Raw genomic sequence first — 60948 nt, forward strand, 5'->3', positions numbered from 1 at the left:
AGGCTCACGCTAATATAAAAAAATAAGCCACGTAAAGATGGCTACCACACAAAGAATCTGGATTATGTTCTCTTTGATATTCGTAACTGCAGAAAAACATTTGATTGTAAAAGCTGTTGAGTTATGCCAAAATGTATATTTTAAAGGTACCTTGACTTCAAAATTTGGATATAAGGATATGTTGCTTTGGAAAAGAGTCTCTGCTCTTGTTTCCACAGAAAGCCAGAGACTATGGATTTGTTCCAGATTAAGATACATCAGGTTTGACCAGCCCAGACCCCCTGAAAGGTCTCCAATGACACCATGGCCCAGATGATTCAACATTCAAAATGGTTTCAAGGCAACTGGCTCAGACGATACAGCCTCACGGACTACTCCATGATCCTAAAATTTTCTTTATGTCCCCATAAGATACAGCGCCCCCCTCCAGCAGGAAGTAGTAAGAGAAGCTACGCCCAAATTCCCAAATATACCAAGCTGGCTTTAGAGATGGAATTGGCTCACTCCCCCTCTAAACCCAGACATATTGCTCAAAAAAAAAAAAATGGTTAAGAGATTCTTATGTCCCAAATCAGAAGAGCCCTCTGGTATGGGACAGAGAAAAACCAATATTTTTATTTAAAGCAGGTTGATTATAAATACAATCTCTTTCTAAAGAAAAAAGGGGATAGTTTAGATATGATAGGATGAAAGGGTAGATTAATGAACCTACTTTTAAAGAGTAACAACTTGTTTAAAATGTTTTACATTGCTATAGATTTTAGTTTATTGATACAAATTTAAACTTAATTTTGTTATACTGTATATATATTTCTATTCTTGTTTGAGATATTATGTTTATGTAACTCACTTAAAATTGTAATGGATAATTAAAAAATAGATTAATAGTTAGTCATCTATGATAATATTTGTAGCCATGTTAGTTAAGTCTTCTAGGTATACATAGTTATATTTCAGATAGATAGGTAGTCTTCAAACACTTCAAAGACCTACAGAATATGGCATTTAAAATGTTTTAAAAATTTAGACTTTCTGGACAGTGAGACATGTCTGCTCCTGACAGCACCGATTTACTTCAGAGAGGAGGATGGGCATCGAAGACACTCCATACGGAGTTTATCTTCACCTTGACAAAAATAGCCATTTGGGCAAGAAACTGTTCTTACCTGGACTGCCTGATCAACTGGACATGCAGGACCCATACAAAGGTGACCACTGAACTTTGCTTGACAAAATGGTCCTTCAGGTTCCTGCTTTGCAGAGAAAACTGCCAGACATTCTACAGGACACAGAGAAAAGTGAATAAGAGACTCTAGGCCTGTGGGCTGAAGACAGATGCCCCAACTTTACAAGAGAACTTTGAATGACTGTCCAGGCTGCCAGCTGTCTCTGTCTACCCTACAAGACTCCTAAAAGTTGCTTATATCCTTCTCCATTTCTCAGGTAGTAGTATATCCTTCTGAGGTCTTTGATGTGGTTAAAGACTAGATACTTACAATTTTCCTTAGTTATAATAAAAGATAAGTTAGATATAAAACCTTAAACTTACAAATAGAAGATAGATAGGATCTCTTCTTTAATATTGTAACTGTAATTCTTGCTTGATAATTGTTTTGTTATATGTAATTTTACTATGTTAAAGTTAAAACCTTCCTTTTTAAGAAAAGAAAAGGGGAAGTGCTGTGGGATGGTCTGTATGTCAAATGTGTTGCTGATTGGTCAGTAAATAAATCACTGATTGGCCATTGGCTAGGCAGGAAGTATAGGCGGGACAAGGAAAAGAATTCTGGGAAGTGGAAGGCTGAGGGAGAGACTCTGCCAGCCGCCATCAGGACAAGGAAGATGTAAAGTACCGGTAAGCCACAAGCCATGTGGCAAAGTAAAGATTAATAGAAATGGGCTAAATATAAGAGTGAGAGCTAGACAATGATAGGCCTGAGCTAATGGCCAAGCAGTTTAAATAATGTAAGAGTTTGTGTGTTTATTTTATAAGTGAGCTCTGGGACTGGCGGGACTTGGTGGCGGGAGCTGGAGAGAAATTCTCCAGCCTGAGAGAGATTTGCCCTGACCGTGGGCCAGGCAGGAAAACTCTAGCTACAGAGGGGGAGTAAGAAGAAGACCATCCATCTCCTTTTATCCAGTGTCATCTATTGCTAACATTTGTCTTATTTGCTTACTTCACCATTTCATCTTCATATGTTCTTACCCCCAACCACATTGTTTCCTCTGAATTGTTTGAGAGTATAAACCATGAAATAGATGTACTACTCTTAAGGTTACCATAACATATTTGCTTATCACGTTTTACTCCTTTTCCACACATGTGTGTTTACATTTATTACATCAAGTATTTTATTTCTATTTTGTATTGTCAGTAGTTGCATTAGTTACTTTGGTGCTGCTCTGAAAAAATACCATGGCCAAATACAACTTGAAGAGTTTATTTGGATCTTAAAGTTCTAGGGAAAGAGTCCACAGTGGTTGGGGAGGCAGTCAGCCAAAGCAAGAAACAGAGACAACATTCTTCAAGCACAGACATAAATTGAAGACAGCAAACGAGAAGTTGCAGAAGGCTAGAAACTCTTAAAGTCCACTCCCAAAGACATACTTCCTCCAGCAAGGCAGCACCTCCTCATAACCTCATCAAACAGCATTACCAGTTGGGGACTGTTCAAAACTGTGAGCCTATGTTGGTGGGGGGAGGAGGGCAGTGCAGGGGGGAATTGCTATTCAAACCATCAAACCACCACAGTAGTTACTTTCTCTCTGATGGCTAAAGACATCAATATTTCATATACAAAGCCTCAGCCCTACTATTAATTAATTGCACCTGAAGTCTTCATAAGAGCCAATCATCTCTAAAATATTGCCACATTATTCCAACTCCCTGGAGACTCCGCAGAATCTTTTAAGACACAGCTTTCCCCCTTCCTGTGGATCCTCTCAACCTTCCCTTCCTGTTCCTTGGCATCAGCCACAGAATTCTAGAAACAACGGCTACCCGGAGCCTACCTCAGGTAGACATAACACATAACGGGGACTCAAGCAAGTGACTCCCAGCATCCTTCCTGTTTCCCACCATGATCTCTTTAGCTTTCCTGAAGTCCTTTTCAGCTTTTTCTCATAACCCAGCTCTATTCCCCTCTGCCACCCACTGACATATAGAAGCACTATTTATTAGGCAACCCACAGCCACCACACTTACCTAAGTTCCAGAGAGAGCAACAAATTAAAAGTATCCTAACCAACAAAAGTCCAGGGTCAGATGGTTTCAGATCAGGTCTACAAGACCTTCAAAGAAGAGTTAAACACCAATACTCCTCAAAATAAAACCTTTAAATAAAAGTATTCCTCAAAATAGAACCTGAAGGAACATTGCCTAACTCTTATCACAGTTGCTATGATACCTAAATGATACAAAGATACAATAAAGAAAGCAAATTACAGACCTAACAACCACAGATAAAAATTTTTCCAGTAAAAGACTTGCAAACAGAATCCAAGAAGACATCATAAAGATTATCCACCACCCTGAAGTTGGCTTCAGCCCAGAAGTTCAGGATACCTCAACAAATGTAAATCAAAAAAAAAAAAATGTAATCCACCACATAAACAGATTGAAAGACAAAAATACATGATCATATCGCTAGATGCAGAAAAGGCCTTTGACAATATCTAAGGTCCCAACACAATAAAAGTCCTGAAAAGACTAGGGATACAAGGGACATGTCTCAATATAATAAAGATAATATACAGCAATTCCACACCTAACAATCAACATAAATGGAGAGAAATTCAAAACATTTCCACTAAAATTAGGAACAAAATTGTATGTCCATCTTCTCCATACATATTCAATATAGTACTTGAAGTTTTAGCTAGAGCAGTAAGACAGCTAAAGGAGATTAAAGGGATACAAGTAGAAAGGGCAGAAGTCAAAATATCTAAATTGAAGATGATATGATTTTATACATAAAAGACATGAAATATTCCACTAAGAAACATGTACAGCAGATAAACACTTTCAGTAAAGTACCAGGACATAAAATTAACACCCCCAAAGTCAGTAATCTTCCTGCACACAAATGACAGACTAAGAAAGAAATCAGAGAAATAACATCTTTCACAATAGCCTGAAAAAAAAAAAAATGCCGGTGGTGGTGGTGCACGCCTTTAATCCCAGCACTAGGGGGCAGAGCCAGGCAGATCTCTGTGAGTTGGAGGCCAGCCTGGTCTACAGAGCAAGACAGGAACCAAAACGACACAGAAAAACCCTGTCTCGAGGAAAAAAAAAAAAAAAAATCTTGGCATATCTCTTTCTTTTTTTTTTCTTTTTTTTTTTTCTTTTTTTTTTTTTGGTTTTTCGAGACAGGGTTTCTCTGTGTAGCTTTGCGCCTTTCCTGGAATTCACTTGGTAGCCCAGGCTGGCCTCAAACTCACAGAGATCCGCCTGGCTCTGCCTCCCAAGTGCTGGGATTAAAGGCGTGCGCCACCACCGCCCGGCAGGCATATCTCTTTCTAAGCAAGTCAAAGACTTGTATAATAAAAACTTTAAGACACTAAAAGAAAGAAATTAAAGATGGAAAGGTCTCCCATATTCATGGATCAGTAGAATTAATAGAGTAAAATGGCCATCCTACTAAACACAATCTACATATTCAATTGCAATCCCCTTTAAAAATGAAAAACTAAACTCTTCACAGAGCTTGAAAGAACAAATGCAAAGCTCTTGGATGGAGCTCTGTCGGGCCAGATGAGAAAGGTACACTTAAACATAGATGTACAGTGATACACAGAATTACATGTGTTGTAACAGTTTAGATAAATAGCCAATAGTATGAGTTCACGACTTCTTTAGACATCCTTATTTTGCCCTCCTCCCTCCTTCTTCGATGCAGAGCCCTGCATTTCTCCCAGTTCCCAGATCAGATCACATGTATCCTGCTCTTTACCCTCCTCCCCGCTTCCTCCGTAATGACCTGTTTTGCCCTCTCTGAATACCAGTCCTCCCATTTCCCAGATCAGATCACTTGTACCCTGTTGTTCCCTTTCTATTGTTCCCAAACCCCTACCTACCATGAGATGGTCCCATCTTGTTTTCCTGGTTTCTGTAGTTGCTCTGAAGATTTGGAGCTAGGCGCCTCCAATGTGAGAAACATGTGATGTTCATCATTTGGGGTCTGGGTTACGTCACTCAATGTGATCTTTTCTAGTTCTATCCATTTACCTGAAAAATTCATAATTTCATTTTTCTTTACAGCTAAATTGTATTCCATAGTGTTTGTGTATCACATTTTCATTATCCATTTACATTGTTTCCATTTCTTAGCTATTATGAATAGAGCATCAGAAATGAACACACTGTACCTTAGGGGAGTTCAAACAGAATAACTTCCTCATGTTCCAGTTTTTCCAAGAATGCACAATTGGTTTCTCAATGCTGAGAATTATGCCTTATTCACTTTTCATTTTACATGTATCAGATTTTCAGCTTATTAGAGGTATTTGAAATGTGTGTGATAAAGAAATAAATGGTCTTACACTCGAGGATCACCTAGCTAGTACCAGTTTGGAAATCACATTTGATTTTGTGTTTATCTCATCTCCTTTCCAACTCGTGTATTCAATTATGTGTGTGAATAAAAATGGAATAAGAATTCACTTGATCTAAGTGGCCTAATATATAGATATGCATACTGTCTGTTTTTCTCCCAAAGGCTGTCACAAAATTCTGAGTCCATAAATGCCATTGACAAGTTTATAATAAATTCTTGGAAAACAAAATTATTTATCTGAAACTAATTCAAAAGTCTATAATCAAATAAAATCTATGGGGATTGTGAGAATCTCAATTTTCTGGGTCTCATATAAGTGATTTTTGATCATGGCCAGGAAATGTCTAGCTTGTTGACAAAGCATGCTAAGTCAAGACAAAGAGATTGCCAAGGGATTCTATAAGAAGACATAACACATAAAAAATGCTCTAGAAAGCCTTATCAACAGTGTGGGATGATGATTCTTTCTTTGTGCACATATACAGAAGGACAGCTCTGTACTCAGAGGACCAAGAAATGGCTTTGGAGAGGAGAGGGCAGGTCTGGTCTCTGGAGTACCTGCTACAGGGTTCTTGTATTAGCTTTGGGAATGCAGGCTTTCTTTGTTTTCCTTTCTCTTTTTCTTTATTTTGTAGCCAGACTCGTCAGAACAGCTGCAATGTGGGATAATTATTTTAATTGTGTGACTGCTATAAAGCCATTAAAGCAATTTTAATTTTTACCAGTAAATAGGTTTTATTACAAAGGTATATTGTTGCTTATAGCTATCCAATGTAATGGGTACTTAGAAGAGTATTTCAGTCTGGAACATTATGACCACTCTTTCTACTGTATGCCCAACCAAGTGTTAAAAATTTTGCCCACAGGATCGCAAAAAAACATGCTAATAGGAGCAATTAAAGATATGAATAATACCAACATCTTTTTATTATCTTCCAGGTGCCATTGGAACTGCCCGGAAAATTAAATGGTAATGATGCAGTTACAGTTATTTGCTAATTGAAGTGTTTCCTGGGGAAGAACAGAGATATTTATTTCCAGATCTTGGCGGCTTTTGCACTTCATTACTGGAAGTGAAAAATAAAGCGAGCATCTCCAGAATTTCCCAAATGGTAGCTGACAATGCCAAGGTCCTCGCATTCAGCACACACAGCTAACTCTTTATCCAAATACAGATACGGCACGGCTGCTAGGCAGTTTCGCAAGGTCCACCTGTTGTGGTTGTTTTTCTTTTTTCATCTTTCTTCTTGCTTTTTCTTTCTCCTGTTACTCCTCTCTGTCTCTTTACTTTTATCCTGTAATTCTGTTTTCTCTCTGTAGTTCCAGGGATACCTTCATCCACTCTCCACAAGTGAGGTACTGCCAGAGAGAATCTGACCCACCCACTGATCGTAAATCTGCAAGTGGAGAAGAGCAACTTGCCTGACAGAGTTCTTTATCATGCTTCCTGTTTATTCATATGTCTAATGAAAGCATTAAAAAATGATTCTTCTTATCCTTTTGCTTCTTGAGAGTTTCCCCTCCCATCGTTATGTTAATCTCTTACCCTGTAGTGATTTTTTTTTCCCCCGTGTGCAATTCCTTTGAGGCCTGAAATGCCTAGGGTGAAATATTGTGCTTGCGTGTGCTTAACCTTCCTTCCTGCCCACTCATCTATTTCAGGCATCTGAGTTTTTTAGAAAAACAGATCCATCAGGGTTATTTTTTATATTGTGTCTCAATTCCACCTTTTAAAAAACAAATATAAATAAGTCAGTGGAGGAAGAAGAAGAATAGGCTCAGTCTGACTTCAAAGTGGTGAGAGCAGACTTTGACTGGTCTGAGCTTGGCACCCACAAACACTACGACTGGATATCTGAGCAGACGGGAGAACTTGACAGGGGGAGTCTGAGGAATCAGATGCTATCAAGAATAGGTAGTGCAGGGTAGTGATGCCAGATTGCTTTTCTCTTTAGCCTCCAGGCTCCAGGGCATGTGGTGAAAGTTGGTTATTTTCTGGAATTCCACAAATAGTAGGGTTTTTTGTAGCCTTAGCTCTGGTTTACAGTCCTGGTTTGGCAGTGAGGGGATTTCCTTTATTCCAAACTCTTATATATAAACATAATAGGAGGCATCCTTTACTGTCAGGCTGCTTCCTACTAACAGGGGGAGGGGTTGTTTGGAAGTCTGTGCGTCTGGAGTAAATCTAGCATTGCTTTTACTTCATCCTATGTGATAATGATCACCAAGTGTTGGTGATGATTCAGTCTAGAAGTAGCTTCTGTAAAACTTTAAAAGACAGGGTAAAAATGAGGATAACATGGAGGAAAGGGATGAGTAGAGGAAGAAGCCAGGATGGGAGAGAATCAGGAGCCCATACACAGGAGGAGGCTTGGGGCTAAATTCTCTGTGTCTTGTCTCTGAATCTTTGGCTTCCACATCAAAACAGTTTGCACTTGTGATTATGGATGCATCATTGTTCTGGGAGGAGGTCACAATCCTTCCTGTGGCAGCTGTCATAAGGTCTCTTTGATTTTAGAGTATCTCTTTGATTTTAGAGTATCACGGTGACCAAAGACTCCAGTTCATCCTGAAGGGTGTCAAGCTTATCTGAAATTTCATTAAGGGTTTCTGAGAAGTGCTGAGAGAGAGGTAAGTCAATGCAAAGAACCCCTCAGTCCAGCTGTTTCAGTCCTGTGTCCTGAAAGAACACCCAGAGTGGCAAGAAGCAGACTGAGTTGGAGAGCTCATTAGCTAGGTAAATGGCACTGGTGTCAAAGGCAAACTGGTAAGATGTGGAGGGGAAGTTGGAGCTAACAGTTGGCAGCAGAGTTAGGTTTGAATTAGGAGAAATGGTTGAGTCTTTGCCTAGAGCAAGGAAGTTAGGTCCCTGGAAATATTGAGAATCAGAAGACAAGTCAGAAACGTTGAAAGTGGGAAGGATATTGAAATGGAAAATTCCAGAAGGGCAATATCTAGTCTTGTGGAGCAAAGGTGGTGATGATGATGTTGCATTAGTAAGGCTTAATGGAACCAATGGAATAGGGAATTGGGAGTCTATGAACATATATAGGGCCCTTGGCCTATTTTATTATTACATTATTCTTGACTAATAAGGTCCCTTGAGATAATTGGAGGAGCAAGTTTTACAAGGCCAGGGAATCTTTCTAACTACTAGTCCATTATTTTTTCCTCTCAGAAGTCACCCTAGCTGCTTTTAGGGGTTTAGGGGCACAGACCACTCTGCTTCCTAGCTGATAAAAGGGATGTGCAGAAAAGGAAGCAGTTAGAGATCCTCAGAAGAGGATTGATCTAAAGGGCTATGACAAACTTAGCAGATGTCCGAGATCCAGAACATGAGACGGCCACGTGATAACAATGTGCATCTTTGGAGCATACTATGCAAGCTAGGTAGCCTCTGCAATGTACAAAAAGTGAAGTTGTTAGTACTATTATTATTCTCATTAGGAGCTTAGTTACAAAAAAATTGATGAGGCAGCATTGTCCTCATTAGAGGAAGAAGACTGCCAAGAAAACTATCCGAAGAACCCTAGACAGGTTTTGTCACACGTGTTAGCAAGACTGATGAAATTTTTTTGTACCAGGGTTCTATAAATAGATAAGAGAACTGTAATGACCTCTTTGCTACATCAAATTCCTGTGTAATGAACAAATGCCTACAAGCTTTGTGAGAGAAATCAGTTAAAGTCAGCACCTAATGGTCAGTGTAGAACAGACATAGAATCCCACAGGTTCCTTTCTTTTTATAGAATTGTCCATTGATGCTCCAAGGACACCATTGCATCCTAAATAATTTCCCAAATAGTGTCCCCAAATCTTTGAGTTTAATGACCGCATACCATTATCACTTAAGAAGATATACTTTGCACCATAAGCAATCACTAGGACTCTGCCAGAACCTGCCCTGCCTGGCCCTGACCCACATGCTCCTCCTAAACCATACCCAGTCTCTCCATCCAGTCAGATGTTCACATTCTACTCCAGGGGCTAGCCCAATGATTCTGCCTGAACCTTTCCTTTAGTCACTCCCCATAACCCACCAGATCTGCTCTAGATCCCACATCAGTGCCCTAGCCTAGTCTGCCCACACTTGACTGCATCATATAGCTAACATTTTGCTTTTTCCAGCACCTGCCCTGCCTGTCCTTTGACCCATAGACTGCTCATACATCATATCAAATCTTTCCATCCAGCCACATCTGTACATCCTTCTCAAGGGTCTAGATTTATAACTGTCTGATTCTCTCCTCCACACACCATCTCTAGCCCCCAGATCTACCCAACCCACCAGGCTTAGGACAGAATGCACATCTGCTCACCAACGCAGTCTCCCTGGCATCTGACTCCACTCTATCCAGGCCATTTCCAACCTATAGGCCCAAGCACCCACACATCCCCTTTTTGCCCCAACCTGCTCTGTTCAAACCAGACACAAACAAAGAAGTCTACACTGGCTAGATCTCATTGCAAAAAACGCAAATAGTATGAAAGCTCAAGCCAGCATCTCCCCTCTAAACCTATCAGTCCTCATAAAATGTTTGGGAATTAGAATCGTTTAAGTAAATATGAGGACACATAAAGAAGACAGAAAGAAACAGCTCAATAAAATTAAGGAGGAAGAACATTAAGGAAAATAAAAACCTAAATGATGCCCAAGAAAACAAAAACATAAGGCAGATAGACATGAGGAAGATAATCCAAGTCTTTGGAATAGAATTCAACAAAGAGATAGAAACAGAAAACATTCAAGATGAAATGAAGATGAAATCAAAAGGCCCAGTAACACAACTAGAAGACCCACAGTAATACAACTAGAAAACCCACAGTAATACAACTAGAAGACTCACAGTAATACAACTAGAAGACCCACAGCAATACAACTAGAAGATTCACAGTAACACAACTAGAAGACCCACAGTAATACAACTAGAAGACTCACAGTAATACAACTAGAAGACTCACAGCAATACAACTAGAAGATTCACAGTAACACAACTAGAAGACCCACAGTAATACAACTAGAAGACCCACAGTAATACAACTAGAAGACTCACAGTAATACAACTAGAAAACCCACAGTAACACAACTAGAAGACTCACAGCAATACAACTAGAAGACTCACAGTAATACAACTAGAAAACCCACAGTAACACAACTAGAAGACTCACAGCAATACAACTAGAAGACTCACAGTAATACAACTAGAAAACCCACAGTAATACAACTAGAAAACCCACAGTAATACAACTATACAACTAGAAAACTCACAAGAAGAATCAATCAAGTATAACATAGACTATCAGGACTTAAAGATAAAATAGAGGCACTAGATCAAATAAGCAAGGAACATGAAAAAATTAAAACACAAGAAAGAAACATACAAGAAATGTGGGACACCATGAAAAGACCAAACTTTCTAATTATAGACATAGGTGAGAGAGAAGACTCCCAAGTCGATGACATAGACCAGATCTTCAACGTGACATAGAAGGAGCTTCCCCAAAGTGAGGGAAGTCATACCCAAACACCCACAAGAAGCACACAGAACACCAAATAGACAAGAGCAGAGAAGAAAATCCTGACTGCATATCATAGATAGAAGACTAAGTATACAGAATAAACAAGTTGCATTAAAAGCTTCAAGAGAAAAAACACAAGTCACATATAAGGAAAATCAAAGCAAAAATTAATGAAATAGAAGCAAAGAAAACAAGGCAAAGAACCAACGAATCTAGGGGCTGACATTTTGAAAGAAGATAAATGAGAATGATGACCTTTGACCAAACAAAACAAAAGGAAAAGAAACCCCAAATTAACATAATCAGAAATGAACATGTAATGGGGCTGGAGAGATGGCTCAGAGGTTAAGAGCACGGGCTGCTCTTCCAGAAGTCCTGAGTTCAATTCCCAGCCACCGCATGGTGGCTCACAACCATCTACAGTGAGATCTGGTGCCCTCTTCTGGCCTGCAGGCATACATGCATGCAGAACACTGTATACATAATAAATAAATAATTTTTTTAATGAAATAAACATGTAAACATCACAACAGACAGAAATTCAGAATATAAGGAAATATTTTACAGACCAGTATTCTGCTAAGGTGGAAAACCAAAAAGAAATGGATGAAATTTTAGACCAAGCCAAACAACCGGAATCACAGTGTAGTAAGGTACTTTGCAGTTCATCTATAAACTGTTGGCCAGAAACTATTGACAAATGAGAATTTCTAATGAGTGTATTTCTTGGCTAAGGTCAATAATACTGTTGTGTTGAATCTATACTCCGTCTAGATGAGTGTTCTCAACCTTCTTACGCCGTGACCCTCTAATACAGTTCTTCATGTTGTGGTGACCCCGGCCGTCCAACCATAAAATTATTTTTGTTGCTACTTCATAACTGTAATTTTGCTACTGTTATGAATTACAATCTAAATATCTGTGTTGTCTGACGCTCTTAGGCGATCCTGGTTAAAGGGTCTAAATGGTTTTTAACCAATTCCCATGGGTGTTTATATTTATTATAAGGTAAATCAGAAATATAAATACAAGTATGGTCATATGGCAGTTAATGGTCAATCAATATTTAATAGCTTGCATTTGTTGCCCTATCCAATAAATTCTATCAATGAGAGCACCCAGTTTTTTCAAAAAGTCTATGTCTATTTTTTCCTTGCATACTTTCTGTCTTTGAAATATATATATATATATATATATATATATATATATATATATATATATATATATAATTTATTTTTTAGTTTATATTCATTGTGTTTTGCCTGCATGTCTATCTGTGTGAGGGTGTGAGAAGCTCAGGACTGGAGTTATAGACAGGTGTGAGCTGCCATGTGGGTGCTGTGAATTGAACCCAGGTCCTCTAAAAGAGCAGCCAGTGCTCTTAACTGCTGAGCCATCTCTCCAGCCTCTCTCTGAAACCCTTTTAACAACCTCATTAGTAAACTAAGCTGGTTATACTTTGTGTTTGATAGCCAATACTCTCACCATAGTTATGGTTCTGGTAAGTGTTAGGATGCCTGCAATTAACAATCCTAAAACCTTTTACTCCTAGTTTTTAGTACTATCAATAATTTCCGTAATAGAGCATTTAAATTTCCTAAAGAACATTCTTCTTTTAGTTTTTACAGAAACCAATATGAAAGAGGGTTGTTTGATAGCTTAAGTGTAGAGTTGAAGATATTATTAATATATTTAATAATGTGACAAGAAGTATATGAAATACAGTACAGAATGTCAGGGTAACAAAAAGAAGTTTGGTGATGGGGATAATAATTACAAGTAACGTGCAGGTTACATGTGGTTGAAAGTCAGGAAAGTACCCCTCTTTAGTTAGCAGGTTGGTGCCAGTTCATTGTACGGCTTTACCAATCCTTCTGGAGAAGATAGAGATGTAGCGCCCAGGCTCCACATTATGGAGTGAACAGGACCCAGACATCAGTTAGATCCTTGAAAGAGTGTCTATGAAACCACAAGTTTGGATAAAATTATCTTTTGTGATTTTTTTTTTTTTGGTAGGAATTAGGTGGAAAAATTAAGAGTAATTTAAAATTTAAAATTTGAAGTGTAGATTGCTTGGCAAGTTGTTCTTAAGCAGTTAGTCTTTTCTCTCTCGTATTTGATATTTTCTCTCTATGTATTTGATATTTGTGCAAAAAAATGAAATCATTTAATTATGAATTATCCTTGAGCTATGGAGAATGTTGTGAGAGACATGGATTTCACAAACTTTGCAAAAAGAGATAAACGTTTTAGATACATAAGCAGGACCACTGTCTGTTTTGACTTTTGATGAGATCCTCATAACAAAGGAAGTGTCTGTAAACAGTTTGAGCAGGCTCATGTGTCTGATCAACAGAAGAAAAAAAAAGGAAAGTTATCAATACAAACATGAAAAAAGTGAGCGATGGCAGAGGCAGGCAGAGCGGCAGTGGCAGAAGCAGAGTGGCTGCGGCAGAGACGCGGTTGTAATAAAGAGCAGAAACTGAGCTACTACACGCTGAGGTGTTAGTGAAAACAACGAGATTAAGAGCTTGGAACAGGGACGCCTTTAATCTCAGCACCCGGGGAAGGAGCCATCTCCGTGGGATGCTACCAGAATGGATCCAGGACCCAGCTGCTGATCCTGTGAAACCCAACAACGTGGAGGTGTTGGTGAGATTACCCTACTAAACAACCTGCTCAACTGAGATCCATTCAGGAGAGGATTCAGAATCCTACAATCTGCAGTCTGAGGAAACAAGATCAGCTGAGGAATTGACGAATGAGCAAAACATGACCTGAAAACACAAAAGAAGGCGCCGCCCAGCCACCGAACCAGATCACCAGAATCATAAGCCTACCCTACACCCACTGGGAACAGGTAAACCCCGATCTCCAGACTGGCAGATTAGGTCTCTAGCCCCTAGGCCCTACCCATCTGAGTTCCAGGGACCAGACAGCTACCTTTCCCTGCTCCCCCACCAAAAAAAAAAAAAAAAAAAAAAACCCAACCCCTACGAACCTAACAACCACTGGAACCATAAGCACACCCTGCACCAACTGGGAACAACTGCTCCCTGAGTCAGAACCCACTAACACTAATTAGACTAAGCTGCTCCCAAAGAAACAGAGCCCAACAGCACCGATTTAACCAAGAACTTCTAGTGGATCAAACATGAAAAAAGCTTAAATGACTAGAGAATATTTCATTATTAGCCTGTATCTATGATAACTTTAATTTTTATAAAGCTTTATTGCTACCAAGAGTAGACTAGTAACTTCTAAGAACTCCGTTGATTTAACTGGAGGTTTAACATCAATGTGTCAGATTTGAAGTTTCAATATCTGTAGTGATATATGATATTTGTGCTGAAATGTGATATTTCATTTGTATGTTAATAAATAAAGTTTGTCTGGAGATCAGAGGTCATAGCTAGCCATAAACAGAAGTCAGGTGGTGGTAGCACACGCCCTTAATCCGATCACAAGGCAGGCCAAGTCTCCATGTGGTCAAGGACACAGGCAAGCGTGGTGACACACTCTTTTAATCCCAGTACCAACCATAGAGACCTGGAGGTCTGTATAGACAGGCAATGACGAGGAAGTGGTATGGCTGGGCTTAGAGCCAATGAGAAGGCAGAACAAGAAGGCAATAAAGGTGTAGGTTAGATAGGAAGAAGCTCTTTTGGGAAGCTACGGGGAGGTAGTAAGCTAAGGTTAGTTGGCGGCTATTGCTCTGGTCTCTACGGCTTGTACCTCTGTATTTGGCTCTGTGTTTCTTATTTAATAAGACTGTTTAGAAATTTGTCTACAAGTATCATCTTTAGGTGTATATATATGATATATATATCTTACTGAGACAACACAACTGGCATAATTTTTTTCCTTTTCATCCATTTTAACCTTCAAACATAAACCCTTCTTTATTAAAAATATTTCCATATTTTTATCCATTTACCTTTTTTTTTTTTTTTTCTTCAAGACAGGGTTTCTCTGTGTAGCTTTGGTGCCTGTCCTGGATCTCGCTCCATAGACCAGGCTGGCCTTGAATTCATAGAGATCCACCTTGGCTCTGCCTCCCAAGTGCTGGGATTAAAGGCATGCACCATCACCGCCCTGCCTCCATTTACCTTTCTTAAGAGACATAGGTACTTGGTTATTGAATGGAGTCACTAAAAAGTCAGGTCTTTTTTTTTTTTTTTAAATCATTAGAGCATAAAGGGGAACAGTTGAGAAAGTCTATCTCAAAAGCAACAAAACAAACTGAGCAAACACATATTTCCTAGTGTCTTAGTTACTATTCTGTTACTGTGAAGAGGCACCAACCACAACCAAGGCAACGTATGAAAGAAGGTGTTTAATTGGGGACTTGTTCACAGTTTCAGAGAAAATTCTAGTCTCTAACCATCATGGCGGGAAGCATGGCAGCAGGCAAACAGGCATGGTGCTGAAGAAGTAGCTGAGAGCTTACATCTGATCCCCAAGTTAGAGGAAGTGAGAAAGCGTGACCTCACTTAGCATGTGCTTTTGAACCCCAGTGAACACACTTCCTCCAAAAAGGCCACAATTCCTAATCTTCCAAAACAGTTCTACCAACTAGGGACTAAGTATTAAAATAGATAAGCCTATGAAGGCAATTCTCATTCAAATCACCACATCTTGCTAGCATATATGTTACAAAATATTTGTTTACAGTGTAAAGATGTGTCTTTGCCAGGGTACCTTCTGATTAGTTTAATAAAAGAGCTGAATGGCCAACAGCTAGGCAGGAGAGGATAGACAGGATTTCTGAGGAGAGAAAGAGGATGAGGAATCTAGGCACATAGATTTAGCCAGCAGACTCAGAGCAAGTAGGACATGCTCTATTAAGAAGAGGTAACGGAACCACATGACAGAATGTAGATTAAAAAGCCTAAACGTGAGCTGAGCAAGGTCAACAGTAGACATTCTAGCATGGATGGGGGAAATCCCCTTGAGGCCTTAACTCTACACAAAGAACTATAGGCAACTAAGGAAGGCTGAGAAGAAGAAATAGTCTTCCCTGGGGAAGCACAGTAATTGGTTATCCAACACCAAATGTTCAGCCCTGAAATCATACTGCAAGTAACATTATACAGACTAAGCAAATTGTATTATTGTATATCATACATACATACATACATATTATGAAGCACAGAAAATTTAATTGAAATAGCAAATTATTTTTTCTTATAAGATTTTAAGAACCATTCATATACTAATTAGCATTCTAATTGATTTTCATAGTGAGAAATATGTGATGGAAATCTTATTTCTCTTGAGATAGTCTGAGAATATAATTATAAAGTTAGTTTAGAAGTCATAGTCAATTAAAGACATTTACTTATTTAGAAAAGTAAACATAAAAACAACTTTTGTCTGGATAGCCTTTCAGGAAAAAAAATAAAGATGGATCATTGTGCAATAATTAGAAAAGGGAATATTGTGATTTTTCATATTGCCCAAATCTAGCACACTACAACAAGAAATCAAAGGGGAGACATATCTCTTCTGCCTAATTAGGTCCATTTTCATCTTATATATTTATCCAGTCTCCTCTATCTTCTTGCAATTTTCTTTTTCTATATTTGTCATATCCAAAGTATTCTCTGATCTATGTGCCACTGACAATCAGATTCATGTTCCAGAAACCCCTAGTTAGAGTCCTTACAGTCTTAAATCTGTGTTTACTTTCCTTCCTAGAGACTACACTTAAAGGCTGTCCTGATTTCATTTTGAACTTCATTTCTATAATATTAAAAATAACCCCACCCAAACTCCCCACATCTCCTCCCTGGTGTGTCTCCCCATCTGCACTTTTCCCCAACCACCATATTTAACCCAGGTCCTTTATCCAGCATCCCAGCCCAGTCTGACTATGAGAGTCTGTGCCTCCATGAAGTCTCTAGCTTTCCACCATACATGCCTACCTACAACTACTCACAGGTCCCTTCTGTTATTCTTCTAATCACCCCACCGACCAAGACTTCCCATGGACTCCTCCCAGGTCTTACAGGGTTGTACAACCACAGCAGCATACACCCATGAACTACTACAGCGGTACACACTGATGTACTTGTACAGCAGGACACACAGATGTACCAGGGCAGCAGCGCACACAGGCCTACTAGTACACGTGGAATATGGATGCGTTAGTGAAACGCTATCTGCAGAGGTAACAGTACGGACGCGGAGCTGGATCTAACTACAACAGTGAGCCTCAGTGTATTAGGAAAGTGGCACAGACAGCAGGACATCAACATACGAGTGTAGGAGTAAATAGGGATATGCTACTACAGCAGAACACCTGGATTCACTGGAACAGCAGCACAGACAGATGGACTACTTCCACAGCACACATGGACATACCCAAACAGTAGGGCACCAAATGTATCGGTACAGCAGTGCATGTGTATACACTAGTGTAGCATGCACATGGATGTAAAAGTATAGCAGTGGGCATCAGTGTAGGATTCACTAGCAGAGCCATGCACACAGATGTAGAAGTACATCCTCCAACACAGATAAATTACAACAGCAGCAGACATGAGTGTACCAGAGCAGCATACATAGAGATAGCAGTACCACACTGAATATGGATGTACAGACACAGCCTTGCACGAGGAAGTACTAATGCAGCAGCACACACATGTGTGTTAGCACTGGGAGAATGGAAGTACTGCTATGGCAGCGTAACTGGATCGACTAGACGAGAAGAACATGAGGGTCTACTAGCGCCACAGCACACAGGCTTGTAATCATACAGCAGTGCATGTTGGTATACTAAGAAAGCAGTGCACACACACTAGTGGAGCCACACACTCGAGAACATTATGTTTGTTGGAAATTTTTATTTTACTCAAATTTTTAAATTGTTTTTTGAAATAATAATTTGATTACACTTCTCCTTTCCCTTCCAACCCCTCTCATAGACCCATGCCCTGTTTCCTTCAAACTCATGGCCTCTAGGTTGTCCAGTACCAAACAGCCAGCCATGAAAACATACATACAGGTATCATTATGACTGCATAGGTATATTTCAGAATATTTATGTCCATACACGTCTTAGTTAGGATTACTAGTGCTGTGATAAAACACCATGACCAACAGCAAGTTGGAAAGGAAAGAGTTTATTTGGCTTACACTTTCAAGTCACTGTTTATTATTGAAGGAAGTCAGGACAGGAACTCAAACAGGGCAGTGACCAGGAAACAAGAGCTAATGCAGAAGCCATGGAGGGATGTTGCTTACTATCTTGCTCCTCATGGCTTGCTCAGCCTGCTTTCTTATAAAACCCAGGACCACATCCCAGGAATGGCACCACCCACAATGGGTTGGATCTTCCCCCATCAATCACTAATTAAGAAAATGCTCTACAGGCCTGCCAACAACCCATTTTAGGGAAACATTTTCTCAATTGAGGCTCCCTTCCCTCTGATGATTCTAGCTTGTGTCAAGTTGACATAAAAATAGCCAGTGCATACATACATTCATGCAATAACAATTACTAACAAAAGGGACTGTTGGGGGGTTCTCTCAAGAAAGGGGAAATAGAATATAGAGTTAGGGAGAGACAGCAATGATACTGGAGCTAGAGAATTAAGTGGAGAAGGGGAGAGAAGAGGAGTGAAGGAGGGAACCCAACACCTAGGCCATATGAATGTTCATATGGAAACCTACTACTGTTTAAGTTTCTTATAATATATACATAGATGACGTTGGATAGTGGTGGTGCATACCTTTAATCCTAGCATTCAAAAGGCAGAGGCAGGCAGATCTCTGAGTTTGAGGCCAGCCTGGTCTACAGAGCATGTTCCAGGACAGCCGGGGCTACACAGAGAAACCTTGTCTCAAAAAACAAATAAATAAATAGATAAATAGACAGACAGACAGATAGAAATACATATGTGGAAGAAATCTAAACGGAGTCACCAAATAACAGGGGAGAGAAAGCCCCAACTAGACATCTTTTGCCACCAAATAAAACCTCCAGTGCCATTAGTTACATGTAATTGAACTGTGTATGAGTTACAACTAACTGAGCAATTGGTTAATCAAAGGGTCCCTCTGGGAATCCCCAAACAACTCAGGCTACTGACAACCCTATTGGTTGCTCTCCACAAACTGATGGTAAGGTCCTATTGCTGAAGACAACACATATCTTACAGACATATATAATACACATAAGTGTATGCACGTGTATTTATATATTAAAGTTATGCCACTTCAGCTGACAACGCTCTTCACAAGAACCATAAACTAACAAAAGTCCCAGTGCATCCTTTCAAGTAGTCAGTCAGGGTAGTCCAAATGATGCCCAAAACAATAAAGGCTAATAAGGTTGCACTCGAATGCCTCTCAGAGGTTAACGGTAAACTCCAATTGCTGAATACACCACATGCTTAGGACACAGGACTCGAATGTTTCAAGCTGAATCTGACCTAAAAGCCTCTTTCATGTCACCTCATTTCCATGGTTCAAGAAAACACTATGCAATCTGTCCAAGGAGGGAAGCAATATTCCTACCAAGCTGTGACACCTATAAACCACAACGACCAGCGTGGCAAGATACCAGGAAAGACACAGTGGTGGTACTCACACGCTGGTGGTAACCAACAGCTGTCTAAGTGGACTTAAAGACTACTCAGCAAGAAGAAAGTCATGCCTGGTACTAAAAACCTAGCCAGCTCCCTAGGGTAGTGAGGGCATGGATCTCAGAAAAGAATCTATATCACTTCACTATACTAGCATAATTCCTTAGCTACATTCCAAATTTTATCCTTATACCCACTGACAAATGTAGCTCACCCCCTCATCAAATAAGCTTCCCTCTACAGCAAGTGGAGACCATTACAGAAAAGTACAACAGGACACAATGCAAGCACCAGTGGGTTTGAGGGAGCCCAGCCCCATTGGGTGCATCTGAAGCACAGCTCCGGCATTTGTGGCTCAAGAAACATCACATAAGAGGGGCAGAAAGATTTTAAGAGACAGAATACCAAGAAGTCTGCTGTGTGGTTGCTTCTCTTACAAGTGGCTACACAAACAAGATCCAAACAGTAATACCAACAGGCATGCAATTGAGAAAGAGAAAAATATCTCAAGGGTTTCCTCCCCTAGTCAAAAAACTATGGACAGTACTAACTTGAGAGAGGGAAATTCACCACTCCCAGAAATGAGTCCCTTGACTGGTCATCCAATACACAGCAGTCAGCCATGAAACCACACATACAGTAACAAAAGTGGGCTCAAAGGGATATATAGAGAGCTATAGAGCTATACTCACTAATATATATTAAAAAGAGGCTATCAATTTGAGATTGGAGGGAAGGAACATGGGAAGAGCTAGGAGGAGGAAGGGAAGGGGAAGTGATGTAATTATAATTAAAATGTAATTAATAAATTTTTACTATTTATGTGTATGAGTGCTTTACCTGCATGTATGTGTACCACCTGTGAGTATGGTGCCCACAGAGGTTAGAAGAAAGTGTTAAAGAGTCTTTGGAACTGAAATTATGGGATGTTGTGAGCTGCCACGTGGGTGTTAGGAACTGAACCTGTGTCCTCTGAAAGTGCTCTTACCTGGTGAGCCATCTCTGCAGCCTCCAGTTCGCTAGGTTTTGGGGGGTAATTTTTGCATATATACTACTCATATGAGATGTCAGTCAGTAGCTCTTGTCTAGGACTTAATCCTGCATTGGTTTAATTCTGGCTTCGCAGGGTATTGGAAAGCCAATGAGCACTGGTTCAAGTTCTTTGTTTAGTAGACTTTACCAGTGAAACTCAGCATAGATTTTGTTGTTGAGTTTTTAATTGGTTCACACTTGGCATAATCTACTAAGATTTTCTATTTCTTCTTGTGCCTGTTGCTACAGTTTGATTATAGGGATCTGCCTATTTCGTGTAGCTTATCCAACCTGGCATGTGGTTTTTAATAGCAATCTCTTAGAACTCATGCTTTTTCCCCTTAAACTCAGTAGCAATGCCACCTTTCTTCATTTCTGATTTAATAATTTGAATCTTATTTAGTAAATTTAGCTGTGGGCTTGGTTTTATTATTGTTTGACTCACTTCTTGGTTTTATTTTCTTATTCACTGTGAACATTCTAATTTCTTCCTGCTTCTGGTAGCACTGAACTCACTCTGCTCTTCACCCTGGAGCTCTAGAAGGAGCCCAACATCTTGGTGCTGTGTGGTGATTTGAATAGATATGGCCCTCCTATGGACTATGTGTCTAAATGCTTGGCCGATAGGGAGTGGCACTATTAGGTGTGGCTTTGTTAGAGGAAGTGTGCCACTGTGGAGGCCAGCTTTGAGGTCTTATATGCTCAAGCTACGCCCAGTGTGGTATACACTTCACTTCCTGTTGCCTGTCAATCAAGATGTAAAACTCTCAGCCGGGCGGTGGTGGCACACGCCTTTAATCCCAGCACTCGGGAGGCAGAGCCAGGTGGATCTCTGTGAGTTCAAGGCCAGCCTGGGCTACCAAGTGAGTCCCAGGAAAGGCGCAAAGCTACACAGAGAAACCCTGTCTCGAAAAACAAAAAAAAAAAAAAAAAAACCTCTCAGTTACCTCTCCAGCACCATGTCTGCCCGCACACTGCCATGCTTCCTGCCATGATAATGGACTAAACCTATAAAGTGTAAGCCAGCCCCAATTAAATGTTTTCCTTTATAAGAGCTACCATGGCCATGGTGTCTCTTCATAGCAACAGAAACCCTACCTAAGACATTCTGTCAGACCCACAGTTGCTCAATATGAGGTAAGTCACAGGTTTTCTAGAATTATTTCCTTGAATAGCACCCAAACAGGACTACTCCAAAAATGCTACAAGGCTGTTGTGAAGGTAAAAAAATGTTAAAACTTTTTAACAAGATAACAATGCAGAAATTTACCTTAGTAAATACACTGCTGTGTGTGCCACATCAGTTATCCTAGTTTTATGATGCAAGGGAATTTTTTTAAATAGGTGGTGGCAAATGTTCAACTTTACATATATACGTATATATGTATATTTCTCTTGATCTTCATTTCATTTTTGTTTTGTTTTGCTTTGCATTTTGGAATTTTTGTGTTGTTGTTTTGGTTTGGTTTGGTTTGGTTAGGTTTTGTTGTTGTTATTGTTGATCTACATTTCTATCTAGAAAAAAAAATCACCTTTTATCCTCACCCTGAGTAGTAACAGAAATATTGGCTTGATTTCAACATTTTGGTTTTTGTTTTTTGTTTTTTGGTTTTTTTTTTTGGTTTTTTTGAGACAGGGTTTCTCTGTGTAGCTTTGCGCCTTTCCTGGAACTTGCTTTGGAGACCAGGCTGGCCTTGAACTCAGAGATCTGCCTGGCTCTGCCTCCCGAGTGCTGGGATTAAAGGCGTGTGCCACCACCGCCCGGCGATTTCAACATTTTATCAAACCTTTCATATTACAATTTATTATCTAAAACACTTAAAATGGTAGTGTGGCAAAATTTAAAAAATAAAGAAAATAAACTGCCTGGCTGAGGTCATAAGATAAAGGAGTCACCACCAAACCACAGGTTTTTGTTACTCTGCTATACAAACTATTACTATATTAATGAAAATGGCTCAAAAGTAAGATGTTACCTATTTGAGAAAGGGAGGGAGGGGGAAGAGAAATGTACCATGCCAACTATTTGAAGAAAACACAGAAACAAAGCCAGCTGTGAAGAGTCAGCCACCTCTGCAGAGTGAGCACTATGTCCCACCTGTCTAATTACCAATTAAGAATACGGGCTGAGGTACCAAACATTCCAGCCTTGGATCCACAAACTAGCTTGCTTTTAGCATTTGATAACATCTAGTGTTGTGAATCTAGAGGATTAAGTAACTTTATTACCAGGGACTTTAAGGGGCCCATAATAAATTTGAGGTTATCTCAGGGAAGTCTACACATAGTTTAGTAAATAAACTAATAAATTTAAATAATAGGTTAATTTTACCTTGTTTTAACTCAATGACTTTCCTAAATTAAGAAAGCCTAAAACATATTAAAAAAAAAAAAAACTTTCCAAGTTTCTTGGCCAAAATCTGACTCTTTGAACTAATTAATAGAATCACATCTATGAGACTATTTGTCATACTAAATGTAAAAGGTATTGATTTACTATTATTGTCTTTTTAAATGTACCATATGGGGCTGGAGAGATGGCTCAGAGGTTAAGAGCACTGGCTGCTCTTCCACAGGTCCTGAGTTCAATTCCCAGCAACCACATGGTGGCTCACAACCATCCGTAATGAGATCTGGTGCCCTCTTTTGGTATGCAGGCATACACACAGAACACTGTATACCTAATAAATAAATAAATAAAAATCTTTAAAAATAAAATAAAATATACCATATGGATGCTAGATAACAGAAATTTCTATAACAGAAATTTTTGAAAAGGAAAGAGTGAATCTTATGGCTATTATTTTCTCAATTCACTGAGAAACATCTGGCTAGCTAAAATGTATTTTACTTTCAAAGGTTGTATTTTAACCAATTTGGAAAAGCAGTTAAAAAAATTAGCACTTTATTTAACTTTCTCCAACTTTAGTTTTTAAGGTAATTTGTGGGGAATTCTAAAAAAAAAAAAAAAAAAAACAGTAAGTGAGACCCATCTTGTATTTAGTTTAGCTACAAGTATTTTGACCCCAGATGCAATAAATTTATACTACCAAATTTATGGCAACTGCAAATAAATAATCCTTAAACATCTACTTTTAGATACATGGAAAATTCCACAGAATTAACCTGGTAAATACTTGATTTCATTTAGACTGTTGTAGGCATTTTCTGAAACCATAATCTTCTGGTTTCTTCTCTGAAACAACCTTGACTTGTATATAAAATGGAGATTCTGAGGAAGGGGGTATAAACATCTACAAACTTAGCTGCTTAAAGTCAATAAAAACGTTAGCCCCATTTTTAGACAGAGAAAAACACATTGTAAGAGATTGACCATAAAATGCAAAATGAGATCAACAGCATTTATTTTCCCTTTTGAGGAATTGAACAATGGACAACATTACTTCAGTAACACAGGGTAGGGACAGCTGCTTACTTACACATTGCTTCATGCTTTTCCTTGTCCACATTAAGCTCTTATCAGTTGCAATAACACTCTCGGTGACATTTAACATGAAACACCAGTTTTAGTTTGCATGCATTCTAGGTTGGGCAACATCTGCAGGTACTGCACTTCAGAGTGTTTGTAAACTTGATCATACTCAGGAAGAAATTAAACGTTAAATGTTGCATGAATGATCAGTGAACTATATATCACTTTATTACAAAGTCTAACCCATCATAGAACACATCAACTTTGTTTAATTAAACTCATTAACAAGTTTCATTTGTTGGAATATATTGACTCTCCCTCTCCATAAAACATAAGGGCAAATTTCCTATGAGGTTTGTATTTTTCTTCAGTACTTATCCAAGCAACTTTAAATAAAAAGTAACAAGGATGTCTCATTTTTATCTTCAGGGCAGCTCATTTGTAGAATAAAACTTTACACACACACACACATACACACACACACACACACACACACACACACACACACAGAAACATTGCAGTCATTATTTATGGTGAGCAAGAAGCACAAATTCCCAAGTGAACTTCAATTTTGTCCCCTCTAACGTAAGTTCTTTTACAAATGAAACACAAGTGAGGCTCCTTCCGGTAAATGTGGGAATGGCAATGGCTACCATGATTGTAAGGTATCTTTAAAAGTGGCTCTAAAATCATCTGATGATCCAAGCGTCACAAGCATATGGAAAATTTCAGGTTTCTGGCACTGCAATGCTGGGTGTGATGCAGACAAGAAAACTATTTCCTGGCGTTTTGATGTCTTACTCTTGATATTCAAGCAGAAGGTGTCTACCTTCACTTGGTGCAATAAGCTGGTCTATGAGAACTTGCAGGGATAAAGAAAATCCCAAGTTACATGTACATACACAAATGGATCCACATAATAAATATATACAGCAAATAAAAGGGCTACATACAATTAAAAACCCTTCAACCCCTGCTTACAGGCTGCCAAATCTAATCATTAGTTTTTTTCAATGATGATGTAATCTATTTGCTTAAAGGTAAAAACTCCTGATACTATACATTGCATTAAGAATTAACACACTGACCTGAATCCAGGTTAGACAAACATATAACAAATGTTAAGGTCAATAAAATAGATTCAAGTCATTGCAATTTCATTTTATACTTGATACATTTTTGCTTCTACCCAGGATCAATTTTACTTCAGCCTGAGTACTATACCAAAATGTAATTTTACATTTTACATTTTAAATTTAAAGTATTACTTTTATTGAGTTTTCAATTTTGGAAAGGTTTTGATCCAGTATTATTTATATAGCTATATATTTATACATTTATACCTTAAGAAAAATGAGAAGTCGGTACAATCAGCATGAGCTTTTCCACCAGTCTCAATTCCCAGCCTATTTCTCTCCACCCAGCATTTTACTTTTATTACTTGCAATTTCAGAGCAAATTACCTAGACCACATCTTCTGGATCAGCCAATGATAGAACCTAAATCTCAAATGCTATTCTGAAGAAGTGTGGAGTAAATAATTTTGGTAATCTGTAAGATAGCTGCATGCAGTGTATACTGTATTATAACAGCACCAAACCCTTTATAAAAACCAAACATTCCTTCCTCCTGCTTAATGGTATTTATACAGTCTCTCATTCCCTCATACTGCGTATTAATTGGAAGGACTTCATAGCCAAGGTCTGTATTGTCGATTATTGTGCGTGTTCCTTGAATATGAAGACGATGCAGAACGGTTTCCAATGGGTAAAGTATAACGTCAGAGCAAAGGCTGGCAGCAAAGTTAGCAATAAGTTCTGGAAAATAAGCATCCAACATACTCTGCACGGGGCTAGTACTCTCAGCTAGGTGGCTATTATAGGTCTTTCTCTTCAGAATTAGGAGGACAATCTTCTGGATGATGGAGCTGATGATGTAATGAAGAACTCCATGCAGCACTGTCGGGAAGATCAAGGAGAACAGTGGAAGGAGGCGTTTGCTGTGAGGCACGCCCAGGCCTATCACTCTGCCAATCCCTTCTCTAATACATTCCAGGATGCCAGTATTATCTCGGATTATCTCACTCTGAAACAAAAGTGGTGAAAAAGGTACAATTTTATTTTTTTAAAAAAATGTGTTTGTTTCATGTGTGTGGTGGTTTTGCCTGCATGTGTATCATGTGCATGCACTGCCTGCAGAATCCAGAAGAGGTCATCAGATCTGGAACTGGAGTGCTGAGAATCAAACCCTGATTCTCAGGAAGAGCAGCAGTCAATGCTCTTTACCACTGAGCTCTCTCTCCAGGCCCATCAACTTACCATTTTTTTTTTTTTAAATTGCCATCAAAAGTAGTTATTAGGTCCCTTTGAGATAAATGTATTGACAAAAGAAGAAAACATCCATGATTGCTGACTTCAGCTATGAGATTAAATTAGCATTAGATTCATTTTTCAAAGGAAATATCATAAAGAGACAGAAATGAGCAGGACAGCTCTACCTGCAATCACCTACAAGGCCCTTCAGCTCCTCATCGAACCACCCAACCCAGCCACTTCCACTTCCTTTCCCAACGTCTAGCCCAATGAGTCTCCCTCATCTCCCCAGTGAGGCCTTCTCCACAACTTGCCATATTTAGCCTGGTTCCCAAAACCAGTACCCTGGCCTAGGCTGGCCACCCCTGCCTGAAATGCAACCAGCCTCTAGGCTTCCGCCAGTACCTGCCTTACCTGCAACCACCTACAGGCCCCTTCTGTGTCATGTCAACCTTCCCCACTCAGCCAGACTTTCTCCAGAGCCCAGCCCTTGGAATCTCCCTGACCTCCCCATCCACACCTCTCCCCAGCTGGCCAGATCTAGCCTGGGTGGCACATCCAGTGCCTGCACAACAAAATATCTCTGGGCTTTGGCCAGGACCCTCTTTACTATTCTCCCCACCCACCCACAGGACCTTTCAATGCCATATGCAACCTTTCCAACCTCCACACTCCAGGCTTGGACCAGGAAGCACATTCTGCACACCAGCCCAGTCCCTCTGTTCACCTGACTCCATTCCACCCCAGCTATTTCCAACCTCTCGTCCAAACCTGAACCTATATCCTCTCTTTTACCCCAACCTACTCGTCTGTATCAGACTTAGAACTAACAAAAGAAGTCCACATGACCAGATCTCATTCAAAAAATTCCAATAATATGACAGATCAAGCTAGTCTCTTCCCTCCAAAGCCCACCAGTCCTGCAGACAATGTGAATTACCTAGATAAACCCAAGGATACAAAATTTAAAAGAACAATCATAAAATTCATCAAAGACTTCAGAGTTTAAAGAAGACACAAAGAAACAGCTCAATGAAATTAAGGAGAAAGAGCTTGAAAAGAATAAAACACCTGAGTTATGCCCAAAGAACACACACAAGGCTGACAGAAATGATGAGGACAATCCAGGACTTAATGATGGAATTCAAAAAGGAGATAGAAACACTGAAGAGGATGCAAGCTGAAAAGAAGATGGAACTGAAAAACCCAACTTCCCAGCTAGAAAACTCAGAGGAAAGTCTTATGAGTAGAACAAATCAAATAGAACACGGCATATGAGGACTTGAAGATAATGTACGGGATCTAGGCCAAGTAAGCAAAGAACATGAAAAGTATAAAATTAAAATACAGCGAATGATCATACCAGAAATGTGGAACACCACAGAACAAAACAAACCAACGAATTATAGGCATAGATGAGTGAGGAATCTCAAGTCAAGGCATAGATCTGATTTTCAACAAAATCACAGAAGAAAACTTCCCCAAACTCACATACAGATACAAGAACCGCGCAGAATACCAAATAGACAGGAGGAGAAAAGAAAGTTAGTTAAAAGAGATGATACATTACAAAGAAAGTGTATTGAAAGCTGCAAGAGAAACAAATGCAAATCACATATAAAGGAAAACCCATCAGAATAACAGCTCAGTGAAAACTCTGAAAGCCAGAAGACTCTGGAGCAATGCAGTCTCAGTCTTCAAAGACTATGATAGCCAACCTACACTAATATACCCAGCAAAACTACCTGTCATTGAAGAAAGAAAAACTTTCCACGATAAAAATATCCTAAAAATTTATATCCAACAAACCAAACCTAAAAAAATACAGGAAGCAATGTCTTTGATTTGAATGAGAATGGCTCCTATTTTGAATGCTTGGTCCCCAGTTGGTGGCACTTTTAGGGAAGGATTAGGATGTATGGCCTTGTTAGAATAGGTTTGTCACTGGGTGTAGGTTTTGAGGTTTCAAAAGCCCAGGCCAGGTCCAGTGTCTCCCTCTCTGCCTACTGCCTACAAATCAGAATGCAAAGCTCTCAGCTACTGCTCCAGCAACATACCTGTTTGCCTCCTGCCATGCTGATCATGGACTAGTCCTCTAAAACTGTAAGCCAGCCTCAAATAAATGCTTTCTCCTATAAGTTGCCTTGGTCATAGTGTCTCCTCACAGCAATAGAACAGTAACTGAGACACAATATTTCAGGCTGAAGAGAAAAATGAGCATAGCGGATGTAGAAAGAAATACAAAGCCATAATTATTAAAATACATAATACTGAGAACATAAACAATACCACCAAAAATCAACAACACAGCGACCACAACTAACACACCAGGTTAATAATAATTTTAAAAATCATGGCCTCAATTCTCCAATAAAAAGAAAGAATGACTGAATAGAGCAAGAAACAAAATCCATTATCTCTTGTCTACAGGAAACATAGCTTCAAAGATAAGCACCACTTTAGAATAAATGACAGACAAAAACACTCCAACCAAATGAGACCAGGAAACAAGCAAGAGTTGCTATCCTAACATCCAGCAAAGTAGACTTAAAATTAAAACTAACCTGAAGAGAAAAGGAGGGAAACTTCATTCTAATCAAGGAAACAGTTAACAAAGACTGCGTTACTATCCTAATGCACTAAACTGGGGAACCCAATTGCACAAAAAATATACAACTGTATTTAAAAACAGATTAACATCAATCCACTAATAATAGGTGATTTCAATACCTCACTTTCTCCAAGACAGGTCATCTGGATAAAAAACTAACAGAGAAATATCAGCATCAATTGATAGCATACATCAAATGGCTTAACTGATGTCTTAGTCAACTCAAACTCCAAACAATATACATTCTACTCAGCAGCACAGGGAAGTTTTCTAAAACAGACCACATCCTGGGACACACAAAACAAATCTTTACAAATTCAAAAAGACTGAAATCACTCCTTGCATTCAATTAGTCCACAATGCAATAAAACTTAAAAATTGACATCAAATAAATTTACAGTAAATATACACTCATGGAGATTAAACAACTCATTAGTGAATGATGAATGGGTCAAAGACAAAAATCAAGAAAGAAATACAAAATTTCCAGGAACTAAATGAAAACACAACACAACAAAACTTGTGGGACGCATTGAAAACAGTTCTATGAGTAAATGTATAGTTCTAAGTGCATGCATTAAAAAATCAGAAGGAGCCAGGCGGTGGTGGCGCACGCCTTTAATCCCAGTACTTGGGAGGCAGAGCCAGGCGGATCTCTGTGAGTTCGAGGCCAGCCTGGTCTACAAAGCAAGTTCCAGGATAGCCACGACTATACAGAGAAACCCTGTCTTTAAATAAATAAATAAATAAATAAATAAATAAATAAATCAGAAAGAGCACAAGTAAGTGGCTTAAAGATGCGACTCAAGAAGTTGGAAAAACTGGGGGCTTGAGAGATGGCTCAATGGTTAAGAGCACTGGCTGCTTTTCCAGAGGTTCTGAGTTCAATTCCCAGCAACCACATGGTGGCTCACAACCATCTGTAATGAGATCTGATGCCGTTTTCTGGTGTGTAGGCATACATGCAGACAGAACACTATACATAATAAAGAAATCTTAAAAAAAAAAAAAAAAAAAAAAGTTGGAAAAACAGAAGCAAATCAAATCCCAACCCAGCTAATAGCAAGAAATAATAAAAATCAGAACAGAAATTAGTGAAATAGAAACAGAAAAAGAAAAGGAAAAAAAAAAAAAACTCAAGGAACCTAAGAGCTGGTTCTTTGAGAAAATAAACAAAATTGACAGATCCTTGATGCAACTAACCAAAAGTATGAGAGGACCCAAATTAACAGAATCAGTAATGAACAGGGAGACATTAAAACATACACAAAAAAAATTCAGAAGATTATAAAGGAATGTTTTAAAAGTCTGTACTCCATTAAGCTGGAGGACCAAAAAGAAATGGATGACTTTCTAAATTTAGCCAAACCACCAAAATTAAACTAAGAAGTCAACAACCTCAACAGACCCTAACAAATGAGACTGAAATTACAATAAAAAGCCTTCCAGTTAAAAAATAGTCCAAGACCAGATGGACTTAAGCAGAATTATACCAGACACCCAAAGAAAATCTACAGCCAGTCCTTCTTAAACCATTAAAAAAACAAACAACAACAACAACAACAACAAAAAGAGCACTCCCAAACTACTCCTACGAAGTCACCATCGCTCTAATACCAACACCAGGTAAAGACACAACAAAAAGAAAACTACAAGTCAATCTCCCTGATGAGTATAAACTCAAAAACACTCAATAAAACACTTCCTAACAGAACACAGACACACATCCAAAAGATTACACTATGGCCAAGTTGGCTTTATCCCTCAAACACAGAGATGGTTCAACACAAGCAAGTAAATAATGTAATAAACCACATAAATGGGCTTACAGACAAAAATCACATGATCATCTCCAAAGATTCAGAAAAAGACTTTGAAAAATATCCAACATGCCTTCATTATAAAAGTCCTAGAGAATGTGGCCTAGAAAGAACATACCTCAACATAATAAAAGTTATTTACAAGAAATGCACAGTGAATATCTTCCTAAAGTGAGAAACACCTGAGCAATCCCACTGAGTTCAAGAACTAGAAAGGATATCCACTATCCCCACTCCTTTTCAACACTGTGCTTCAAGTACTAGCTGGAGCAGTAAGGCAAGGTAAGGAAATCAAAGGAATACAAACGGGGAAAGAAGACAAGCTCTTCCTATTTCCAGACAACATGATACTATACATTAGAGATCTCAAAAATTCAGCAATGCTGCAGGATACAGAATCAACTTGCACAAATCAATTGTTTTTCAACATACCAAACAACAGAAAAGGAGATTATGGACACAGTCCCATTCACAATAACCTCAAAGAAAATAAAATATCTAGGAATAACCTAATCAAGGAAGTGAAGGACCTCTACAATGAAAACTTTAAACCTCTCAAGAAAGAGATAGAAAAAGACACTAGAAAATAAAAGACATCATGTTCATGGATTGGTGAAATTAATATTGTGAAAATTACCATCTTACCAAAAGCTGTTTATGTAATCCCAATCAAAATCCCCATCTCATTCTTCACAGAAATAGAACAAAAATTCGTATGGAACCACAAGAGTCCAGATAGCCAAAACAACTCTGGGCAGAAACCAACGGAGGAATAGCATTGTTATATAAGATCTTATGATATATTACAGAGCCATAGTAACAGAAAGAGTATGATACTGGCACAAAAACAGACATATAAACAAATAGGGAAAAAATTGAAGATCCAAACATGAATACATGTAAGTTCAGGCACTTGATATTTGACAAAGATGCCAAAAACATAAGCTAGAAAAGAAAAGAAAAAAAAGTATCTTCAACAAATGGTGCTGAGAGAACTCAATGTCCACACATGGAAAAATTAAATTAGACCTGTACTAGACTACCACCTTGTACAAAAACTAACTCCAAATGGACCAAAGACCTAAACACAAAACCTGAAACACTGAAACTTCTAGAAGAAAACACAGGCAGTATCCTACAGGATATAGGTGTAGGAAAGGACTCCTGAATAGGACTCCACTTGCCCCTGAATTAAGCCCCACAACTGACAAGTGGAACGTGATAAAACCAATAATGTTCTGAACAACTAAAGAAACAATCGGGTAAAGAGGAAGCACACAGAATGCGGGAGACTCTTTGCCAGCTACACATCTGACAGAAGATTAATCTTCATAAAGAACTCAAAAATAAAGAGTTAAAAAGAAACCCAAAAAACAAAAACATAACCCATTTTGAAAAATGAGCCTGGGACCTGGACAGACAGTTCTCAAGAGAAGAGAAAAAAAGAAGAACAAACAAACAGCTAAGAAATATCTCAAAAAATGCACACTGCTCATTGTCCCTAGCTATTAGGGAAATGAAAATGAAAGCAACTTTGAGATTTCATCTTACCCCGGTCAGAATGGCAGATCAACACAACGAAACAACCTACACAAATGCTGGTGAGAATGTGGAAAAGGGAACCCTCATTCACCATTGGTGGAACTGCAAACTGGTGCAGCCAGTATGGAAATCAGTACAGAGAATTCTCAAAAAGCTAAAAATAAACCTACCATATGACCAAGGTGTACCACTCCCTGGCCTATGCCCAAAGGATTCAACATCACACTCCACAGATACTTGCCTAGCCAAGTTCACTGCTGCTCTATTCACAATAGCTAGGAAACCAAAACAACCTAGATGTCCTACAACTGATGAACAGATAATGAAATGTGGTACACACACAATGAATAGTCCCACCAGCTGCAACACTCAGAGAGCAGGCCCTGCACCTCACCAGGGCAGCACAGTAGTCAACACTATTAGCGCAGACGTAGGGGAGCCGGCTCCAAAACTGTGAGCATGGAGAGCTGTCCTCATTTCCCATCTGGTGGACCAACCCTACAGCCGCCCAGGCCCAGACCCAGGGTTACGACTTGGCCTGCTCCAACATCCACCCCATTTATGATCTGCTGGAGCATGTGAAGGGACCTGACCCACAGACTCAAAGCTGCAAGATCTCCACAACACAGGGCGGCAGCGGGATGCCCAGGAAGAATCTTAGTGGGGACCCAGCATCAAAAGTGTAGTGGAGAGCCAGTCTTAGTGGGGAACTGAGATATGATGGGGGGAGTAGAAAGCCTGACTCAGCTGTTTTAAGCAAACTCCTTAGAACACTCAGAAGCAACACTATGTGAGGAGGGAGGCAGTGGAGGCTGTTTAAAAATTCTGATGCATGAATTTAAATGCTGTCTCCTTACTGGCTGTGTAATAACTTTACTATACTTAACTTCTCCTAGGCATCAGTTCAGCATTCTAGAAAAATGAAAGGTAGTATAATCTATCATTTATACAGCTGTTCTGTAATAGCTTCCTCCAAGATTCAAACATTCCATCCTGTGAAAGATCCTAAAAACAGGAAGGTAAACAACTCAAAATAGCTTCAGGAAGTCCCTGAAACTGACCAGATTCATTAGACCCCCTTCCTGCCAGAGTAAGCAATAAAAGCTGAGAATCATTCTCAGAGGAGTAGAGTTGACCTGCATAGAAGACTCTCAGACAAGCTAAGCTGCTAGGAAGATTCTCAGATAATACAAGCTGCAAAGAAGGCTCTGAACCCAGCCCTGCTGCCTGGAAGAAACAGAAACCAGCCAGCTGCCTGGAAGAGGTTTAGACCTACTGAGTCACTTGGAAGGGACACTCTCAACCTGTTGAGCTGCCTGCAGGCTGTGTACTGTGCTCCAGGTTCCCAGCTTTGTGAGCTGTCACCCATGCTGCTGAAGACTGGTGATGCGGCTGTCTTCGTGTCATTTCTGATCCTGTGACTGACCCCCACCTATTTCCTGTAACTCCAATAAAACTCACTGGCTTCACCAAGACAGACGTTGGTGGTATCTGCAGTTTGGTCTGCCTGGGCTTCCTAGGTTGGGTAAGGAGATGTGTGTTACAGCTCTCCAGGAAAAGTTTTGTCAGAATAAATAAAAGAGGCCTGGTACTCAGTATGTACTCAATGAATGTTAAGACTAACATCACCTGAAATGTCTGCCTTTTCATAATTTTAGTTAGGAATAGAATGTTTATGATACAAATAATAATGCTTTAGAGTCAAAAACAGAAGAATAGAATATGAAATTAAAAATGGCAATAGCTATATTATGCTTTCAGATCAGTGTATAAATACTGGCTTCTAGTCATGTGGGAAATACTGCTTCATTTTAAGCAAAAGATCAAACTGATGCAATTTATTCTTTAAGGTAATACCGTCTATTGTGCCAAGAATGACAAAATCAGAAGTTAAGAGTGATGGTTATAAGTTACTTTAGGTCTCCAGTGAAGAGACAATGTGGTCTGGCCTGAGGGCAGCAGTAGAAGTCAACAACTCAGTGTGCTTTTAAGAGCAGAGTTATGGGGATTACTGCTGGACTACATTAAGTGTCATCAAAGAAACAGTCAAATGGCCAAGGGGCTGGAGACATGGCTCGGCTGGTAAAGTGCTTATCTAGCACACATAAGTCCCCCAGTTAGATTTCCAGTCCTACGTAAACCCAGGTGTGGTAGCATATCCCTGTAATCTCAGCATTTGGGACTGGAGGTCCAGAAGTTCAAGGTTGACTATCTAGCAAATTTTAGGCCAACCTGGAATACACAAAAGCCTCTCTCAAAAAAAGGCTCAGCAAGGCTGTTGGTGAGAGGACTAGAAAGATAAGGAAAAGGTGCCACTTTACTGAGTTGAGGGACATTGCAGGAATTACAGTCTGAGAGAAAAGACCAAAGGCTCATGAATCTGGGCATCAGTAAGATGCTAAACCAGATTACAAGAAAAAGATCCAAGCTAGACACAAACTAGTAGTCCTCATAAAACAGCTATCATTTGAAACCTTGAGGCTGAAGGAAGTTCACCTGACTCATTAGCCCAGTTTGCTGCCCCTGACCATGGCCCCTTCCTACCAGAATTTCTTTTCAATGTCAATAGCCGAAGTGATTCTAATAAAGATAAGAACCAGATTACATCACTGCTCTGCTCAAATCCACATCTCGTCAATGGAAGGCTAAACGCTTACAATGCACTACAAAGTGCGTCGTACTGAGGCCCCTCCTACTCCTCTAACGTAATCACCAGTTTCCCCTGGTGGAGTCAGAGCCAATCCTTGCAACTCATCAAAACCAGGTGATACAATCCCACTTAAGGGTCTTTGCATTTACTTTCCCTCTACTCAGAATGTTCTTCACATAATCATGTCTTTCTCAGCCTTAGACTTTTGCTCAAATATCACCTTCTCATTGAGGCCTCACCTGATCGTCTTTCAAAAACATTAATTGCCCCTCCTACCCACAACATATCATCCTTGCTTCTCTCTCTTTAACACTGACAACTTTTCTCACAGATTTCAGATGTCTTACGGATGTCTATCCTCCCCACAAGTTTCTACATGCTACAGAAGTAGAGGATTTTTGTCAATATTGTTTGCTAATGTATTATACAAGTCCACAACCCTCTCTGATACAGATCATTTCTCAATAAATGTTGGATGAATTAAAAAAATAAATTTAAAGAAGATGAAAAGGCAAGTCAATAAAAACTTTGATATAACAGTATTCTGAGAAGTCTGAAATTGATCTTGGGATTCAATATGGACCCTAATTTTAGTAAAGGGACAGGACGGCTGTAACTTAAACACTAAACTTTCAAGTGCATATAGACAGAACGCAAGGACACTGGATAATGGATTGGTCACTGGGAAGTAGCTCCTACTCAAGGATGTCAAACAGTGGTTCTTCTGGTGATCTACATATCTTCAAGGGAAAAAAATGTTCTCTAAGAGGTCAAGGGCTCCCTACAAGGGCACAGTACCACAGATGATATGCTAATGAGCAAAAGAAGAGGGAAGAGGGAGGTCTTCTGGTTAGGAGAAGGGACAGTCTTAGATGCTGATTGATGCTCCAAAAGCATGATGGCCTATTAGTTATGCAGAATCAAAGCCAAAAACCAAAGCCCCTAAAACTAGAGACTGCATCGTGATGACGACAGCAAGTTAGTGCTGATAGAAAGCGGGGCGCTCCCTGTTAGGGTGAGGAGGCTGCCTGAAGAAGCTGAGTCTGAGAGGAAGGCTAGAACAGACAAGATCCACAGGAGTAGAGCTGAGCACAGATGAGAACCAGAGAGGGCCCAGGCCTGAGACAAATATAAGACAAGAAGTGACGGAAGAAATGCGGCTGCCGACAGAATGATGGTTACTAGGGCAGAAACCTGAGAAAAGAAAGAGAGGCTGTCCATACAAAGGGAGTGGAAAGGAAGCAGGGCCCTAACAAGTGAGACACGGAGGACACACGCAAGTGCAGTGTTAAAACAGACAAGAAAAAAGGACGCAGGAAAACCTACTGCTGCAATCCGGATACTTACATAAACACACAAATTGCGTTACTAAAATACTAGTTCTGTTCTATGGAAATAAAATTACAATTTAAAATGATTTAAATAAAACTGTCTAAAGTCACGGTTCTAATTTAAGTAGACAAATGTGGCTGTGGCAAGTTGGTCCCATGCTAAAACCTCTTTCCTGATATAGCATGTTGCTTAGTTATTTTGCCCTAAATTATTATCTTTCTGATAGTTTTTCTTATCTTTAAAAATGAGACTACCACATAGACTTCTAACCCTGTAGACTACACAGTACCACCCAAATGCAAGAAGACAGGCAAGCAGGTTTGGGTCATAAGATGTTAATTTCAGTTAACCAAAGTTAGTTCTAACAGCAACAGCAAAATCAGAGATTAATGATGTAGTGGGGACAGCAAATTAAGAGAAAACAAAACAAAACCCAGAAAGGCAAGGCTGGCCCAGCAAGCAATTTATAGAGCAGGCACTGACCCAGGCAGGACAAGGATCCTAGAAGCTGGGGGCCGGCAACAGAACACAAGCTGTATAAGCAGGCACTTTCAGCTACAGCTTTACCTGTAAAAGATGGTGCGGCTACAAAATTCAATTCAGTGGGCTTGAAGTGCCACCGTGTGGTGAGAAATAGTAAAACAAGCAAGCAGAATTTAAATGCTAACAGGAAACTGCTTAAGCTTTGTGTTTATTGGCCAACAATGTTCCATCAGAGGGATGTTTAAAAATAATGCTGCTAAGAACAATCAGACTGCAACCCACAGATCCAGGGAGGCTACATAGCAGAAGGGACCACAGAACCAGGGAGGCTACATAGCAGGGGGGACCCTAGGATGACTGTGGCTTAGAATAAGTTTTGGTTTTACTCAATTACTGGCAAGCTTCAATGAAACGTTTCACTATTAGGATAAGAATTTGTACTGTATCAAGCTGATGATAGAAAAATAAATAGTAAAAAAAAAAATGCTGCTAGTAAATTACCTACGGGTACTACCTACTGACTGTTAAAATGATTATTTCTTATGCTCAGATAATTATTAACCAACTTGCTATAATAAGCCATAAGCATTTTAAATTGTTCTTACACATTGAAAGAGAGCTATATATTCAAAACAAGTCCTAGTTTGGGTTCTAGGATACCTGTATGGAAGGGAGAAAATAATTAAAACTGTGTGACCCAAATTTGCAATGGAAATATTACACCAGTGGTAATGTATGATAAATACATGTATCTGTGAAGTAAACATTTAAAATCAGACATATGCAGTACACTGAATGTTCTAAAAGTACTTAACAAAAAAGTTACAAGAAAAGAACAGCTCACCTGTACTGTTTCAATCAGACTTGCTGAATAAAAAGGCATGGCCACCATGTATGTTAGGCTGCAGAAATAAAACCAGACTTCATTAGTACAACAAAATCAGATGGTTATATTGAAATCTTAAGATCTGTTTTAATGAATTCGCCTAATTTACACTCAAACCCAAAATGATCTTTTTCAATTTTTCAACTGTACTTTGAAACTAGTGATATTAACTCAGAATGTTGAAACACGGAGTACTTTATTGAACAAAGAGGAAATTAAAAAGTAATAATAGCCTTTAATCCCAGCACTCAGGAGGCAGAGCCAGGTGGATCTCTGTGAGTTCGAGGCCAGCCTGGGCTACCAAGTGAGTTCCAGGAAAGGTGCAAAGCTACACAGAGAAACCCTGTCTCGAAAAACCAAAAAAATAAATAAATAAATAAATAAATAAATAAATAAATAAATAAATAAATAAATAATAATAATATAATGATAATTTGCCAAAAAAAGAAAAACTAGATTATACCTTTAGCAGAATGTAGGCTCATTTAGGATTAACTGTGTGGACATCTACCTGCACATAACTAATGCTGCCTGAAATCTTTTTCTGAACCTTTTGGATGAACAACTATTCCACAGTCTGGTGTTTTAGTAATAGCTGTACAAGAATGATTTTTGCTATTATCCTATTCTTACCTTCTACTTTTATATTTCCCATCAGCAGAACTAGGCCAGCTTCAACTGTGAGCAAAGTTCCCTTTTATTATGAAAAACTAATATTGTACAGCTTTCCAAAGTTGTTTCCTCATCCATACAGTAACATTACAACCTTGCAAGCCTGCAAAGTATAGTTACTTAAAACCATTCTAAGGGTGGGACTAACCTCACCAACACCCTTAGGGGCCAGGTCCTCGTAAGTACTGGCCTCCACCGTGAATGGAACATCAGTAACTACGTACTAGACTGTCCTACAGGGGGAGCCAGCAAGCTAGAGGAATTTCCGATTCACAATCTTAAAAATAAATAAACTTCCGATCTGTAAAACTAGTTACTGATGTAAATGACTAGGTGCCGTTAGACTAGACTGTAATGTGACTCGTTTTGAATTTTCTCTTCACCAAATACATACATTCCTATCTCTGACTAAGAACAAGACAAATGTTTAGCATCCCTTCTACCAGAAATGCTTAGATCTGGTGTATTTCAGATTTGGGGATATTTGCATATAACTAACTAGATATCTTGGGGATGGGACCCAAGTCTAGATACAAAATTAATTTATGTGTTATACTCATTTTACCCACAAAGCTGACAGAGTTTTTACATAGTATTTTCTATGTGACTATATCCAGACACCCCATCCCTAATTACACAGGATCAGGTTAGAGATATTCAAAACATTTGACATGCCGTGTTGGTGTTCAAATTCTTCAGATTCTGGTGTATTTTGGATTTCAGATGTTTGGCTTAGGGATGTTCAACACAGAGTAGTAATTTTTTTTGTTTTGTTTTGTTTTTTCGAGACAAAGTTTCTCTGTGTAGCTTTGCACCTTTCCTGGAACTCACTTTATAGACCAGGCTGGCCTCAAACATAGTAGTAATTTTATCTATCTATCTATCTCTCTATCTATCTTTAAGCTGGGTCAAGGGACTGGGGAGATCTCAGCTTGTGGAGTGCTTACCATGCAAGCCTGAGGACCCGAGTTTGATCCCAAGCATCCATGTATAAAGTTAGGCACAGTGGCATGCACTTGCAGCATCAGAACTAGGTAGGCAGAAACAGGTATATCCCTGAGGCTTGCCTGCTGCCCAGCCTAATAAATAACCCCAGACTGCACTCTGATTATCCAATACCAAATCCCTAAAAACATATACATGTAAGTAACATTATGTGGATTAAGAAGGCTGTATTTGTGTATTTAGAAATACACACATACACCAAACAACAATTAAAGAAAAAAGTCCATGAATTGAATGAGAACAAGGTGAGGGTTACATGGGAAAAGCTGGAGAAAAAGGAAGGGGGAATGATATAATTACATTATAATCTCAAAAGAAAGAAGCATCTTCAACGAAAACAAAAACAAGGTTGATGGCTCCTGAGGAGACTGGCCTCCATGACCACACAGGTGACCCAAACACACAAACACGCACACATACCCACCCCATCCCACCCCCAAAAATGAATGAAAGAAAAAGTAACGTAAACAAAAGAAAAAAGTTGAACCATGACGTTTGCCTTTCAAATGCCTAAGAATCATTTTAAATGCTGTGTGTATTTCAGGCCCTAAGCCTCGTTACTTGTTCTGTGACAGTCTATTCCTATTGCCCTAGCTTCTTTTACTACATTATGCATCAGATTTGTTTTTCAGTTCTAACACTAAAAAAACTAATAGAACTTTCTGGTAACAATGTCATTGTAAAACTTACCATTTCAGGAGAAGGTGTTCACCTATTAGTTTAGGATTCCATTTGTGTGAAACCTCCCTAAAATGTAAAAATAAATGTAAATAAAACAAAAACTGTGTTATTTTAAGTATTTTCGAATTCGTTTTTTAAACAGTAATAAATTTCTGTTTTTGTTTTTATCTGTAGAAAGGATTTTCCTTGTGGACATACTTCTGATTGTGTGTCTGCCAGCAGAGGGGGCTGCAGGGGGAAAGCTGTGACAGACTGCAGGATGGCTACCACTGTGTGACAGAGAAGACCCAGGAGACACCTGCAGGCATGTCTGTGAGAAGTGTCAAGCCTGGGTGGATCCAGGGGCTAGGATCCTGGACTGAATGACAAAGAGGAAGCTAGCTGAGCACCAGCATGCATACATACCTCTGCTTACTGATAAAGCACAGGGGAGCGTTCTTTATCAGAAATGCTTAGGATCAGGTGTGCTTCAGATAGATAGCCATTTCTCTCTGAGAAGTGGGGCCATTGCTTTGATAACTGATCTTGTGGCCCAGGGCCTATGGAACAGGCCTATCTATTCCAATTTCCCCTCTTCATCTCTCTCTCTCCTCATAGCCAACTTTCTACACTTTTGGTTGTTTGCCGATGGCTCTGAAACTTAAGTTTCAGAAACCAAACCACAAATATTATCATTGTAGGTACTGAATTTTCACCACACTACTAAAAGGAATGTCCTGCACTTTGTTAACTTTTTATAAATCTCTGTGTTTGGGGGGAAGCCTCAAAAGCAAAAGGTCTGGCATATCTGTACTTTCAAATGCACCCTGTGACATAAGAGCAGTAACAGATAGAAAGTTGGCCAAGCACTGAAACTCAGTTTTTAAAGTATGAGTCAAGAAACCTTTAGCAAAGCTGTATTGAGGGAGTTCTGAGAATACCCAGTTCCTTGAAAGCAAATACATTGGAAACAGTTTGCTCTTAGCTTCTTGCCTTCTTTGTTTCCTTCCCTTAAAAACACATCCCAGTACTGAGGTCATGTGAAATACTAGTGATTAGACCTTTAGCCGACTCACGTTCCTAACAGTGCAAAATAGCGTGCCCTACGGGCTAACTTTAGATAAATAAACAAGAACTATTCATAGGCTTTAACACTATCCATGAGTTCATGCACAAGAATATGGTACTGAGAACAGAAAGTCGACCATGCCAAAGAGTAGCCGTCAAGTTACCACCTCTCCCTGCTGACTATCCTATCTTTGTTGCAGATGTGCCGTGTTGCCAACTGCCCTAACTGGAGGGCATTTACAGTATCGGTCTCTCAGAGTTTCCTACAAGTCCACAGCTATCTTTCCTGCAAAAGTAATGGCTGAATTCGACCCACAGAGAAGAAACTCAGCCTACTTCCCTAAATGTATCTACCTTCTCTCTCCCAGTGTATCTGTAATTGAAGTTTACAACCTTTGGCTTCTAGAAACTGTCATGAAGCTTACCACCAGTTTTGTTTTGAGGGTATCACAAACTACACCCTGCAACTCCTGCTCTCACCACCCCACAATACCACATATGGCATAGACATGTAGACATGCAAGTTGTCCAGGGCTCTTTCCTTGTCAGATTTCATAACTTGTGGTCTACAACTCTCCTTAGCTGAATTTCACTGAGTCTCATATTCTGAATAATGTTTTATGCCACAATACTCAAAGCTATGTCTATGCTTAAATAATTTCTGTAGTCCTGATCCACAGTTCCAACCACTTTTTAGTCATGTCCCGCTGTGGTCATTTGAATGAGAATGGCCTCCACAGGCTGAAATATTTGAGGGTCAGGAAGTGTGGACTTTGGGAAGGTGTGTCACTGGGTGTGGGTTTTGAGGTTTCAAAAGCTCTTACCATTTCCAGTTAGCTTGATCTCTCTCTCACTCTCTCTACTGTGCTCGTCTCTCTCTCTCTCTCTCTCTCTCTCTCTCTCTCTCTCTCTCTCTCTCTCTCTCCTCCCTCCCTCCCTCCCTCCCTCCCTCTCTCCCTCCCCCCCCCCCCTCTCAGCTATAGCTACAGCACTGTGTCTGCCTGACTCCGGCAATGTTCTTGCCATGATGGTCATAGACTCTACTACCCTCTGGAGCTATGAGTCCCAAACTAAATGCTTTCTAAGTTGCCTTGGTCGTGTTGTCTCTTCACAGTAATATAAAAGTAACTAAAACAACTCCTGTAGGTCTGACAAAAATTTCAAACTCCATTTATTGAAAGCTAAATTCCTGGGGCTGGAGAGATGGCCCAGAGGTTGAGAGCACTGGCTGCTCTTCCAGAGGTCCTGAGTTCAATTCCCAGCAAACACATATTGGCTCACAACCATCTATCTATAATGAGATCTGGTGCCCTCTTCTGGCCTGAAAGCATACATATATATATATATATATATATATATATATATATATATATATATGCATATTAAGTATACATATATATATTACATATGTATACGTAATAAATAAATCCTAAAAATAAATCCTAAAAAAACAAAAAAAGAAGAAGAAGAAAGTTAAATTCCTTATTTCCTTTCTAACTTATTCTTACTGAATTCTCCACTTTGGTTAGCATTTCTATTTAAAAACAAAATCTCAGCTACTGCTGGCAACTCACTTCCTGATACTCCCACTTCAACCTAACAGCAGCTGCCATCGATCACACCTAGCATGTCTTCCTAACTCAGCACTTTGTGTTCTGCTCCAGAACTCAGAATGGCCCCAGTGTGGTTAAGACTAATCCATTAGCTCTCTACAAGCCAGTCTGAAGCAATACTTTCACACTACCTCTTAGGAATACCCTTGATCAGAATACATCAGGAAACAGATAAAACGTTTGGTTGCAGGCCCTCAGAGAATAAGCCATTACAAAAAGACACATCATGGAGGGAGGGAGAGGATTTGAGTTGGATATGACCTAGATACTTGTATACATATACAAAATTATCAAAGAATAAATAAAAACATGTTTAAAAAGGCATGCCCATACTTTAGCGTCTTGGCTTCTTGTCATTCCCAAGCACAGCTGCTTCTTTTTGTCACTGACTGTCTAATTCTGTGAGACCGGGTAGGCTGTCATCTTTTCTTGGAAGGAGCTCCTTTCCTTCCCGGTCAATTCTTACTCATAATTCAGACTCTATCTCAATTCTCAGTTATTTTTTTAAATATGTGCCAGTAACTCCATGTAGGTATCCCTGATATCTGAAAGTGGTTTGTTTAATGACAGCACAAATCACACAATGCATGATAATCAAATGAGCTACTTAAAGAGGTTGTTCACATCCTCCTGCTTGTCACTTAGCTGGCAGTTGCTGGCACCCAGCAGTAGGAATGAAGGCACACTTCAACAGGCACTAGGACGTGGAAGTCCCTATCACACACTCACACAGCAAGGTGTAACTAATGGAGGGGCTCTACTGTCCTCCTCTGTGCGATTTCAGACAAGTCTTCAGATTCAAGATAATGGCTTCCATACTTGATAATAATTTAATGTAACACTAATATGGGGAAAAGGCCACACATGTACCTGGGTAAAGGTGTGAATTCACTAATTATGCCTTCTGCTCCAAGTGTGACTCCCTGAACAATAAATGTACTTCCCATTCCTTTCCATAGGGCTCTTGGTCCCTAAAATAAAAACAAAAACAATAAAAATAGTTCTGTTAATGCCTAAATATAAAACATTATACTTAATTAAACTTGTCATTAAAAGTTTGCTGATATTTCCTAATAAGATTAACTAATATAAATCTTACAGAACTGTATCTAAATCTAACAGTGGTAGATTTCTACCACTTTGTTCTTGTTCCATTGAGGCACACTCTCACATAACCCAGGTTAGCCTCAAATTCTTTTTTTTTTTTTTTTTTGGTTTTTCGAGACAGGGTTTCTCCGTGTAGTTTTGGTTCCTGTCCTGGATCTGGATCTCGCTCTGTAGACTAGGCTGGCCTTGAACTCACAAAGATCTACCTGGCTCTGCCTCCCAGTGATGGGATTAAAGGCGTATGCCACCACCGCCCAGCTCAAATTCTTATATAGTACCTGAGGCTTGCCTTGAACTCTTGATCCTCCTTCCTCAACCTCCAAAGCCCCAGGATCATAGGCCTGTGCCACTACGGTAGCCTCAATTGTTAATGTCTCATGGTAGCCAAGTTTAGACCAAGAAGAATACTCCATTCAATTAAGTACTCCAAAATGACTTATTAAAAACCTCAGGTATCTCTATATTCAATTCCCTACTAGTCTATGACCTACAGGTATCTCAAATTTTATATTTCCACAACTTCACTCAATCATACCCATTAGCACCATTTCTTTTCCTTCTTTGTTGTGGTTCTTATTTCTCTTAATAACTGCTTCATGATACTTGTGTCCAAGTCATGTATTTCTCATTCTTCCTATCTAATCAACCAAAATTGTGTAAGTTATGTCAGCCTCTGATAAATCTATGTTCTTTTCTCCATCCTTACATATTACTTATATACATCTAACGCCACAAGAGTTCACTGTTTCTACAATAACAGCAGCAGTGCTACTACTAACATTTATCTATGTTATTAGTGAATGAGAAAATAAAATATCAATACTGTAAAATTAGAAGCAGCAATATAGTATGAGAAGGTGTTTCTTTTTCTTCCTAGTCCCTTAGCAGAGGCCTTTATCTTCCATTCTCTAGATACAGCTCAGCAAGTAACAGAATATCTGTGTGCATGCAAAGATGTACAATTTTTTGGTTTGTTCATTTTTAACAGATGTATCTTGAACCGTAAAAAACAACCCAGAGATCATTCCAAATCGGTACACACAGAGGTAGCATCATATTTATAAAGGCCACCTCGTGTTTTACCACATAAATGGATCATTGTTGTTTTAGTGGTATCCTCTTGCTAGATATTATAATTTCTTGGCTCATTATTATGTGCAATACCACAATATGATATCCTTGATACACATTTTTACACATTTACATAAAGATTTATATAGAAAAGTTCTTAGAAGTCAAATACACAAATTTTAAATTTTGATGCAAATAATCCATTGGTTCACAATGCCCTTGTTACTCTAAAGCATCTTCAACGGTTCTCATAGTTTTTAGGATAAAGTGTATAAACCATAGAAGGCCCTTTATGATGCTGCTCACTTCTCTGGCTCTTTTGTCTTCTTCCTCTTACCCTCAACCTCTGCTACAAGGTACTATTAACTGCATAATACCTAGTTCCCAAAGTGATAACCTCTCTTTTCCTTTTGCCTTTGAACACCAACACATGAAACCTTTACCCTCAGCATTAAGAAGCAGACTTCCTGACAGGTCAATATACAGATATGCAAGTCAGTGTCTCTTTCTCAACAGCTTTCTCACGCCATACCCTGTGATCAGTCCCAGTTGTGGTAGTCAATCTTCACTGTAAACAGATTAGAAATGTTTAACTCAGCCAGGCGGTGGTGGCGCACACCTTTAATCCCAGCACTCGGAAGCAGGCAGAGGCAGGAGGATCTCTGTGAGTTCAAGGCCAGCCTGCTTTACAGATTAAGTTCCAGGATAGGCTCCAAAAGCTACACAGAGAAACCCTGTCTCGAAAAACAAAAAAAAAAAGAAAAAGAAATGTTTAACTGAGGAGGAAGACCCACCCGTAAGATTGGCAGCATCATTTCATTACCATCAAGAGCTAAAGAATGGCCAAAAAGCTAAGCGTCAGCATTTATGTTTCTCTGCTTCCAGACTATGGACTGAATGTGGTCAGCTACCTTGAGCTCAGGCCTCCATGTCGTCACTGTCATGACAGATGACATTGTTTTAAATTTTGAGTCAAAATAACCCCTCCTTCCTAAGACGTTTCTGTCAGGCATTTTGATACAGCAATGAGAAAATGCAGGAGTATATCAGTTTTGATGATGCATCTCTCATCTATAGAATAATTAGTACTTTATCATTCTCATACTGTACCACAATCTTCTGCTGACATTTCTGTCTCCATGACTAAACTGTAACTCTCTTGATTGTATGTATAGACATTACCTTACCCGCTGCTAAATTCTTGGAACTTAGCACAGTTCTTTGCAATTTCATTGAATTAAGTTAAAATTCTGGAAAACTCAAAGGAGAATTCTTTTTTTTTTCCCCAAGACAGGGTTTCTCTGAGTAGCCCTGGATATTCTGGAACTTGCTCTGTAGATCAGGCTGGCCTTGAACTCAGAGATCCACCTGCTTCTGCCTCCCAAGTACTGGGATTAGAGATACATGCCACCACCGCCCGGCTCAAAGGAGAACTCTTACTTCAATGCTTCACAAGTTTAAATATACAGCTTTAGTAGAACAGATTCTCACCTGAGTTTTGTTGAAGCTGTACATAATGTTGATGACTGTAAATGGAGTAAGATGGTAATGCCGAGCATGGTAATTAACCTGTAAAAATATATAATATCTTTTCTGTTTTGTCATGAAATAATAAGGCCATGAAAATCTGAAGTTCAGCATAAACAACAGTTAAGTTCTAAAGTCAAACAATAAGCACCTCAAATAAACCATTCATGTTATGCATATGGTGATATAAATGCAGTATGTAGGCTAGTACCTAACCAACCTAGTGATGAAGACTATAGAGTCTCTTGCTGTTTGACAAGTGAGGTTTTTAAGCTCTGGGATTAAATCTTATACTCCTTTTCACCAAGCATTTTTTAAACTACAGCTTACAATCAATGGACAAATCATAAATCAGCCAAACGTGTCAAAATGATGGATACTGGATCATGATGTAGTATCATCACAATTTAAATATATACAAATCAATTTTACTGTTCTACAACTTCCAATGTTATTCAGGTAGTTTTTCTCTATGCATTCTTATTTTTCAGTGACATGTATAAACAGATTAATTTGTACTGATTCATATTGTCTGAATGTTATGTGGGAAAATTATTTTGCGAAGAATTGAAATTACATGATAGGACCTGCTACGATGCAGGCCACTAACTGTTGGGGGCTCCATTATCTTACCAGAGGCCTGACAAGTTGAAAATAGTTTCTTAGTTTTACTCAGGCACCATTTGCCTTTTTCATGTATTGTTAACATGCTATGAGTATAAAAATAAGGGTGAACAAAACTGCTGATTCTTAACCATGAAATGAGGCAGTAGCATCAATTGTATTTTTCTATTATATTCTTCACCATAGATACTCACAGGAAGGAAAAACAATCTTAATTTAATAGTATCCTTGGTGAAGAAGTACAAAGAATAGTTATATGAAACCCTGATCTATGAGTGCATACCACCTTCCTAAATAACATTTTGTGTGTTACATTAAAAAGACAGCTGTCATGAAGGAAAAAAATCTTTTTTTTTTTTTTTTTTTTTTTTTGGTTTTTTGAGACAGGGTTTCTCTGTGTAGCTTTGCGCCTTTCCTGAAGCTCACTCTGTAGCCCAGGCTGGCCTCGAACTCACAGAGATCCGCCTGGCTCTGCCTCCCAAGTGCTGGGATTAAAGGTGTGTGCTACCACCGCCCAGCTAGGAAAATTCTTAATGATGGATTTGCAGCCTACCTTAGGACTTTTCTTTTCTATCACAGAGCATCATTTTCCTTTCCTTTTTTAAAATACTCTGTCAAACTATTACTTTCATACAAATTATTACTCTCACACTTGGGACACACATCTTTCTCTTGAAGTACTGATACTTGAAGCTAAGGCCAATTACATGCTCAGCCTCTCAACTATATTCTCAGACCAAATGTGTACTTGAAAATTAACAAAGTGAGCTTGAGTTTTGTTGTTGTTGTTGTTGTTTGGTGTTGGTGGTATTTTTGTTTTGTTGTTATTTAAAAAAAAAAAAAGAAGAAGAAGAATATCCTCAGAGTGTTTGTTTTCAACTTTCCTCCAAGTACAAATCAGAAACACCTTAATAAGATTTAAAATGTTATTCTGGCCAAGGAACACATAGGAACTACACTTTAAAATCCTGGTGTAGGCAAGGGCTTTCTGAAAAGGACCCTAATAACTCAGGAACAGTAATAAGAATTGGCAAATGGGACAGCATGAATTAAAAATCTCCTGTTCAGCAAAGTAAACAAAGAGCCTCCAGAACATGAGCCATCTGATAGGAAACTAACTATCCAGAATATATACAGAACTAAAAAGATTAAATGCCAAAACCTCCAGTAATCCAAGCAGTAAGTAGGCAAAGGAAATACTAGTAATAGCCAAAAATAGTCAAGAAAAAGATTCAATACCATTGTATAGCCGAGAAATGTAAACCCAAACCATACTGAGATTCCATATCGACTCTATTAGAACTGCTGTCACCAAGAAAACACAAAAACAAACGCAGGTGACTGTGTGAGGAAAAAGAACTCTCCTTCAGAGCAGCCACTGTGGAACTCTCCAGAGAGAAAACTGAAATGGAGCTACTGACTGTTCACTTGTACGCTGGGATAGAGCAGAGGGATTGTACGCAGCAGACACCTCAGAAGCCTTTTTCTTGTTTCACTAGTCAGAGAAACCAACTCATGGAATCAGTATACACACACACACACACACACACACACACACACACACACACACACATTATTATTATGCAGCCGCAAAGAAAAATACATTGGAAGGAACTAGAGATCTGACTAAGCAAAGTAAGCCAGATTCAGACAAACAACATACATTTTCTCATTTGTAGAATGTAGAAGTTGTGTAAATTAAAGAAATGATAACAAAATAAAAGACATGAAAGCGGGAAGTGCACTTTTTGGAAATAAAGTGACCAGTAGAAGTTGGGAGGAAGGACAAGAAAATGGGGGGACAAGAAAAATCAAAGGACATGAATATGTCTGAAAATGTCATAATTTTGTATAATTAATACATTTTTATAAAATATAAAGCCGGGCAGTGGTGGCACATGCCTTTAATCCCAGCACTTGGGAGGCAGAACCAGGCAGATCTCTGTGAGTTCGAGGCCAACCTGGGCTACAGAGTGAGTTCCAGGAAAAGCGCAAAGCTACACAGAGAAACCCTGTCTCCAAAAACCAAAAAAGAAAAAAATAAAATAAAATACAAAAAAAAACTTAGGGGAACATATATCTCATTAAGATATTTCTTGTGAGATAACTGGTTCTTTTAATGAAGATGAATTTTGTTATGTTAGAATTCAATATTTTAGAATCTGGACATATAACTCAGTGAATCAACATCTTTCAAATAACCAATACAGGGTGATAGAAAATTATGTGTGATATAAATTATAATGTACTTGGATATATTACAAATCAATGGGAATTTTTGTTGTTTTCTTTTCAAGACAAGGTTTCTCTGTATAACCTTGGGTGACCTAGAATTTGCCCTGTACAACAGGCTGGCCTCAAACTCAGAGATCCACCTGCCTTTTCCTCCCAAGTTCTGGGATTAAAAGTGTACCCGGCTCAATGGAACTTTTTAATGTAACGGAGTTTTTAAAAAAAAAATTAGGTTGCTTCAGATTTCACACTGCACATAAGACACCACCACTTAGTGAGTTTTAGTGTAACTTCAGAAGGAACATTATCAGAAAAGAATATAAGTACTCCTATTTTCAAGGACATCATGTGTAGGAGGCTGATTATTCTTGTTTCTCTTAAAACAATACTCTATGACAGATGACTGGAGGAGCAGATGTGAGAAGCTCATTCCTATTACAACAGACATTTGGAACAAAACATAAATTTTTGTAAAGATTATTTGTTAATACCTGATGAATGCATTATTATTTTAATGAGTTAGATCAATACTACATCAGTTTTAAGTTCTGAAATGATAAATCCTGACAGAATGACCTGAATAAGCAAAACATCTTCAAAGTCCTGATAACTTTTAAGATTTCTGAAGAGTTTTAAGACTAAAATGTTAGAGAACTGAATATTATAGATTTTGGAACATTTCACATAGAATAGTGGGTATACGATTTCATGTCATTTTATCAGAATTCTGTGCTTCTAATTAGGATTAGGCTTGTCTCAGAAGTCCAAGAAATTCCATTTACCTGACATTGGCGGCGTAAAACAATGCAAGGATGGGCCAGTACATTCTCTGTAAAGAGACTATACAGAAATAATTGATATGTGCGTATATATAAAATATCTTTACACAAAATTTTATACATATAACATACATATACCTGAAGTTATTCTTATATTTTCACAATTAAGAGAATTTAATTCCTATACATCTGCAAATGATACCAACAGTAAATTCATTATAAATAAAATCTAGATCACAAACTTGTAAATATGTATTATCTATGGTACAAAGATGAAAATAGATATCTGTATGTTTGACATGAAAAATGACACATCATTTAACTTTTCTTTCAGAAAATACCCTATGAACAAAATTCTCATATGAAAAGCCATTTGTTTTTCAAGATCCTCATTCAAGAAGTTTTTCTTTTCATGTACTTAGTACTTAAGTTACAGGATTTTTAATGACCATGTTAGTTACTATTTTATGTATCAAATATTTCTTTCTAATATATTCCCCGCAAAATACTTACAGCTGTGTTTAAGCTCTAACAGTGACATATGCATTCATATATACATATATATATATAAACATTATATAAAATGGCATTAAACTTTAAGCATAAAGAATTAGGCTAAAAAAACATTAGCAGAATGGAAAATACAGATTTTATCTATGCTGAAACTAATATCCTTCAATTTTTAATGTACAAATAAGGTCATTTGATTGGTTATTTAAATTGACGAAGGCCATTCTGGTATGAAGGATAAGCAATGCACAAGTCCAATACTTATGAATCTTCATAATACCATAAATAAGACTGATGAATGTTCTTAGCTATAATGACCATTATAAGCAGTAACAAAACCAAAAAAGGAGGTTGACCACCAAATGGTAACTGAAAACAAAAATCCAGTCTCTATGCTGCAAAACTACCTGGGTACCACAGCCATGTTCAGAGAGAAGGCTCATCACATCACTTTGAGTAGGAAGATTACATTCTATTCTATTCTGATAGTCTCATGAAAGTTAAAACCATATTCATTACAAAATTACTTTGTTCATGCAATGGAATAACTAGTTCCGACCTCTACTAGAAAAAAATCAAGTTATGGATTTTTTTTTTGGGGGGGGGGTGTCTTGTTTTGGTTTTGTTGTTGTTGTGGGGTTTTTTTTTTTAATTTTTTTGTTTTTGTTTTGGTTTTGGTTTTTGGTTTTTTGAGACAGGGTTTCTCTGTGTAGCCCTGGCTGTCCTGGAACTCACTCTGTAGAGCAGGCTAGCTTGGAGCTCAGGGATCTGCCACTGCCTCCTGAGTGCTGGGATCAGAGGTATGTTGCCACCACCACCCAGTAAGTTATAGATTCTAAATAATGAAATCCTAAAATAAGTATATAATCTGCTAATAAAACCCAAAGGAAGAAATGTTAATCATTTAATATTATAATTAAAGAAAAAACTCTAAATAAAAAAATATTTAGAATGAACATTACCTTGCAAGTCCAATACCAAATCCAGCAAATCTATTCAACTGTTCTAAAATAAAAAGGATAAGATGACTTATAACCAATATTTCTATTTACTGAGACAACCAAGAATCAGAGGAACATGCTGCTGTTCATTTAAACCTCAAATTCTAATGTGGGATAGGGAGGCAATTCAAATAGTGAGTGACCCTGGTGGAGCCTGTGGCAAGTTCCACCGAATGGACGTCTTGACGGAGCAACTGTCTTTCACTCCAATGGACTGTTGCCATGAGGACTTGTAAGCTGGGACATTTCTAAGTTGTGACTGTTTTAAAAGAAAAAAAAAATCTTCCAAAGTTTAAATATTATCGTAGTCAACTCTCTAAAAAAGTGCTAAAAGCCTGTAAGGACTACGTCAAATTAGTATACAAATGGAACCTAAGCATTGCCAATTTTAATTTCTGATGACAATCACTGTAAAATTTTCTATGGATGGCCATGACTGATACACTAAGAAACCAACTGTTTGTGCTGTACAATTAGTCATCTGCTACTACTGAGGGACAATAGTTGTATGTAAAATACCTCAAAAGTGTTCATTCGAGAGTACTTAATGTTATCAGTATAGGTTAAGTACAACTACTCCCTATGATCTTAAGTTGCAAATAGTATTCAAATAGCTGTTTAATCCAGTCTATGTGGTAGGACCCTAGGTACATACGTGTTCCTGTCTATAGCACTGCTGAAAAGCTAACAGCTGAAAACTCCTATGCACATGTCAAAGTAGAAGTCTTTCTCCTGAATAAAGAATCCCAAATCCTAGGAGCGATCTAGCCAGGGGAGAGGACATTAAATAGCAGCATTCATAACAGACCATTCTCTCTTCCCTCTGTCATTTCATATAAAGCAATGACCCTTTATGATGAGAACACTCTCTTACAATAGGCCGTGTAAGCATGCATGTTCCTGGGAAAAACTACCCGCTTCACCTTGAAAGATGTACAAGCTGGAAAGCTTCTTTGGTTATACTGAAGTACTTTCTTTTGTGTGGTTATTTACATTCTCAAATACTAAAGAAAAAAATGACATGTAGGAAAGGTTTAGGAAGGCTTAATGCTGTTAATTATGTGAGGCTCTCCTTGTTGCAAAGTTTTACTCAGTCACTTGGTAACAGCTTCAAAATCAACTCGTTGTGTTAGCAAGTTTCCCCTCATTGGAACTAGCAAGATGTAATTTAAGATTAAAAAACTTCCCTGCCTAAGGTAGTAACTTTACAGCAGTGATACTTGTGGTTTGAATCACTTCATTTAGAGCCTCATTCAAAAAGGGTTTTGCAGCACTATTCTGGGACCAGTACAACACAATGAAAGAAATGAGAGACAACAGCCCAGCGCTTAATTGTATGACACTGGATGAGTGAGTCATTCATCCTCCTTCACCTCCTCAGGTGCTTACTAATAATCAGGATCTTCCAGTTCAATCAAGCACTTCTGCACTCCAAGGAAAAACTAAGGAATGAGTATCACGATTATGTATAGCATGTTTAATACGTAACGACACAATTTGTCATTCCCAGAGAATGGAGTCAGCTATTTGCATATCCAAATAAAACAGATTTGAAACGTATGTTGTCCATGCAGTTGTTGCAACTGAAGCTCTCTGACATAAAAAGTAACTGCTTACAAAGCCAAGTTATAGCAGTGTTGCCAAACTCTGTGGAGGTTTTAGGTCAGAAGACGAGAAGGGAAAACTGCCGGGAGGTATGGATTTGCGATCTAAAACCATACTCCCCTGTGGAAAGGGTAAGTGAAGAAAAATAATTATCCTACTATGCATGTTTACAATATTATACTGTTATTCATTTTATTTAGCACTCGTAAAAATTATGTCATTCGACAAGTCTTAACGAGGGATCAGAAGAAAAATGGTTAAATTTATGATTGGTAGAGCCAGGCTCCAAATCCAAATCTGCCTGGGCTAAAAGGCGTCTTTCCAAAGCACAAAGATATGAGTCCATCAACCAAATCAAGAAAATCCACCTGCCAGAGTGAATCAGACAACAGTGTATTTCTTTCCTGCTTTCAGGCCACCGGTGGTAACGCTCCTGGGCTCCTAAACACTCCTACCCACGCATCCTAGGCTATGTTGATGTCACCTAGTGTGGTGATCCCAGAGCACAAATCACGTGCCCAAGAGGCTAGCTTCAGGGCAGAGGACGAAAGGAGGGCAGAGGGTGTGGTTGCGTGTGCAAGGACCTAGGCGGGCCCTGCGCGCGCTTCCGGAGTCCGCCGGCCCACCCGCCCGGCGGGGCCCCCAGCACCCCTCACCGCTGCTCGGGCCGGGCCGCGGGCCGTCACCGCCGCCGGGAAAGGGCTCCTCCGCGGGGCCCTCGAGCGTCGTGGGCGCGGACGGCACGCCGTACGAAGGGCTCTTTTCGCCCCAGTGCAGATTGCGGCTGCCCGGGATGTCCGGGGGAGTCGTCACCCAGTGGCCCAGGTCGGTCCCGGAGCCGAAGGCGCGCGCGTGGAAGGGGCCGCCGAAAGCCGGATCGTCCCGCACGCCTCCCCGGTAGCCCAGGCCATCGAAACCTTCAGGGCGCCGCGGATGCATCTCGGACGGGCGGACGAGGACGAGAGGGGCCGGCCCACCGAGCCCAGGCCTCCACCGCGTCCCCGCCGCAGTCGCCGCGCGTCAGGAGAGTGACAACCGGAAGTCACGGCTGGAACCCGGAAGTCCGGGGAGCACGTGACGCCGCCTGTAAGCTCTGCTTCCCGCTTTGGTTGCTAAGGAGACGCGGCAGCGGTCCTAGGCTGGAAGGAGAAGATGCGATGTGTGTCCCCTGCTTTCAGGGATGCTTCGCACGATGCAGCAGCCCCCGGATGACCTCGGCCTGTTGCAACAGGCCGTCTCCCCTCACCCAGGTGCCTCACCCTTCCCATGGGACCCCCGCATGAGGGCAAGAGTATCATGAAGTCTCCCTTTGTCTTCCGCTGTATGGGCCACCAGGCACTAGCAAAGTACAAGTCAAGAAAGAATACATACTGCCCTCTACGGCACAGGAATTAAGTGTTTAACTTTTCTAAGGCCACAAGACAACTGTAAACAGTTTTCTTTTTTCTGATGTATCTAAATAACTTAGGGAACTGAGATTACAGCGTTGTCACTCAACACTCCCCCCCTACCCCGCCCCGCCATTAAGACTTCTGTTGATTCCCCCCACTACCTGTTTTCATTAGCCTCTTGGGGTCCTGAGGCTGGGTGGCTCTCAATAAATCTGATTGCGTTTTGCATGGCTTCTTCCTGAGCCTTCTTCCCAACTGAACGCTTAGAATAATCTGAGGGCGTTCAGAAGAGAACCCTGACGTATTGCCCTGAAAAGCCATGAACCTTCGTTTAAAGGGATAATCAACTTTTTGGGCAACTTGGCATTTCTTGAACTCGGTTATCTTGTGACTTAGCAAAATGTGATGAGTCTCTTGAGCTAGTATTCCTTGAGTGCTAATATTAACTCACTATTGAACATGACAAAAAAAAAAGAATCTCTTTTCCCCAACTTGCTGAAGGGAAGAACTTGGCTCTCAGGCCCTAGAGATTACTGTATATTCGATAGTGTGTTTTAAGGAGTAGGAGAGTGAGTTTCAATACAGAAATGTAGCACGTCACAATTTCACATCCTTGAAACTAGAGAATGAATTATACCTCAGGAGCCAGCTGAGGGGAAACAAAGCATGAAAGTCATTACTCACAAATAACAGCTGTATCGCACTATAATCTTCCTTGTTTAAAAAAACTGGAAGAAAATATGTGGATATTTTTATGAAGTAAATTGGAAGACTTTCTAATCCAACAGCAAACCTAAAAGCCTTTTACGGAATTGGGAAATAGTATAATTAATTTTACTGTAAATTTTAAATTTGGTAAATTAAAAACAGTTGTAGTTAACATTAAAAGATAAATGACAAACTGGGAAATGACATTTTAGAATGGCTTAGACACTACAAAGAGCTTTTGCCAATGAATGACAGTGAATCAGTATAAATATAAGCAAAGGACATGAAGAGGCTATTTTAAAATGAAACAGGTGAGTAATCACATAAATTATGTCTTCCAGCAATGAGTCATTTTACATGAACAGTCACCTTTCATCAGTTAAAATGGCAGTCTTGGCCAGGCACTCAGGAGGCTGAACAGGAGGAATGCCAGGAGTTCCCAGCCAGCCTCGATTACAGGTCGAAACCCAATCTCAGACCAAAACAAAACAATAAATGTCAGTCTTTATACAAAAATGCACATTGTTGTTCCAGGGGAAAAGAAGTATATCTCACATAAGAAGTGGTTATAAAAATATAACAATTTGTCGGGCGGTGGTTGCGCACACCTTTAAACCCAGCACTCGGGAGGCAGAGCCAGGCGGATCTCTGTGAGTTCAAGGCCAGCCTGGGCTACCAAGTGAGTTCCAGGAAAGGTGCAAAGCTACACAGAGAAACCCTGTCTCAAAAAACCAAAAAAATAAAAAAATTTAAAAAAATAACAATTTTTTTTAAGGAGAGTAGTTTGGTAATTTGTTGTCTTTTAAACTCTTAAATTTTAGGAAGTAAATATAACATCTGTGCCCTACACATGCTTAGAGCTTATATAATATGCATGTGCTTATGACATACTTGCCAACAAGAAAAACTACAGAGCTCTAAATAACAAATCATTATTAACTTACTAATCATTAATTATTAATCATTAATAGCTTAAATAATCACTAACTTACTAATAATTAAGTGAAATATCAATACAGATCATTAATTAAAATATAGATCATTTGTCTTGGGATAGATACTGTTTGGTTTTTTTGTGTGTGATTTTTTTTTTGCATGTGTATGTGGTTGGCATGTTCATGTGTGTGGACATAAGTGCACATGCATGTAGAGGTCCTAAGTGGACATTAGCTGTCTTAATCAATTGATCTCCACTTTATTTATTGAAGTATAGCTTCTTACTAAACAGGAGCTTGCCAATTGCAGTTAATCTAGCTAGCCATCTTGCCTGCCTCTACCTACTGAGTACTGAGATTGCAGGCAGCCGCCACACCTACTTGCCTTTATTTGGTTGCTGGCAATCTGAACTCCTGTCTTCACACTTACCCAGCAAGTGCTTTATCCAGGAGTCACTTGCACAACCCCCATACTGTTTTAAATAATAGGGATACAATATTAAATAAGCCAGACATATAGTTAAGGGAGACAAACAGCAGATGTACACATGCCCACACACAGTGTCAATAATGGAGCAAACATAAAGTAATGTCAAATGATACTTGGAAAAAACTGAGTGGTAATGTAGCCCTTATAGATTATTTGTTCTGGAAGATAGCCCTCTCTGAAGAACTGGCCTTTGAAGTGGGGATCAAATGAAGCAAAGGAGGAAACCACATTTAATTCCCTGGGATTAAAATTTCCAGGCCAAGGGCTGGAGAGATGGTTCAGAGGTTAAGAGCACTGACTGCTCTTCCAGAGGTCCTGAGTTCAATTCCCAGCACCCACATGGTGGCTCACAGCCATCTGTAATGAGATCTGGTTCCCTCTTCTGTGTACATAGTAAATAAATAAATCTTAAAAAAAAAAAATTTCCAGGCCAAATAAGAATGAGATTCAGGCAACAAGCTAGGTAGCAAGCTGAGCAGGCTAAAAGTGATAAAAATGAGGGTCGGCTCTAAAAGTAATCAGAAGATGTGTAATTGTATGTTGGCATTTTATTTCCTTGTTTCTTTAAAGTATTGATGGATACAATAAAAAGTAAAAGATTAATTGGAAAATAAAACAAATGAGAGTTGAAGGGAGTAGAGCCATGTCCCACAGGCAAGCTGGATTACACTGAGGTTTTCTTGAGAGTGGAGGAATGATGTGGCCTTATTTTAGAAAGATGGACCTAGTGTTTGTATGGGGCAGGAGTGAACGCTTCCTGAGTTTAGTAAGCCAGCCCAAGCTGCTGTGAAAATATGCCAGTAACTTTATCTCCAGTGATGAAGGCAATTTAAGAAAAGATTAGACTCAGGATGTTTAAAGATTATATTAAAATGGATATTAACAGGCATTAGAAACAAGCCTAAGCATTCATAATTAATAAGACGTCTCCGTGTCATTATTTTTAAAAATTTGTATTCTGCCAATCTGGAAAATCTAACCCACAGAAGTTAATCAAGATGAAGTGGGGCCAGGCGGTGGTGGTGCACACCTTTAATCCCAGCACTCAGGAGGCAGAGCCGGCAGATCTCTGTGAGTTTGAGGCCAGCCTAGTCTACAGAGTGAGTTCCAGGAGAGGCTCCAAAGCTACACAGAGAAACCCTGTCTCAAAAAAACAAAACAAAAAAAAAAAAAGATGAAGTGGGAGCTAGAGCCCAGGGCTAGATGAATTCAGTTCAGAATTCTACCAGACCTTCAAAGAAGATATAACATCAATATGTTTTTATTTCATTAATTTCTGTTCTGATTTTTACTATCTCTTGCTGTCTTCTTGGTATTAGTTTTGTTTATTATTGTGTCTCTAAATTCTTAAAGTCACATTATTAAGATTTTGCTCTTTCTGATTTTGTAATGTAAGCACTTAAGCCTATAAATTTTTCTCCTAGGACTGCTTTTAACATGTCCCAGAGATTTTGTTGTGTTATGCTTTCATTTTCATTTAGTTCCAGGAATGTTTAAATTTCTTTCTTGATTTTTGTTTGACCCAGTCAACATTTAATAATGAGTTATTTAATCTTCATGAGTTTGTGTACTCACTACAGTTTGGTTTGCTATTGATTTTAGTTTTATTCCATTATGGTCAGATGGGATACACAGAGTTATTTAAATTTTTCTGAAGTTATTTAAATTTTCTTTTAAGATTTGTGTGTCCAAGAACATTTTTTATACTTTTTTTTTTTAAGGTTTATTTATTTATTGTGTATTCAGTGTTCTGCGTGCATGTACACCTGCATGACAGAAGAGGGCACCAGATCTCATTACAGATGGTTGTGAGCCACCATGTGGTTGCTGGGAATTGAACTCAGGACCTCTGGAAGAGCAGCCAGTGTTCTTAACCTCTGAGCCATTTCTCCAGCCCCAAGAACATTTTTTAAGAGAAACTTCAATGGGCAACTGTGTAGATGGTATATTCTTTACCGTTCGAATAGAATATTCTGTAGATATCTGTTCTATTCGATGTGTGATATCATTTTTGTCTAATGTTTCTCTAAATTTTTGTACAGATGGAGCATGTGAGGTATTGGAATCACAAATTATTAATGTGTTGATGTTGTTATGCCCATGTCATGAGCCCTCCAGAGACCACCAGGAGTCTAAGTTCATATGCAAAAGCAAAGAGCCTTTATTGCAAGCTTGAGCTTGGGCTCCCCATTCGTTCCAACACAGTGGTTGGATCAGGGAGAGCCCTGAACTCAATTATGGCAGAGTTTTTAAGGAGTAAAGGATGAGAAGGTAGGGGGATTCAGGATTCAGATGAGGGTTGAACTCCTGATTGGGCAGAAGTAGGGCACAGAAGTCTTGTCAAATAGAGATTGGTACTGGTGTTGCTGCAAGGAAATTGGTGATCTATATATAAGTTATGTAAGCTATCCTTAAAGTTCTGGAGCATCTAGTACTTGTTTGTCTCAATTCTGATTGGTGCCCTGCAGGGTACAGTTTGTGGTTTTTCCTGGTTGTTGTAAGGGTGAGGCCTAGTCCCAGTACTGTTAGTCTGCCTCCTGTTATGGCTGCACTAATGTTAAGTGAGGCCTCTTCAATGTTAATCTTTATTTTTAATTTTAGTAGTATACATTTTATAAAATTGGATCCACCAGAGTGTATATATATATATATATATTACAATCATATATAATATGATTATATATAATATAGTCATATGTATAATACAATACAAATATACATATATATAATACAGTCATATATATGATTGTATTGTCTTCTTGGGTAATTGTTTCCCTATTTAGAATAAAGTATTCACTTTATCTCTTCTGATCAGTTTCATTTTGAGATGTATTCTGTCAGTATTAAGATGGCAAGCCCGCTCCCTTCCCCATCCCATTTGCTTGGAGTACTTTTTACCATCCTTCCACCTTTAGGTGGTGCCTATCCTTAAAGATAAAGCAACAGAAAGATGGATTTTGTTTCTCAATCCAATCAACTAACCAGCGTCTTTTGATTGGGGGTTGAAACTATTAATAGTAAACTTGTTATTGAAAAGTGTTTGTCTATTATAGTTACTTTACTTTTTAATGTTTTTGTTGTTGTTTGTTTGTTTGTTTGGCCTTTTTGTTTTGTTTTGAGACAGGGTTTCTCTGTGTAGCCCTGGCTGTCCTAGAACTCTATATAGATCAAGCTGGCCTCAAACTCATAAAGATCCACCTGTCTCTGCTTCCCAAGTGCTGGGATTAAAGGCTTGTGCCACCAGGACCAACGATATTTGTTAAATAAATATTAGTTATTTTTAAATTGTGGGTATGTGTATGTGTGTGAATATGTATTCGTGAGTGCAGGTTCCCAGAGAGGCCTGAGTCATTGGTTCCTTGGAGTGAGCATTACAGGTTGTTTTGACCTGGGTACAGGAAACAGAACAATGTCCTCTGTATCCGATACTCAGAACTCAATCTTAACCTCAGAGCCATCTTTTAAGTCTTTACTGTCCTGTTAAAACTTCCAGTCACATCCCACATGGGGGCACACAACTGTAATATGGAAACTGAAACAAGAGGGATACTGTGAATTACAGGCTAGTGTGTGCAGCCAAAGGAGACCCTGTCTCAAAAGAATAAACAAACGACGACAAGGACAATAGCAAAAGCCCAACTTTCAGCTGCATGTGATGGCTCACACCTGTGCTCCCAGGTGGTTGAGGCAGACTGAGAGTTGGAGGTCTGCCTGGGCTACAGAGTAACTCTGTCTCAAAAGCAAACTAACGCCGGGCGGTGGTGGCGCACGCCTTTAATCCCAGCACTCGGGAGGCAGAGCCAGGCGGATCTCTGTGAGTTCGAGGACAGCCTGGGCTACCAAGTGAGTTCCAGGAGAGGAGCAAAGCTACACAGAGAAACCCTGTCTCGGAAAAAAAAAAAAAAAAAAAAAAAAAAAAGCAAACTAACAAGGAATTGAGAGAGAGCAAGAGGAAGGTACCTGAGAGGGGTTGGTGGGGGGAAAGGAAGGGAGAGAAATGATGTAAGTATATTATATTGATATAATTAGATTGAAATTATAATTATAATTTCAAAAAGATTAAAAATTATTTAGAAAATAGAGGAGCCGGAGAGTTGGCTCAGCTTCCCTTACTGGAGATATGAATTCAAGTTCTAGTACCCACAGGGCAGCCAACAACCATCTGTAACTCCAATTCTAAGGG

The 60948-nt window shown here is 39.1% G+C and overlaps 1 protein-coding gene across 2 annotated transcripts; it reads right to left on the minus strand.

The window, feature by feature from the left end:
- Window positions 1-24046: 24046 nt before the first annotated feature.
- Window positions 24047-54914, minus strand: Slc25a46 (solute carrier family 25 member 46). Of its 2 annotated transcripts, none has more exons than XM_059246298.1 (8): window positions 54794-54914; window positions 51598-51640; window positions 50129-50186; window positions 46455-46532; window positions 43656-43756; window positions 40135-40191; window positions 37726-37783; window positions 24047-26216 (listed from the first exon to the last, which is right to left on the minus strand). In XM_059246298.1, exons 1-8 carry the CDS (start codon window positions 54801-54803, stop codon window positions 25638-25640), a joined length of 984 nt encoding a protein of 327 aa, XP_059102281.1. In that variant the 5' UTR covers window positions 54804-54914; the 3' UTR covers window positions 24047-25637. The 2 variants fall into 2 exon arrangements, with proteins under 2 accessions (XP_059102281.1, XP_059102280.1); XM_059246297.1 differs by lacking the exon at window positions 54794-54914 and adding an exon at window positions 53898-54258.
- Window positions 54915-60948: the final 6034 nt, after the last annotated feature.

The sequence above is a fragment of the Peromyscus eremicus genome, chromosome 19, assembly GCF_949786415.1.
Source record: "Peromyscus eremicus chromosome 19, PerEre_H2_v1, whole genome shotgun sequence".
Lineage (NCBI taxonomy): Eukaryota > Metazoa > Chordata > Mammalia > Rodentia > Cricetidae > Peromyscus > Peromyscus eremicus.

Coding starts and splice junctions, on each gene's coding strand:
- Slc25a46 (XM_059246297.1), bottom strand. CDS start 54,180: ATGCATCCGCGGCGCCCTGAAGGTTTCGATGGCCTGGGCTACCGGGGA. Junction 50,187..51,597: donor TTTGGTATTGGACTTGCAAG/GTAATGTTCATT, acceptor ATTTCTGTATAG/TCTCTTTACAGAGAATGTAC. Junction 26,217..37,725: donor GTCTGATTGAAACAGTACAG/GTGAGCTGTTCT, acceptor CTTTTGTTTCAG/AGTGAGATAATCCGAGATAA.